We start from the raw sequence: 72,089 nt of genomic DNA, 5'->3' as shown, positions 1-72,089 counted from the left end.
AATCTGGAATGTTGGCTAACGCAATTACAGTCCCACATTTTGGCTGGCATGTCTAGGCAACAGCTTTTAAAATTGTTTCTGTTATTATTTAAGGCAGCTGGCTTTCTGGCAGATGCCCCTGCGGAATCAGTAAAGTTGGCGGCTAGGTCAGCCGCACTAGTGAATGCAGCTAGAAAGGCTGTGTGGCTAAAAACCTGGACGGGCGATGCCGCCTCAAAGCTTAAGCTTTGTGGGTTACCCTTTTCAGGTGACCACCTGTTTGGGCCTGGCCTCCAGGAGGTGCTGGAATGTACTCAGGATAGGAAAAAAGCATTTCCTGAAAAGAAGAAGAAAATCGAGGGCAAACGCTTTTTTTCGAGGCCCCAGGCAGCAGGCCCAACAAACATTGGAAGGGCCACAAGGGGCGTGGTAGAGGAGGAATCCTATTTAATCCTCCTTAAGCCACCGCAAAACCCCGGTGACTCCTGCGTCCCAGTGGGAGGGAGACTGGGAGAGTTCGTCTCACAATGGACCACTTCAACGTCAAGTCTGTTCATACTAGATATCATAAAGAACGGTTACAAATTGGAGTTCGATTCGGTTCCCCCCTCAAACTTTTAGGTTACCCAGAGACCGAGCAAAAGCGAAAGCTCTGGGACTATTGTTGGGGGATTTAGTGGATCAGAAGGTCCTCATTCGGGCACCCCAGAAGGAGCCTGGCCAGGGAGTATATTCCCATGTCTTTGTTGTAAAGAAACCATCAGGAAAGTTCAGATTAATTCTGAATCTCCACCCCCTGAACAAATTTGTGAGATACAAACGATTCAGGATGGAGTCGATCTTTACAATAACCAATCTCCTCTTTCCAGGTTGCCACATGACCACAATAGATCTCAGGGATGCTTACTTGCACATCCCAATACATCAGGACTTTCAAAAATTCCTCAGGTTGGCAGCCAGAGTAAATTCAGAGGTTCTGCACTTCCAGTTCCAGGCACTACCTGTTGGACTGTCTTCTTCGCCGAGAATCTTCACGAAGGTTCTGGCAGACGCTCTAGCCCCGTTGAGGGTCAGGGCTATTACGGCAATCCCCTACCTGGACGATCTCCTGTTTGTTGCCCACTCTTCCCAACAACTAGAGAGGGACTTGCAGGAAGCACAGAGTTTCCTTCTATCTCTCGGGTGGTTAATCAACCAGGACAAGTCCCAGCTGACCCCGGCACAGGAGGTCCTGTATTTGGGGTACAAAATCTCTTCAGTGAAGATGAAGGTATTTCTCTCCAGGGAGAAGATCCAGAAAGTGGATCAGGCAGTAGCCCAGCTTCAAACCAATCAGGTAGCCCTTAACAGAGAGAGTCATGAGGGTGCTGGGTGCTGGGTCTTATGACGTCCTGTTTCCCAGTGGTACCTTGAGCAAGACTTCATCAGCGCCCTCTGCAGAGTCTCATGCTGCGTTACTGGGATGGCAAGAAGCAGAGCCTAGATCAAGCTATGCCCCTATCATCCAAAGTCAAGAGGTCGTTGTGATGGCTCATCACAATCTGGACAAGGGTTTGTCCTGGACCCGACCTACAACAAACCATAGTGGTAACAACCGACACCAGTGCGTTGGGCTAGGGTGCTCACCTGAAAGGAGGGCCTGGTCACCAGTAGAGGCCTGTCGATCTTCAAATCAGAGGGAGCTTCTTCTGAGGACTATACTTTTTCAGTCCCGGATAGAGGGACAGCACCTACAGGTAAGGACAGACAATGCGCCAGCTGTCGCATATGTGAACAAGCAGGGGGGGGACCAGGAGCCCCGCTCTGCAGCCTATAGCAAACAGGATTCTGTGTTGGGCCGAGGTAAACCTGTCCTCATTGTCAGCCATTCATCTACAAGGTGCTCAAAATTCGCTGGCGGATTTTCTCAGCCATCAGCGTATAAGTCAGGACGAATGGTCACTCAACATGGATGTGTTCGGGGAGATTGTGTGATTTTGGGGACAGCCGGAGGTGGACCTCTTTGCCTCAGAGTGAGGCTGATAGCCGCTGTTCTCCAAAAGTTTTTGGCAGAATCGACGGACCTAATCCTAGTAGCACCTTTGTGGCCAAGGAGACCTTGATTTACCAATCTGAAGAGACTGGCCATTCATCCTCCCTTAACCCTTCCGGTCAGGGAGGACTTGATTTCTCAGGGTCCTATTCTACACCTGCAAATAGAGAACCTCAGACTAACAGCCTGGTATCTGAGGAACAGGTGTTGAGGTCTCAGTGAGGGTGAGGGCCTGCCCCACCTGGGATCTATCCTTGGTCCTCAGGACTCGTACCAGTAGTCCCTTCGAACGCCTGGAGAAATCAATGCTGAAATGGATGGTACATAAAACCTTTTTTTTTATAGCTATCACATCAGCCAGAAGGATGAGTAATTTGCAGGCTCTCTCTTTTCGGGAGCCATTTTTGTTGATTTTGGAGGATAGGATCGTACTCAAGACAGACCCTAGTTTCTCCCTAAGGTAGTATCTGCGTTTCATAGAACACAGGACATTGTCTTACCAACATTTTTTTCCACCTCAGAGGCTGATGAGGAAGAATCTTTGCGTTTATTAAAATAAAAGGCTTCATTTAACATCTATCTGGAAGCCATTAGAAGCTTTAGGAAGTCAGATTCTCTTTTTGTTAATTTTGCGGGGGCTCACAAAGGTTATAAGGCGTCTAAGTCCTCCATTGCTAGATGGATAAGATTGGTGATTATAAAGGCTTATGAGTTAGAAGGGATGCAAGCACCATTAGTTAAGGCACATTCTACCAGGGCAGTCTCAGTTTCTTGGGCAGAGAGGGCCGGTGCCTCTTCGGAGGACATCTGCAAGACAGCAACATGGTCCAGCTACTCTACATTTGCTAGACATTACCGTCTGGATTTATTGTCTGATAAAGAGCAGACATTTGGACGAAAGGTCCTCCAGACAGTGGTCCCGCCCTGAAAAGGAAGTTTCTTGCTTATCATCTCAGAGGCTGTCCTGGAAGACGAGAAGAGAAAACTGGAGTTAGACTTACCGGTAACTCTTTATCTTCCAGGACAGCTTGGTTTCCCACCCGGTGTTTTCTTTTAACTGGTGTTGGAAGTATGTACTGACGTTGTGTTAGTGTGTTATATCTTTCAGAGCCTTCCAGTACTTCATGGTTAAACTGAGGAGGGAGGCCTGGAGGACCACCTTTTAAAATAATTGGGTATACGTGTTTCCTGTCCCAGAGGGAGGAGCCCTATATCTCAGGGGCTGTCCTTGAAGACTCCTAGAAAAAGAGTTACCGGTAAGCCTAATGCCCTGTACACATGATCGGACATTGATCGGACATTTCGACAACAAAATCCATGGATTTTTTCCGACGGATGTTGGCTCAAACTTGTCTTGCATACACACGGTCGCACAAAGTTGTCGGAATTTCCGATCGGCAAGAACGCGGTGACATACACCACGTATGACGAGACTAGAAAAGGGCAGTCCTGAACCAAGCGCGGCACCCTTTGGGCTCCTTTTGCTAATCTCGTTTTAGTAAAAGTTTGGTGAGAGACAATTCGCGCTTTTTCAGACTCGTGGTTTTCAGATCGTTTTCTGCTGTTCAGTTTGTGCTTGTGGGTTTGTATATGCTCTTCAGTGCGTGCAGTCAGTTTGTATTGGATTATTCTGTGGGATCTTGTCCGCTCGTTGCTGTTTTTCAGGTCGCTCTTCACAGGCCTTGCTGTTCTTCAGTGCGTTCTGTTACTTTGTTCTGAGCAGCCGACCATTTTCTAGCCATGTTGCGTATACGTACTCCTCGTAGAGTTCGTGCTGTGCGGGAGCTTGGTGTTGGGGTCCTTACCTTGACACAAGTCCAGTCCATGAACAGGGTGGGGAGGAGTTCATGGACCAAGAATTGGTTGCTCCAGCGTGACCAATTCTGTCACATGCCTTTGCTCCCTGAGATCTGTGAGAATAATCCTGATGATTTCAGGAACTTTCTCAGGATGACGGACCCCGTATTTCACCGTTTATTGGCTTTGCTGACCCCCTATATCAGCAGGCAGGATACCTGCATGAGGCAAGCCATCACTCCGGAGCAGAGGCTAGTCACCACCCTGCGGTACTTGGCGACGGGGAGAAGCCTGCAGGAACTTGAAGTTCTCGACAGGCATCTCCACCCAGGCTCTGGGGATCATTATCCCAGAGGCCTGTTCTGCCATCATCCAGGTCCAGCAGAAGGAGTATATTAAGGTAAGATTTTTATCCCTTAACATCACATTTTATTGTATATAATGTTTGTTAATATATTGTATTTCTTTCCTCATTCCCTAATGACCATGATTGCAATATGCTGTGAATGTCCCCTTTGTCCTCATGCATGCTGGATTTTTATGTAATTTTTTTTTTTGTCCTTCATACATATTTGCCTTCACTTACCTCCCCAGCATGGTCTCCTGGCCCTATATTCACCTCATGTAGTCACTTAACAATGTATTTTATCAGATCCATAGTAGTGCTTTACCCTAAATACCCCCTAAAATGTGTCAAAATGTGATTTGTGCTTTAAATTCAGGACGAGTTCCATAGGCTTTTTTTTTGGGTCCCCAAATCATTTGGAACCCTCCCTCCCCCCAACTGCTAAGTCAGCTGATACCAATTCTTTATCTATCCTCAATCATCTATCATCTAATCATATCTATCATCTGCTGACTTTGCCAAACCCATACACACTATAGCCATCTCTTTTGTGGTCAGATTTATGGATGAATTCCCCAAAGCATGTAGTGCAAGGGCCTGCCTGTATACTTTCAAATGGCACTGTTTAAATTTTTGGTATACTATTATTATCTTGATAGGTAATAGCAGAATGTCCAAATGTGCTAAAATGTGTACAGTGTGTATTTTTATCTTTGTTTTATGACACTTCTTACCTGTCCAGTGGGCTGTCAATAGTGTAAGTAAGGAGGGGCTGGCCAAAGTAATCCACATTATTTAGGCATTCATCTCTCAATGAAGTGGAGAGGGTTACCTGTCCAAAAGATCTCCCCCCCCCCAAAATGTTCGAAATGGCCCATAAGAAGGGGGAGGGGGAATCTGATAGGTGGACCTTATACCTTGGTCTTTCAAAACTCCCTAAAATAAATGTTATACTGATGTTGGCCAAGAATGTTTGTGTCTAATCTGTTTTCCCTGTTTAGGTGCAAAATGATTAATTTTTTTTTCTTGTTTGACTCCACAGTTTCCTTCCACGCCACAGGAATGGCAGACTGTGGCCTCCCACTTTGCCCAGCGGTGGGACTTTCCTAACTGCGGAGGAGTAATTGATAGGAAACACGTCCACGTCTTCCCACCACCCAACTCGGGGTCATACTATTACAACTACAAGGGGTTCAATAGTATTGTGATGTTGGCGGTGGTGTCGGCTACTTATGAGTTCCTGTATGTGGACGTGGGGAAGAATGACCGGATGTCCGATGGTGGAGTCATCGCCCAGACAGAGTTCTACAGGTGTCTCCAGAATGCCAGCTTGGACTTGCCACCTCAAGAAGACAATGTGGAAGGACTCCCATTCATCTTCGTTGCGGATGAAGCGTTTGCGCTGGGGGACCATCTTATGCGGCCATTCCCTATGAGGACCCTCACCCCGGACCAGAGGGTTTTTAATTACCGGCTGGCCAGAGCCAGAAGAGTGGTGAAGAACACATTTGGAATCATGGCCAGCCATTTCCGCCTATTTCTTACACCCATACACATGGCGGAGTACAAACTGAATCATATCATCCTGGCGTGCTGTGTTCTACACAACTTTTTAAGGCAAAATTCTCCCAGCTATGCTGCTTCAGTTGGGCCTGAGGCCGGAATTCATAATGAACCAACCCTGACGGCGCTTGAAAGTGGTCGTCCTGGCTTGCCCCCCCTGAGTGTCCCTGAGGTCCATCTTAGATACCTTGATTACTTTGCGGGTAGGGGGGCCATCAATATGCCAGACAATGCCTGAAACATTTTTAAAATAAAAAAATCATTTTATCTACTAAAATCTTTGTTGACATTTACTGCTTGTGTTTCTTTTAACTGACCCTGACAGAAATGTGGTGAGTCCTGAAAATGGCGTGATTGTGTAACATTACAAAAGACTGTTGGGTGTTATTTACTAAAGGCAAAGACACTTTGCACTACAAGTGCACTTGAAACTGCACTGAAACTGCACTTGTAGTGCAAAGTGGATTTTCCCTTAGGAAATAGCCCCCATTGTCACAGAAAACACCAATTTGAGCACAACAAAAGTTTAGGAGCGTTGAAACAATAATCCACACATTCTTGATTGCCAATCTTTTTAATACCAGCACAATCACATGTGCATTTAGAAAAAGTTTTTAAAACAAACCAACATGTTTGTTGTATAACAATTTTTTGGGTCACATTACTAAAAGTAGAAATGTCCATTTAAGGTAAAACAGGCATGTTTAAAACCAACAAGAAAGACACAAATCTGGAACTTACAAAGTTCAACTTTTAAATAAATTGAAGGCAATATCAGACATGAGTATTTGTAAACTGTGTTTGATATTTCGTTCAGATGGGGTGAAGTCACCCCTGGAAAAGCCAAATTTTGAAGATGCACACAAATTTCTTTATGTCAACATGTGCTAGCTGCCATCATGGGGGATCAAGGGACGTGTTTTGGGGGTGCAACCCCTTCCTCCCAGCTACTTTATTATTGAGGAAGGGGTTGCACCCCCAAAACGCATACATTGATCTCCCGTGATGGCAGATAGCACATGTTGACACACTGTGTGCATCTTCAAAATTTGGCTTTTCTCGAATATGTTAAAAAATGTTAGTCATTTTTCGATACCAAAAAACACAAAAAAGGGAAGGGATTTGGAGGGGTTTTAAACTCTCCCTAAAACAACAATGATGTTCTTCATTTTTTGTTGAACATCATTGATGTTTTTCTGGATGTTTTTACACCCTATTACACCCCATAATCTCCCCGATCATGATCTGTGCACTTTCAGAGGTGAAATGACCTGGATCCACAACATCACGATCACCTAAAAACATAAAAACAAAATTACACCATGTATTATAAATATGCCGGCATCCATCTCTTACCTGAGCCTGTGGTCGCAGACACTCACCTGTTGTGGTGACAATTTCCACCACATTGCCTTCCTCCTCCTCCTCCTGTTGTCTTCGGTGGGTCTCCACTTCTTCCTGAGGTGGGGGGTCTGTGGTCTCCTCGGATGAGGGGTGTCCTCCGAGTCTTTTCTCCCCTATGTAAAAAAAAAATCGGTATACTTAGCACACAGATATTTGATGGCATAAATAGGAATATGAAACATTGCTTGGAAGTGGGGTACAATTGTCTGTTTGGTCAGAGCTCCAAGATGAAGAAATATTTTTGTCCTTTGTCAAGCTTGAATACTTACCTGTTTTGTACAAGCTTCACAGATGGAGTCACCCCTATAGTATACACTGGAGTACCTGTGTGGGGCCCCCTAATAAAAAGGGTGCTCTTGTGTCCCACCCAATGCTCCAGCGTCCACATGTGTAAACAGCTGCTGAGTGTCCTCTCCTTACACAGAATCTTGTTTGCATTACATTCTAGTTACAAACCCATCTACACAACAAAATTATTTTAAGAGAAGTAGGCCCTAAAAAATGTATTCAAATGCATATGGCCAAAACAATGGTGTTTTCTAGCCCGAACAAACAATGTTTCATATGAACGAATAATGTGCCCATGAACATGAAAGTTGCCATTTTAAACTGTACAACAGTTAAGAAAAGCACATGGAACAGCACGAACGTAATTAAAATAAAGAATAGGAACACAGGACAACTACTTACTTTTTTGCAGCACTCTCCTGATTCTTCTGTACTGCTCCTGCTCCCTGATTTTGAGGTCAGACCACCGTTTCCAGAGCTGATCCTTGGATCGTTGTACCCCGAAATTCCGGTGCAAACTCTTGACCACTTTCGCCATGATCTTGGCCTTTCTGACACTGGGGTTGGGGTAAGGTCCATATTTCCCGTCATAGTTGGCCTTCTTCAGTATGTCGACCATCTCCACCATGGACATATTTGATGCCTTAAATCGTCTCCTTCTGGATCGGGACATTTCAGGCTCCGGGCTTTCCTCCTCTTCCTCCTCGTTGGTGTAATTATCAGACACCTGCTCTGTCTCCGCCATGTGCTCTTCCCCACTGCGACGAACGAGAAGGGGCAGGGAATAGACTAGAAAGAATGTCAGGGGCGGGCAGAGTTTCACGCATGCGCAGTGTCTATAAAGCATAACACGCGTGCGTAGTACGTACGATCTGTGAGCGGAGGAAGGAGTAACGGAGGCGCCGATCGTGATAACGAAGGTAAGATTTACAATTGGGCCTATACTGCTTCTAGATTGAGGACTGTATTTGGACAAGTTTAGAGGACTTTAGGCTGACATTAGCGTTTGTCTTGTTTTGTGTCTTGCAGTTAAAATGGATATCTTGAAGGATCATGACTTTATGCCAATCTTCATAGATATGTTCAGGGAGCTGCCCTGTCTGTGGCAGATAAACCACCCTGAATATAAGAGCCAAACAAAAGGCAGCGCTGGATAATTTGCTGCAATTTGTGAAGTCGGTGATCCCCACGGCAGACATCACCTATTTGAAGATCCTAATTGGTGGCCTGAGGAGCACTTATCTAAGGGAACACAAGAAGGTCCAGGATTCCCAGAGATCAGGAGCAACAGATGACATTTATGTCCCCACGCTGTGGTACTATGACAGGCTGCATTTTCTGGCAGGTCAGACTGAAACCAAGCCAGCATTCTCCATGCTTCCTTCCCCCCCAGCTGAGGCTTCTGATGTCCAACCTGGGCCTTCCAGGCAGCAACATGTGGAGGAGCCCAGCTGGAGCCAGGTATAGCATTCTTCTAAATATTTCTGGTTGTCCAATCAATGATGTTAAATAGATGTTAGTTTGGAGTACTAATTTCTGATTGTGATTGATGAAGCAAAAACTAAAACGATGTCCCTTTTTCATACACAGGGAAGTCTCAGCCAGGAGGTGGCCGGGCCAAGCAGGCTGCCTGATACCCAGGTCCCTACCCTCCGCCTTCAAAGACAAAGTGGCAGGAAGAGGAGTAACCTGGAGGAGGCTGCCATAGGCCTCTTTTGGAAGGCTACTGAGGCCCTCAGAACACCCCACAGTGTGGAGGAGAACTTTGCTGCTATAACTGCATGCAAAATGATGCAGATGGAGGAGGGCCAACGACTCCTATGTGAGTTTTTAATTTTGGAAGCTCTAAATAAGGGGTTGAGGGGCCAACTCACATGTGCAACCCACATTTGTCACCTCACCCATAGTCCTCCTCCTCCTCCTGCCACCCCTCCAACACCAGAGCCACAGCCAGGAAGGAAGCGTGGAAGGAAGACCAGAGAGTGATGACGTGATGACCTGGGTTTAGTCTGGTCTGGCAAAAGATGCAGCCTCTTGTAGTACCACAGCCTGGGGGCATACATGTCATCTGCTGCTTTCATGATCTCTGGGACTTCTGGACCAGACTGCACTCCCTTACATATGGACTCCTCAGGCCACCAATTTTGATGTAAAATAATTGATGTGTGCCCTGGGGGTCAAAGGCTTCGCCAATTTATGATGTTTATCCAGCGTTGCCTCCCTCTTTGTTTGGTTATGGGCCCTTAATTTTTGTTTCAATTATACTCACCTATGTGTGTTTTCCCTCAAAAAGGACAGTTTGTTTGTGAGGATTCAGGTACATTTCAAAAATACAATGTGAAATTAACAAGGGACACCAACACCAAGCAATCTCCTTGAGATTAAATAATAAGATAATAATGGTGTAGGGGTAACTTGACACACAAAACACACACCAAAATATTCTGGAGTAAAAAAAAAACAACAACAAAAAAAAAAAAAAATCAGCCTTGAAAAAAAGACAAAATATATTGAGGGAATCACGATAAATAATAAAGAAAGAAGTTTGTGAGAAGTCTGTGTGAATATAAGCACCAAAACTACTTCATTCTTCTAGCATTATAAAGAAGAAGAGAGTGCGCTGCATTAAACGATTTTAAACATTGCAGCCTGACGAAAGTGCTATATCCATTCCGAATGCTAATTTTACCAGACAGAGCTGTTCCGTCTCGGAATTTCTTCTGAGCATGCGTGGCACTTTGTGCGTCGGAATTGTCCACACACGGTCGGAATTGACACGATCGGATTTTGTTGTCGGAAAATTTTATAGCCTGCTCTCAAACTTTGTGTGTCGGAAAATCCGATGGAAAATGTCCGATGGAGCCAACACATGGTCTGAATTTCCGATAACAAGCTCCGATCGCACATTTTCCGTCGGAAAGTCCGACCGTGTGTACAGGGCATAACTCAGTTTTTTCCTGATTAATACTTACCTAGGTGGATGCAGCACCGGTCCCCCAGTCGCATCTACGCTGAGAACCAAGCGATCGAACACCATGGATAGCTCAATTCTCACAGTTCCCTGAGCAGAGAGCTGTAGACTGTAAGTCACAGGTCTCTGCTGTTCTCCCTCCATGCTCATTGGAGCGCTGAGCTGTGGAGGTGCTGGGAACGGCCATCTCAGCCTCTCAGCAGCTCGCTGAGAGGCTGAGACGTGTGTAAGTCCAGGCACCTGGCGGATCCAGACTCCCATTGTTCGGGATGACGCAGTACCTGGACTGACATTGGTGACGTCAGCAGAGAGTAGACTTCAGCCCACTCTCTGCTGAAAACGGGTCACAGGAGTGCAAAACGATCTCCACTCCTGTGATCCATAGGAAAAGTACAGCCAAACGAGCTTTGGCTGGACTTCTCCTTTAAGTGACTCTGAACGCGGGGCATGGTTGTTGGTGCCAGGCGGGTTGGTCTGAGTATTTCATAAACTGCTGATCTACTGGGATTTTCACACACAACCATCTCCTAGGGTTTACAGAGAATGGTCCGAAAAAGAGAAAATATCCAGCGAGCGCCAGTTGTGTTTACGAAAATGGCATGTTGATGTCAGAGGAGAATGGGCAGACTGATTTGAGATGATAGAAAGGCAACAGTAACTCAAATACCACTGGTTACAACCAAGAAATGCAGTGTCCTATCTCAGCATGCACACCACAACAAACCCTGAAGCAGATGGGCTACAGCAGCAGAAGACCACACCAGTTGCCACTCATGTCAGCTAAGAAGAGGAAACTGAGGCTACAATTCACACAGGCTCACTAAAATTTGACATCAGAAGATTGGAAAAACATTGCCTGGTCTGATGAGTCTCGATTTCAGGGTCAGTATTTGGCATAAACAGCATGAAAGCATAGATCCATCCTGCCTTGTATTAACAAATCAGGCTGGTGGTGGTGGTGTAATGGTGTGGGGGATATTTTCTTGGTATATTTTGGGCCCCTTAGTATCAATTGACCATCGTTTAAACGCCACGGCCTACCTGAGTATTGTTGCTGACCATGTCTATTTCTTTATATCTACAGTGCACCCATTTTCTGATGGCTACTTCCAGCAGGATAATGCACCATGTCACAAAGCTCAAATCCTCTCACCACTGGTTTCTTGAACATGACAATGAGGTCACTGTACTCCAATGGCCTCCACAGTCACCAGATTCAATCCAATAGAGCACCTTTGGAATGTGGTCAGTGGCGGTTGGTGGCAAACAATCCCCCCCAGGCCACCAGTGGAGCGTCACTAACACCCTCAGCAACCCCCCCCTCCGACGCGGCACTAACAGCCTCAGCAAACCCCCCCCCGTGTGAAGCACGGCACTAGCACCCCCAGCAAACCCCCCCCCACCTACTGTCTGGTAAGTCCTTACCTTGGATGCGGCCATCTTGCTGTCCCTGTCCTTAAGTGTGGCAGGCTCGGGGAAAGCTGCTCCGATGCCTTCTCCTTGAGCAGCTTCTGCGGTGCGTCTCCTCTCTGCTCCTCCCGGTGCTAGGCATCCAATAGGATCACCTGCCGTTTTGGCCAATCGGGAAACAGGTTTCATACCTGCTTCCTGATTGGCCAGGAGGAGGATCAGTGTTGCAACAGCGAATATTCATTCACTGTTGCAACACACCTGGATGGGATCAGAGCGCATCCTCTGCGACCCGAGCCTACCCTATTTTGAAGTCTATTAGAGCCTCTCCCTCTAATCGGGTGCTTCAAAAAAAAAAAAACCCGCTGCTGTAATTCATATGTCCGGTGACCTGAAAGGGGCCAGCGCATGAATAGGGGGTGGCCGTGGATAGATTCATGCTTTGCATATAGGGGGGTGGAGCGGAGAGAGGGGGCGCGCCCAGGCGCCCCTAATGGACAGTCCGCCACTGGATGTGGTGGAACAGGAGATTGGCATCATAGTTGTGCAGCCCACAAATCTGCAGCAACAGCATCATGCTATCGTGTCAATATGGACCAAAATCTCTGAGGAATGTTTCCAACACCTTGTTGAATCTATGCTACGAAGAATTAAGGCAGTTCTGAAGGGAAAAGGGGGTCCAACCCAGTACTAGCAGGGTGTACCTAATAAAGTGGCCTGTGTGTGTGTGTGTGTGTATGTATGTATGTATATATGTGTGTGTGTATATGTGTGTGTGTATGTATGTATGTACGTATATATATATATATACACACACACACACATACCTCAAAAAAATTAAAGGAACCCTTTTTAATCAGAGTATAGCATCAAGTCAATTAAACTCCTGGGATATTGATCTGGTCAGTTAAGTGGCAACCTTTAATAAGTTTCAGCTGCTTTGGTGTTAATGTAAGTAACAGCAGGTACACTAGATGGGCAACAACGAGACGACCTCCAAAACAGGAATGGTTTTACAGGTGGAGGTCACTATTTTTTTCCCCCTACTCATCTTTTCTGACTGTTTTTCACTAGTTTTGCACTTAGCTAGGGTCAGGGTCACTACTGTTAGCATGAGGCGATACCTGCACCCTATAGAGGTTGCACAGGCAGTCCAACTCTTCCAGGATGGCACATCCATATGTGCCATTGCCAGAAGGTTTGCTGTGTCTCCCAGCACAGTCTCAAGAGCATGGAGGAGATTCCAGGAGACAGGCAGGTACTCTAGGAGAACTGGACAGGGCTGTAGAAGGTCCTTAACCCATCAGCAGGACTGGCATCTGCTTCTTTGTGCAAGAAGGGACAGGATGAGCACTGCCAGAGCCCTGTAAAATGACCTCCAGCAGGCCACTAATGTGAATGTCTATGACCAAACAATCAGAAACAGACTTCATGAGGGTGGCCTGAAGGCCCGACGTCCTCTAGTGGGCCCTGTGCTCACTGCCCGGCACCTCGGAGCCTGATCATTGCCCCCCTGAACACCAGAATTTGCAGGTCCGCCACTGGCGCCCTGTGCTTTTCACAGATGAGAGCAAGTTCACCCTAAGCAGATGTGACAGAAGTGAAAGGGTCTGGAGAAGCCAGAAGCCAAACGTTAATCTGCCTGTAACATCATTCAGCATGACTGGTTTGGTGGTCGGTCAGTGATGGTCTGGGGAGGCATATCCATGGAGGGACGCACAGACCTCTACAGGCTAGACAATGACACTTTGGCTGCCTTTGGATAACGGGCTCAAATCCTTGGACCCATTGTCGGATCCTACGCTGGTGCAGTGGGTCCTGGGTTATTCCTGGTGCATGACAATGTCTGGCCTTATGTGACAAGAGTATGCAGCCAGTTCCTGGAGGATGAAGGAATTGATACCATTGAATGGCCCCCCACACTCACCTGACCTAAATCCAATAGAACACCTCTGTTTCGGTCCATCTGACGCTGCCAGGTTGCACCTCAGTCTTCTCAGGAGCCCAGTGATGCCCTGGTCCAGATCTAGGAGGTATTACCCCAGGACACCATCCATTGTCTCATTAGGAGCATGCCCTGGTGTTGTCGGGCATGCAGACAAGCACGTGGGGGGGCCATACAAACTACTGATTACTGATGTGGCATCCTTTCATTCCTAACACATTAACCAGTCTATATCAGTATGGATATGCACAGGGCCAGCACCACTGTAATGCCCTGTACACACGGTTGGACATTATCGGAAAATCTGATCGTTCTAAACGCGGTGACGTAAAACACATACGTCGGGACTATAAACGGGGCAGTAGCCAATAGCTTTCGTCTCTTAATTTATTCTGAGCATGCGTGGCACTTTGTGCGTCGGATTTGTGTACACATGATCGGAATTTCCGACAACGGATTTTTTTGTTGGAAAATTTTATAGCAAGTTCTCAAACTTTGTGTGTCGGAAATTCTGATGGAAAATGCGTGATGGAGCCCACACACGGTCGGAATTTCCGACAACAAGGTCCTATCACACATTTTCCGGTGGAAAATCCAACCGTGTGTACAGGGCATTAGGCAGCTGCCTGAGGGTGCCAGAGTGGAAGGGGGCGGTAAATTCCCATACCGCCTGGTGGATATGTCCTGGAATCCTGGCGAATCCTGGAGCAGAGCCAAGTGTCAGAACAAGAGCCAGCACTTGGCTTCAATCCTTTGCCTGCCAGGAGCTTGCTAGTGTCACCTGCCACACAGCTTGTGCAGGATGTTTGGTGTCCCACACGCTGCCTGCGATCTCTGCTCTGCACGACACCCGACATCTCTCCCCGCCCACAGGCCACCTTTCACAGAGCGGACTGAAGCCGCAGTCTCCTCCTCCTCGGCTGTGATGTAGGAGGAGCCGGGAAGCAGGAGAGACATCGCCAAGCATGCTCTGTGCTAGATCTGCATGATTGATCGTTAAGAATTATTATTGCAATTTTTTCCTCCTTGCGATCTTGACAAAGTATTTCCCGATTCTTTCTATGCAGAGAATTCTCTCTGCTCTGCTGAAGCTGACAGCCATCAAAAGAAAGGAAAAAAAAACGGGCAGTCTGCCAAGAATCACAACATTCTTTAGCAGTGGAACTTAAGTATAAACATTGTAACGATTTGTCCTTTAGATCAAAGGAATACATTTTGGTGTATAAATGAGAGAAGTTTAACCACTTAAACGCTAAACCTTTTTCTGACATTTGTTGGTTTCAAGTTAAAATCATTTTGTTTTGAAAATTACTTAGAACCCCCAAACATTTTATATATATATATATATATATATATATTTTTTTTTTTTTAGTAGAGATCCTAGGGAATAAAATGGTGGTTCTTGCAATATTTTATGTCACACTGTATTTGCAAAAAAAAAAATGTGATTCCCATTTTGGCCACAATCGTGCAGCTCTACTCCTCTGTGCTGATCTGAGGTCTGTGAGTACACACAATATAGATGTCACTTGTGGGGGGGAGGGAGAGGAAACACAGCAGGAGGATGAGGGAGAAAAGCTGGAAGTAAATACTTGCAGTGATTGGGGGGGCTAAGAGGATACTGTTATGTCCTAGGGGGCATCTTGAGAGAAGAGAGGACTTGCTAGAAGGGGGCATACAATATCCTCTTAGCCCCTTCCCCCCCAACCAGAGATGCTGGCTTCTGCTAAGGTGACAAACAAGAGATGCAGGGCTATCGCCCCAGGTGCCCACATTAGTGCCCCCCTGCCAGGCAATTTAGTGGAGGCAGGTGGTGGAAGTTTTTTCGGCATTGGGCTCCAGAACTCAGGGCCAGTTTACACCATGAATCACACAGGAACACACTGTGCGTTCCTGTGTGATTCACATGTGTTCCAGGTGCAGTGCAATTTCAGCATGCCAGACCGCACATAGTTATAAGACACACAGAAACCAGATCACATGGTACTACTGTACCATACAATCCAGCACATGCAAACACATTACATTTGCGACCTGCGTTTGGGGTGTCTTTATGTTAACATTGACACCTACAGCAGATCGCAACTGCAGTGCGTTTTGAATGCGGTGCAGGAAACGCACACAGAACACGGGTTTCCTGCACTGCGTTCTGGTGTGCACTGGCCCTTAGTCTGGATTTGTGGGCTTTTCTTCTTATCTCAGGAATGTCCCGCAAAAAGCAGGACAGTTGGGAAGTATTTTTAATTGATTTGTATTAGAAGGGGGGAGGATTTGTTTTGGGAAGGGGGATTTGAGTGGAAGGATTTATGACAGAAATGGGCATCGGAGTGGCGCTGGTGTGGGGGATTGGGGGGGGGGGGTGAAAGGATTTGTGCTGGGAGGGGATTTGGGGGTGGTGTATTTGTGCTGGGACGAGGATTTGTGTTGGGAAGGGGTATTTAGGGGGTGATAGAAGATTGGTGCTGGGAAGGGGTTTTAGGGAAAAGAATTTGTGCTATAAATGGGGAAAAGATTTACACTGGGAGGAAGATCTGTGCTAGCAGAGGGATTGGGTTTGGGGGGGGGGATTTTTGCTGGGAGAAAAAAAATTTAGGGTTATTTGTTGTGCTGGGAAGGAGGATTGGGGGGAAGAGGATTTGTGCTGGGGGGGATTTGAAGAGAGGGAATTGGGGTGAGAGCTAAGGTCACTTCCTCCTGCGAGTGTCCCTTATTCTGAAGTTCAAAAGTTGGAAGGAATGCAGGTGCGGGGCTGGTGCAAGGTTTTTTGACACCCTAGGTGAAACCTAATTTTGCTGCCCCCCTCCCTTGGCTCCATCCCTGACTCCACCCCCTTTCTCCTGCCATGTATACCCCACCTTTTTAATGAAGCACCCATCAAATGCAGCCTCACAAGCACCCTTCAATGCAGCCTACCAGTGCCCATCAATGAATGTTTGCCTGCTTCTATTCATTTGTGAGTCGGGACACAGTCCTCCGCTGCCGCTGCACCTCTGACACTATGTGCTAACGGAGCTGCCTGCTGATGCTGAGACTTAGTTGCTTGCTGCAGAGAGAAGCGAGTTGGAAAAACCAGTGGCTAGGCGCCCTAGGCGGCTGCCTACTTTGCCTAATGGTAGCACCGACCCTGGGCCAATGGGGGGGGGGGGGGCACCAAAATTCACCTTCGCCTGTGTAGATGAAAATCCTTGCCTCGGCCCTAGATATCCAGCAGATTTTTCCCCATTGAGATCCGATGTGTTTTCAAAGTGTTCCTTTCACTTTCATTTTTTTTGCACTATATATATATATATAAAAAATGTTCAAAACCTAGCCAAATTATATGTAGCTAGGCTCTGACTGGTAAAACCGTGTATATACATAAATAACAATAAATAACCAGCCAATGGCTTATAAAATAATCTATATGACAACCTCGTATACATGAGAGCAGCCAGCCCCTCCAGTGACATGTCGGTGGACTCAGCGCTCACTTATCTCCCTCAGCCTCGCCCTACAACCAATCCTCTCTGTCTATAGGGCTCTGATTACGGGGGGCGGTGATAAAAGTTACAGTGGGAGGAGTCAATGGCCTCGTCACTAATAGGCGGGGCTGATGGGCGGTATCACGTGCTGTGCACTCTTGGTCAGGGTGAAGATCGCGGAGAAAGATGGACGGGGCTCGCTGTGTTTGTGTCTTGCTGTGTCTGCTGACTGCGGCCGCCGCCGCGGATGATACCGGTGAGTGTAACGGAGAATGAGGATCGCTGTGTACAAGGAGGGGGAAGGACTGTGCCACTTTGGTGCCCCAAAGGGGGGCACAAAACAAGTTCTGAGCTTCTTCTGTTTACTTCGTGATCGCTCCCCCGCCCCATTGCTCCGGTCACCCCTACACTGTGCACTTCCGTTACTTAGTCCCCTCTGATTACACTCCATGTTCCTGATCTATGTCCCCCCCCCCCCCTTATATCTGGTGGTCATACACTAGCAATTCAATTTGTGATTGATCTCCCTAATGATCACAAACAAGCGATGTGTTATTAATGGAAATACTGAACGATGAAATAGTACAATAGTGGGTCAAACAGATTTGTTAATCAATTCCAGCCCGAGATTGGTTTTTATTTATTTTTTTTTTTTTTCTTCACATTTTCCAGAAAATTTTTTTTTTGCTAGAAAATTATATAAAATCCCCCAACCAATATACTTTTACAGAAAGCAAAGTCCGTGGAGAATAAAATGTGTGTCACTTTAATTTTATTTATGGTGCACAATATTTGCACAGCGGCTCATGAAATGCTAATCTTCTGTGGAAAAAAATATACACCATTCATGAATGGATAGATGTACATCCACTGTGATAGCTCAGACAGTCCTTTTTTATGGCAGTTTATTTGGCCCCTAATCTCTCGCCTGTCCTCCAAAGTAACCGATCTCAGTAATGGCTTGTAAACCAAGATTGGAAGTGACAAAATCCTCATTGCTTTTGGTTTCCTACACCATGGGGATGATCGGGGAACAGACGTTCATCCTTCTCTATGATCAGCTGGTTCTAGCCACCCAAGTGGAATGGAAGAACCGTGACACGGTGGAGTGGGGCGTCCCCTTTGGTTCCTTGTAAAAGTGATCAGACCGCCGCTGTATACTCTTTCAAAAAAGAGCATCGCTGGCCAAAAAAGACCCCAGGATCATGTCTGCAGCTGCACCCATGATCCTGGTATAACCACTTCAACCTAAGGCCCTACAGGTACGTTCGAAGTGTGTGACGTGGTTAAAGTGGTAGTAAACAGCACTTTTTGATTTGTACCTACATTTAGAGTGCTGTGACCGTGACTGTGCGCATAAATGGGAGTGAGGTTATCACGGCCGGCCATTGAAAAGTCCAGAGAGTGGAAGACTGGGTGAAGGTGGAAGTACCAACAGTGGCTAGAGAGCGCTTCTGGGGGGCTTCATTTAAGCCAGGGGTCTCCAGACTTTCTAAACAAAGGGCCAGTTTACTGTCCTTCAGACTCTCCGGGGGCCAGAATGTGGCTAGTGTGAGTAGGAAATGCATTGGCGTCAATGGGAGTTTACAATGCTTTATCATTGATATTAGTTGGAGGAATATTGCCAATTGTTGGTATCAGGGGAAGGATTAGTGCCCTTTCATTGGTGTTGGTGGGAGGAATAGTGCTTCATTGTTGTCAGTCTGTGGAATAGTTCCTTGTATTAGGAGGAACAGTGCAAATCGTTTATCAGGGGAGGGCATAGTGTCCCATCATTGGTGTTGAAAGAATGGTGCCCAAGGGTCGGATAAAGGCATGGAAAGGGCCGCATCTGCCACCTGGACCACAGTTTGGAGATCACTGATTTAGGTCCTTCACATTGGGGTGACTTGCCATGCAATTTGACAGGTCAAATCGCATGACAAGTCGCACCCTATTGTCAGCAATGGTACTGTTTAAATCATTGCGACGCTGACTTTGCGGTGCCGCATCGTGTTTAAAAAGTAGTTCCTGCACTACTTTTTTGCTGCTTTCGGGTACGACTTGCATGGACCTCTGTGCATGACGTTGCACAGATATGTTCAAAGTCGCAACTGTAGTCACACTGACATGCGGCTTTGAAATCGTGCAATTTCAAAGTCACATTCTATGTGAATGAGAGCTTAAGGTTAGTCTGTCATAATGTGCTAGTATGTGCAGCGTATTAGGGCTTAAACTTCCCAGGCTCCCCCTTCTTCCTGAGCAGAGCAGGACAGCTTGCAGTTCTGTGACCAACTCTTGATGGATGGACTTGGGTAAGCAAAAGTATAGGGACACAAGTGTGTTTACATTAACTTGCTGATTGACTTGCATGGGGCTTCCATTCAGGTCCACTTGAAATGCTGACCAGGAAATCACAAAAGACCTCTGAGGACAGCAACACGTTTTGGTGGTCTCCACAGTGAAGCATAGGAGACACAATAGGTACAATGAGAAGTATTTAGAGTTGAGGTGGGTGTAAAGCTGTGTACAGGGTTTCCTTTTTTTTTTTTTTCCTTTTTAGCGGGTTAATTGAAGAGAACCGGAGATCTCTGCATGTATGCAAGGGATGTGGATGCCGGGATCTCTCCTCCTGAGACTTTGTATTCTGGTAGGTGCACACTACCCCAGCCAGAATGCACTGAATAGCTCTTGCAGCCTGTCATTAGACCAGTTTATGTTAGCTGTACATGCTGACCAAAACTTGGCCGTTTCCTGCTGAACCAGCTATTTGGCCCGTGTGTACTGGGGATTGATGCAGATTGTTTCTTGCTGTGCCTTGACTGAGGTATGTGGCCTTCCTGACTTTCTTTTTTCTTGTGGTAAATTAAGGAAGTAAAGCATTGTTCCTCAGTATGCAAAATAATTCTGTATAGGTTTGAATAGATTGGACTTGGTTGCATTGTTTTGAAGCACCATAGCTGAAGGGCCGAGTTTTCCTACCCCTGCATTGAATGGTAAAACGTTACCTGCTAAGTTATTGAAAATTTAATTTTTAATAGGTTCACCTTTTAAAAAAACTTGTACGAGAATACCCTAATTTCCTTCACGCTCCGGTCAATTCACTGATTTTGTCCCGGAAGCCCTACAGAAAGAAGGGGAAGAGCTGAGATATCAAATCCCCCAGACCAGCACACCACCTGTGTGGGCACTACTCATCACCCACAGATAGAAGTACAGTGGAGATGGGGAGTGTGTAGGGGTATAAACCCCCAGCTCACATGTGAACAAGCACTTGTTTTACATCTGTGTGACTGCGGGTAGGGCTGCCCATTCATTAAAATTTGGCTGCCCTTCCTGCAGAAACATGGGGGGGGACCCCATTCCAACTTTTCACCCCCCCCCTTTTTTTTTTATTTTTTTAATCGCAACACACCAAAAATGCCCAGTGTTTGTCATTGTATGGGGAATCATTTAAGACCCTTTTCACTCTGAGGTGGTTTTCAGGTGTTTTAGCGCTAGAAATGGTGCCTAAACACCGCCTCCTATTCATTTCAGTGTGACTTTTCACACTGGGGCGGTGCGCTTGCAGGATGTTGGAAAATGTCCTGTAAGCAGCATCTTGGGGGCGGTTTGGGAGCGCTGTATACAGCGCCCCCAAAAAGTCCTGACCTTGAAATGACTGGGCAGCTATTCGAAAGCGGCGCAACACGGGTGCTTTTAACACCTTCGGCCGCTAGTCGGGGGTTAAAAGCGCCCCGCTAGCGGGCAAAAGGCGCTGCTAAAACACGGTGTTCTAAGAATTAATGGCACCCCTGTGCATCTGCTAAAAAGCTGCACATTTGTCTGCATGTCAGAAACGCAGGCAATTTTATGCGCTTTCCGAGACACACATGCACCAATACTTAGAGTGGGGTGCCTCAAGACCGGGAATACTTTTGAAGGGCGCCTTGAATCCCCAGCCCCCTCAATACACACAGCTGCCCCCACAGGTTTTTTTTTACCTCCTTCAGCTGTGGCCTTCTGCTTTGTCTGTAGCCCGGCTGGTAAAAATCAATGCTCTGCTGCTCATGTCTGCACATTTAACATCCTGCAGGACACGACAGTCGTACGACACTGGATCCGACTTTGCCCGACAATACCAGGCACTTTGTGGGGTTCCCTCTCCAGGAGCATACCAGGCCCTTTGGTTTGGTAGGGATTTTAAGGGCAATCCATACCAGACCATTATCCGAGCACGAGCCCGGCAGGTCAGGAAAGGGGACGAGTGAGCAGCCCCCCTCCTGAACCATACCAGGCCACATGCCCTTATGTTGATGAAGACTGCATCTTCCTGACAACCCTGGCCGGTGGTTGTTGGGGGTCTGCTGGTGGGGGGCTTATCGCAACCTGGAAGCCCCTTTTAAAAAGCGGGGGCCAGATCCGTCCCCCCCCCCCCCCCCACCCTATGTGAATGAGTATGGGGTTTTTTTGTTTTTTGCGTTTTTTATTAAAGCAGCTCCGGCATCTCTTCTGATTTCTGCTCTTCTCCCTCTTCTGGCGATGTCTTCTCCCTCTGCCAGTTCTTCTCCGCTGATGTCTTCTATCCCTCTCCGATTCTTCTCCTCTGTCCGCTATCTTCTGCCGGGCCTCCTCTGTCCGCTATCTTCTCCCTCTGTTTTTCCTCCAATGTTGACTCGATGCGTTCTCCTGCTCCAATGCTGGGGCTGGGGGGGGGTGGTGGTGAGGCGCGCTTGCTTGTCCCCTCCCCCTTTCCTTACCTGTTAGACTGCGTGCTCGGATAAGGGTATGGGTTTTGGGGGGGCATGCTGTCCTTTTTATGGTGTGGGGGGTTCCCCTTAAAATCCATACCAGACCAAAGGGCATGGTATGCTCTTGGAGGATGGACCCCATGCCATGTGGTGTGTGTGTGTGTGTGTGTGTGTGTGTGTGTGTGTGTGTTTTTTTTGTTTTTTTTTCTCTAAATTGGCGTAGTTATTCCCTTCAAGATCCTCAGAGCACAAGTCACATGCCAAAGTTGGATCAGTTAAGATGATGATCCAGGCTGAAAAGTCAGACCAAAGTAGTGCAGGAACTTTTTTCAAATTCGGACCGACTTGTATCAGACCAGTTAAGACGGCTCGCATAGGAAAACATTGAGCTTCTAATGTCGGAGCGTTTGTTGTACAAGTGTGAATTGGGTGTACTCGCTGTATTTGCAGAATCCACATCCCATTCCAATTCTTTGGGGTGTTATTGGGCTAAACCTTTTTCTGACACTTGTTGCTTACAAGTTAAAATCAGTATTTTGTTTTTGCTATAAAATTACTATATCTATATGTACCTAAATTTTTTTTTTTTTTTTTTTTTTTTTTTCCCTTGAGACCCTAGAGAATAAAATGGCGGTTGTTGCAATATTTTGTCACTGTATTTGTGCAGAGGTCTTTCAAACGCAATTTTTTATTTTTTTGTTTTTTGGAAAAAATACTTTTAATGAATTAAAAAATAAACAGTAAAGTTAGCCCAATTTTTAAAAATTTTTTTGTATAATGTAAAAGATGTTACGCCATGGGAATCGTGATTCTCATTTAATACAGAATCGTGCAGCTCTACTATCAATATATGTGGCTCTCATAAATGTATATGCCCCAGGAAGTCTGTGTGCTGCATATGAAGTTGAATTGCTCTCCTTTAAAAGCTACATACAGGAAAGAAGTGTGAATTACTAAACAGGTTAATCTCTCTGGGAAGTTGGTATAACTCTTACCATGTGATTCTGAATTGCTTGTTTGCTGCTTTGTCTCTGGAGTCATTTATTATTCCCAGACAGAGTAGTTATGTTGGAAATACTTGGTGCCTGAGCAAAACAAACAAAGGATTGTTATTCTGTGCTCTGATTTACAAGCTGTTTAAATTTCTGACCTTAACCTGTTTGTTTGAGATAGATGGCTCAGGAGCAAAGTGTGCCACTTGTAGTCCCTCCCATACAAATGCTTCAGTCTCATGTCATTCTTACATAATAAATCCTCACACTGAGCGTGTCATCGGTCAGATATGAGCAATTAGTGTTGTCAGAAGTATGTTTATTACCACTTGTATGTAACTCTTACATGCTATGCTGCACTAGTAATTATACTGTATATTCTGTAATAAAAGGCACCTGGAGAACTTGTCGGCTCACAAAACGGTGACACAATAGTTATCTAATATCAAAGGTTCAGCCTTTTAGTTAAATGAGCTTTGTTTTATGTAAAAGCTTCTGCTTCATGCATATCAATAGGATTAGAGAATGCACTGGCATCACAGTAATCGGAGAACCTGTCAGGCTGCAATTATGCAAGTCATATTCGATCACCTGTTTTAAAGGTGTAAGCCCTGAGGCATTCATCCTCAGCAGGGCCAGCCCAGGACATTGTGCTGCCTTGGCCCAAGAATGAAATGCTTCTTGGGCCAAAAAAAAAAATCATGCCCACCAAAAGGCCCCCACATTCTTTTCAATCTTAGTTTATTTCAATATAAGGGTAGAACAGAGAGTACTTTACAGTATAATATTGTATAAATTATCTACAAAACAATAAGGGAACCCTTCACTATATACGCACATAAAAATATAAGCTTTAGTATACAGCTTCTAAAGAAATGCTATATTATCATATTGTATGTAGAGGATTTTAATGTAAAAATAGAATAACGTGTGGGTGAACCATCCTATATCTCCCTTTGTGATTTTGCGTGTTTGTGTTATCTGGAGGTTCCTCCTAATCAGGCTGGAATGCCGTAGGGATCATTCAATCACTTATTATAAATATTCATGTTATTGAGCAATTCTGGGTATATGATCTATGTTTATATATTTGAGTGACTGGTTCAGTACATAAAGAAAAGGAAACAGAGAGAGAGAGAGAGAGAGAGAGAGAGGGGTAAGAATGATAGCATGTAGATAAGGGGTGACAACAGAAGTGGGAAGCACCCCAGCATGGCTAATCGGTGGGTAGAGATGGGGCATCCCTGACCCATATGGGGAAGTCATCGGAATAACGAAACATTGACCATGAGGTCCAGGTGATGGAGAACTGTTCCTCCCTTCCTGCACCAGCAGGCGCTCCAGATCTCTTATCCGATCCACTTCAACAGCCCAATCACCCAAGGAAGGCACATCCATTGTTCTCCAATGTCTGGGGATTACTGTCCTGACTGCGGCCAAGAAGTGGCGCAGTATGTCTTTTTTAATCAGCTTGAGTGGGCCCGGAAGCATAGATAGTAGGGCTATCTCTTGTGGGCTTAATTGAGGTCGCCATCAGCCTGCTGTATAGATCAAAGACCTTTTGCCAAAGTTTCCGAATTGGAGGGCATGTCCACCAGATGTGGAGCATTGTCCCACTAGAGGACAGGCATCTCCAACAAGTACCTGATAGAGAAGGGTTAAACCGTTGAATAGTCACCGGGCATCTGTACCACCTTGTCAATAGCTTAAACCCTTTTTCTTGGGTCTTAGTTGCCAAAGAGATCCTATGCGTTAAGATAAAGCTTTTTTGCCAATCAGTAGGGGAGATGGAATGCTGTAGATCTGTTTCCCATTTTGGCGTGTACGTTGGATAGTCAGGGTTAGATATGTTCAATAGAAGGGAATATAACAGTGATACTACATGTGTTGGCGGGTCTGGTTGTAAGAGCAGCTCGTCAAAGTCTGTCGGGTCATCCAGGATTTCTGAAATGGGGGAGAAAGTACGTATATATGACATTAATTGACTCCTTTATAGCCACATGGTTAGGGGCCCCGGACCCTTCTGGGGGGGTATGTCTGGTCTCAGAGATAGGTCAGCGTGTAATACCTGTGCTAAACGTCGATGACTATCCCTATTCCAGGGTCCAAATTTCTCCTTATCCTGCGCCGGAGGGAAAGCTGGAGTCCCAAAGAGAGGAGTCATTGGACCTCGAGGTTTAGATAATTTACTCGTTAATAGCAGTCGGTCCCATATCTGAAGAGTCTGACGAGTAAGGGCAATAGAGAGGGTACTATCCTTCCGCCGAGCCGTAGGTATCCACGGCAGGGCGCAAAGATCAGCCCCATTGAGATGTTTCTCCAATTGAACCCAGAGCTTGGAGGAAGTGTGGTGAAACCAATCCACAATACGTGTGAGTTCCGCTGCCTTATGGTAGAAAGAGGCATCCGGGACCCCCGCTCCCCCCCCCCCCCCCCCAGGCCTTCGGAAGAATCATTGTGTCATACTTTATCCTGGGGCGGTTTCCTTGCCATATGAATTTAGAAAAAATCTGACGAAGCCTTTTGAAAAACGGGGTGGAGATGTGGATAGGAATGGTTTGGAAAAGATAAAGGAATCGAGGGAGGACATCCATCTTTAAAACATTCACCCTTCCCAACCAAGAGAGCTGTTTAGATGCGTATGTGGTCAGATCCGCTTGTGTTCTAAGAAGTAGAGGGGTAAAGTTGCTGGTGAATAGTTGGGATATGAATTCCTAAATAACGAATAGATGTGGAGTTTGTCTTAAAAGGGAAGGTAGACGCGAGCTGTTGGAGAGCTGCTTCTGGGAGTGAAATATTGAGTATTTCTGACTTACTATGATTAACTTTAAAATTACTAACATCTCCATATCTCTGAAACTCCTGCATAATGGAGGGTAAGGAGACTTGCGGTTGGGTCACAAATATGAGCAGGTCATCTGCAAATAAGGCAAGCTTAGTATGTATGGGGCCTATACTAACACCGTGGACAGCCGGGTTGTTTCTAAGGGCAATGGCTAGGTGTTCCATAACAAGAACATAGCGAATGGGAGACAAGGGGCACCCCTGTCGCGTTCCATTGCGAATAGTGAATTTTGGCGCTAGAGATCCGTTTAGTCTAATCCTAGCGGAGGGAGAGGTATAGAGGGACATTATTCTGGAGAGCATGTTTTGGCCTAGACCCAGTTGTTGCAGTGATAGGCGAAGAAATTGCCAGTCGACGCGGTCGAAGGCCTTTTCCGCGTCTACCGTGAGAAAACCTAATGGGACATTGTGGGGTCGAGCATAGTCCGCAATGAGAAGAGTTTTCAGGGTGTTATCGCGTGCCTCTCGTCCACTCAAAAAGCCCACTTGATCTAAGTGTATTAATCGGGGTAACAACGGTTGTAGTCTATTTGCTAGCACCTTCGCATACACTTTCAAATCTACCCCTATCAGCGAAATGGGTCGGTAATTAAATAAATAAAGTCAGGTCTTTGTTGGGTTTTGGGATGAGGGTGATATGTGCCTCTAGAGTTTGCGGCGGAAATACTGATCGCTCAGAGATTGAGTTAAACACTTTTGTTAAAAAGGGAGTGAGAAGGGGAGCAAATTGTTTATAAAATTTCGGGGTGAAGCCATCAGGGCCCGGACTTTTGCCAGATGGGGTAGTTGCAATGGGGCGGGCTACCTCGTCTTCCGATATCGGAGCTTCAAGGTCCTCTATTGTTTCGTCGTCTAGAGTAGGCAATGCATTTTGTGCGATATAGGAGGCTTGTGCGTCCGCTCTAGTGTAGGGGGGCTCAGTGGGGCTTGTTGAAGGTATGTTATAGAGGGATTGATAGAAGTCCCGGAAAACTTGTCCCATCTCAGAAGGTGACGAGACAGTTTTCCCAGAATTGTCCTTTATGTGGGGTATAAAGGTGTTAGGTTGTTTGGTATGTAGGGTGCGAGCTAATGATCTACCACATTTATCCCGGAATTTGTATTGGTGAAAAGCTAGTTTGTTTGCAAAGGTACGGGCAGAAGCCTCATATAATTCCCTAAGCTGAGAGCGAGCGGAAGAAACCTCCGCAAGCACCTCCACAGTCGGGGAGCGTTTATGGGTAGTCTCTAGTGTCCTGAGTTTGTGTACCGCCGTGGCTATCGCAGCCGAGCGGTCTTTTTTCATGCGGGCACCCATTTGGATAAAACTACCCCGTAAAACCGCTTTTTAATGCCTCCCATTGAATGGGTGGTAAGGTGTCATCAGAGGCGTGGTCTGTAAAAAAAAGTTTGAAATAGTCTCCGCTATCCGAGTATCGAACCCTGGGTCAGTCAGAAGCGAGTCATTTAACCACCATGTCCATTCTTTTATTGGGGTAGAGGGGACTGTAAGTGTCAGAAATACAGGGGAGTGGTCAGACCATACCATAGGGTCTATTTCACAATTTGGGGACCAGTCTAGGCAGCCGTGGTCGACTAAGAAATAATCTAAACGACTGTATGATCGGTGAACATTAGAAAAGTGTGTGTAGTTTCGTGATTCTGGGTACAGTATCCGCCATATGTCTACAAGATGCATATTGTAGATGGCACGTTTTTTAGGGCCCGTATTCTAGGAAAGGATATGGAGGAACGGGATGTCGATGAATCCAGAAGTGGATCCAGGGGAATATTGAAGTCGTCCCCCCCCCCCCTAGTATGAGCTTACCCTCTGCAAAACCCGCCAAGATCTTTAAATACTGCAAGGCCGATGGGACCTGGTGTGTGTTCGGTAAGTATAGATTAGCTATTGTAAATTTAGTCCTCCACAGAGAGATTTTCACAAAAACGTATCTGACCTGTGGGTCTGCCATATGATCGAGCAATTCAATAGGGAGTGTTTTATGAAACGCAATGGATACTCCCTTAGATTTTTGTGCTGGATTGGTACTGTGGATCCATCTATTAAAGTATCTACTGGAGCAGGAAGGGGTGGATTCAGAATGGAAGTGGGTCTCCTGCAACAAAAGCACGTTGACTCGTCTTTTGTGCATCTGATATAGTATTTGCCCACGTTTCGAGGCGATGTTTAGCCCGTTTACATTGTATGAGCAAAGTTTCAGTTGGGGGCATATGGTCACCGTGTGAGCCATGTTGGAGTGCTAGAAGTCGTGTAGGAGAGAAGGATATAAAAGGAAAGTACGTAGAGCAGTTCGGGGTAGGGTGGGGAGAAGGGGTGGAATACGGTATTGGGAGAAAAAGAAGAGAAAAGGAAAAGAAAGGGAAGTGAGGAAAGAGAAGGTTATGAGGATAATGGAAGAAGTAAGGTGTAAATGAAAGGACACCTAAAGTGTCCAGTAAACTAATGTGTTTGCTAACGCAAAACACTGCGTGAGATATCGCGCTTTAGGCACAAACCGTGCCTGTCCTACTGTGGGGGGAAGGTCGAAATGGGTGAACCTGAGCCGTGATCCCGACAGCGGATCAGGCATGTAAATAGTGTATGTGGCACACGAAATATGGAAAACGTATGTGAAGCATAAGGCAGCTTAACGAGAACAGATGAGAACAATCAACTAAATAGTAGTTAACCTGGGGTTATATAGAAAATAAATTGCAATTACATTGGCTCCCACTTGTAGAGAAATCATTTAGTCAAAATTATAGTATGCGCATAAGGGGAGCGGAGGATCCACCCGAGGAGGCACCCTGCGTGGCGCCTTTTAAACTTACATTCTCCTAAGGTGGAGATTAAGACCGGAGGCCGAACCCCCACTCCTGCCACACACCCCCACCGCACCCCACAGAGGAAGGGGGTGAGAGGGAACAATCTGACACAAAGCAGAACTTTTTATAAAAAAACGTTGGTGTATTGTAGCAGTACCTGACACCCTTCATAGTGAGAGTCCCAAGGTGACCATAGGCTATGTTCTCTCCCGAGCCCCAGCCATATAATAAATTGGCAAAGAGCAGGAAAAGAGCCAACAGGTCCGACCCCTGTTTTCACTACGTCTTTTACCAAGTTTTCCGGGAGTCTTGGGCTTTAGGGTAGAAAAGTATAGCTCAAAAATGGGGGTAACTTTTCAAAACAACCCCAGCTGTCCGTCTCCTACCAACCTCTGGTTTAATCTTCTAAAGAGGTAGGTAGAGGTCGACCGATATGGGTTTTTCTCTGGCCAATGCCAAAGCCGATATTTAGAAATCGCGGTGGCCGATGGCCGATATATGATGCCGATATATTAGGCCGATTTTTTTTATTTTTTTTTTTTTTTTTTTCCCCTTCATCTCATAAAATCTAACAGTTAGACCCCTTTCACACTGGGGTGTTTTTCAGGCGCTTTTGGGCTAAAAATAGCGCCTGTAAAACAGCTTCCCTGCAGTCTGTGTGAAAGCTCGAGTGCTTTCACACTGAGGCGATGCGCTGGCAGGATGTTAAAAAAAGTCCTGCAAGCAGCATCTTTGGAGCGGTGTATACCGCTGCTCCACCACTCCTGCCCATTGAAATGAATGCGCACCGATGCCGAAGCGCCTGCAAAGCGTTTCGGCAGCAGCGCTTCAGGGGCGCATTTAACCCCTTCTTCGGCCGCTAGCTGGGTTGTAAGCGCCCCGCTAGCAGCTGAATAGCGCCGCTAAAATGACGGTAAAGCGCCGCTAAAATTAACAGCGTTTTACCGTCAACGCATGCCCGCTCCAGTGTGAAAGCAGCCTTAAGTGATACAGAAAATTTTTTATATTTAAACATTTATTGAACAAAACAAACCTCCAATCAGTTCACTTGTATGTAGAATTTAGATTAAAAAAAACAACTATATCTTAAATATTAAATACACAAAAACAGGTAATCAAAACTTTTGGACGAAAAAAATGGGCTAACTTTACTGCTTTTTTTTTTTTTTTTTTTTTTTTTTTTTTTTTTTTTTTATTTCATTAGTGTATTTTTAAAAAAAAAAAATTGCGTTTGAAAGACCGCTGAGCAAATACCGTGTGACATAAAATATTGCAACAACCGCTATTTTATTCCCTAGGGTCTCTGCTAAAAAAATATATATAATGTTTGGGGGTTTCAAGTGATTTTCTAGCAGAAAATGCAGGATTTTTACTTGTAAGCAACAAGTGTCAGAAAAGATTTAGTCTTTAAATGGTTAAACTGAAAACTTCTCCACGGAGTTCAGTCTATTGATAAAAGAACCTGAAAGAGATACAATGTATCTTCTTATCAGACTTGGCAGGCTGCCCAGGGGGGGAGAGAAGAAAACTTCAGACAACTTGCAATTGACTTCTATTACAGAAGTCATTTGCAAGTCCCACTGAATCGGCACAATCGGCTGATGCCGATTAAGTAAAAAAAGCCAAATATCGGTCGACCTCTAGAGGTAGGTCGTCTCATCCCTGGGTCAGAAGAGATTGACCTAGACCTAGGTCGTCTGCGGCGCTGTGGGAGTGGACTAAGTCCCAACTGTAGATGGCCCCCATTGACGCCTGTCACAAAGATTGTCACAGAGAGATCATGTTCTATGGTCTCTCCCAAACCCCAGCCAAGTAGCAAAGAGATGGGAGAGAGCCAGTAGTTCCGAGTCCTGTTCTTGCATAAACTCTTACCATACCCACCGGAATTTAGAGGGGAAAGTCAGTCAAAATATCAAAGAACATATCATGCCGCTCAGAGTGCAGCAAGACTACCGGGATCTCTCGGTTAGGCCAGATGCAAAGTAAGACGGATCAAGACAGCATTTTCCATTGAGTTTCCATATCAAACTTCTGGAGAGGTAGGTCTTATCTCGGGACCAGAAGAGATTGATCTAGACCTAGGACATCTACGGCGTTGCGGGAGTGGGCCAAGTCCCATCTGTCGTGATCGATCTTCAGGAGGATCTAACCAATTCAAAATATCTACCGGTTCCTGCTCAATAAAAAGGAAAAAGTCAGGTAGTTGATCTGGATCCGAGAGCGTGAACCTGCTGTCTCCTCTGGTCACCTTGATGCTGAAGGGGTGTCCCCATGTGTAGGAAGCCCCCGCTTGTCGTATAAGGTCAAGCAAAGGGCGCACCACTCGTCGCATATACAGCGTATTGCGGGATAAGTCAGGGTACAGGTGAATAGAGGCTCCAAAGAAAGCCACAGAACCCATGTTCCATGCCTTTCGCATGATCTCCTCCTTTAAGGTGTAGTAGTGGACCCAACAAAGAATATCTCGGGGGCGACCATCTCGTGCCCCCCCCCGGCCCTCCCACCCTGTGAACACGGTCCAGTTCAATTGGTGATGCTGCCTCTCTTCCCAACACTTTATTGAGGATGGTTATGACAGTGGGTTTCAGCTCTGTTCCAGATTTTGCCTCAGGTATGCCTTGCAGTCTGTTATTTCTGCGACTGCGATTTTCGCAGTCTTCTATGCGGAGTTGCTGCTGGCGTAGGCGACGGAGGTGCGTCGCGGATGAGGATTCTAGTGCTGTTATACGTGCCTCATGGTCATCCTGAGCAGTGGTTAACACTGACACCGCTTCCTCATTAGCTGTGACTTTTTGTCACAGAGCATTTAGCTCCGCATGTAAGGAATCTTCCATTTTGCTAGCCCATGATTCGAAATCCATTCTGAAGGCAGAGAGGAGGGCTGTAACTTCTGTTCTGGTGGGCTCTCCTTGCAAGGGAAGTGTGCCTGTCTGAGATGCCCCAGTGTGCGTGTCAGGTGTTGTGACTGATCTCACAGAGGAGGCTGACGGCTCTCCCCTGGGATCCTGGAATCTCTCATTGTTGTGTTCTACCGTGCAGATTGCTGCAGAAGCGGTAGGGGGAGGCTTGGTCTTCCCTGCAGTACGGCCAGGCGCCATCTTGTCTTTAGGGGTCCGAGGATCAGTCGGTGCCGTTCTAAGCAGATATCTCTGTATGGTGCCTTGTTGCGGGTCAGTGAACTCTGTGGAGTGTGAGCTGCCGCCATGTAAGTCTCGGGTGTGCTGCGCTACGAAAATAGCCTGTTGCTGTCGGGATGGCACGGGGCTCAGGGATGTGTGTTCTTAGCCATCCATGTTCTGTCACCCTCTATCAGTACCCAGCTTCCATGAGGGTAGTAAGGGGGGGACTGGTGGGGCAAGTCAGGAGCCCAGATGCCCCGATAGTGGTAGAAGAGGGGTAGCAAGAGGACCCAATTATGGCGCTGGGAGAGCGGTGCCGCTACAATAAAATAAAGTACCTGGTCCTGGAGGCTCCATCTGGATTGGTAGGCCGCAAGATGGCGGCAGCCGCAGGCCTCCCGGATCGGCCTCTGTGGTGCCTCCCACGTCTGCCCCCTCACTATGCAGCACCCTCCCAGGGATTTCTGGTGTCTGTGTGGCAATTCACTGTCTCTCCGCCCAGGGATCGTGGTACCTTTTCCTGGAGGCTCCGTTCAGACTTGTAGGCCGCAAGATGGCGGCGGCCGCGGGCCTCCCGGAGCGGCCCCCGTGGCTCCTCCGACGTCCGCGGCCTACAAGTCTGAACGGAGCCTCCAGGACCAGGTACCCCTCACACTGCTGCACCCTCCCTGGGATGTCCGGTTTCCTGGTATGGCGATTTGCTGCCCCTCCGCCCGGGAGTTGCGGAACCGGGGATGTAGGAGGCACAGTAGGCCTCAAGATGGCGACGGGCTCCTGAGCAGTGGTAGGCCCATTTCCGGGCCTGAAAACCCCCAATCGTCCTGCTGCTTTCTGCTATTCCTGCTGGGAACAATGCCAGTGATGTCTGGGGATGACTAGGGGAGATTTAGAGATTTCCCTGCCGCTGAATTCCACTGGATGGCTGTGGATAGAGTCGGTCTTTGTGGAGCTCCCCTGGAGCACGTCTTTCTCCAACAGTCGGCCACGCCCCCCCGCCCCCACATTCATTATTTTCTATCATGACTAAAATTAAATTTAGCAGAAAATCATATTAAAAATGCCATAAAGCTATTCCCTATTTTGTAGACGCTATAACTTTTTGCGCAAACCAATCAATATACGCTTTTTTATTTTATTTTATTTTTTTTAACCAAAAATATGTAGCAGAATACATATTGGCCTAAATTGATGACTTTTTTTTTTTTGGGGCTATTTATTATAGCAAAAAGTAAAAAATATATTTTTTTTTCTTTAAATTGTCTTTGTTTATAGCGCAAAAAATAAAAACCGCAGAGGTGATCAAATACCACCAAAAGAAAGCTCTATTTGTGGGGGGAAAAAAGACATCAATTTGTGTTTGGGTACAGTGTCGTATGACTGCACAGTTATCAGTTAAATTAGCAGTGCCTTATCACAAAAATGGCCTGGTCATTAAGGGGGCAAATCTTCCAGGGCTGAAGTGGTTAATCAGGGCTGGGCAAGGCAAGTGCCCCTCAAGCTCTCATGTTAATACAACTTGTGATGTGTGACAGTGTACTTGCAGTATTCGGACTCCTACAGACAATGCTGCTATGGGGAACTCACTGGTGGCAGAATGGACAGGATGAGGGTCAATGCCGAGCCTCCAGAACAAGGACAGAGCGACAGGCAGGCTGCAACACCTCAAGCAGCGGCAGATGGACTGTGGACAGCTCCTCAGCTCACTCGGGCACAGGCAGCTCTCCACAGATGTGCTCCCTTCCCTCAGGCTCTTCCACTCTGAAGAAGGTGGAAGAGGTGGGTGGAGGCGGAGCTAATTAACTAGGCATGGAGGCTGAGCACTCTGAATGCTAGGGCGGCCACGATTTCTGTCATCACTGGTTGCTAGACGCTGGGCGGCAGGCAATTGTAGCAACCAGTGCAGCGCACAACCGACCAGGATAGGTCCTGCTGATTGATCCAACCTTCTGACAGGTAGGGTATGGCTGGGCGGCTACTAAGGTACGGGCAGAGGCATAGCTTGAAGCTTGTGAGCCCTGGTGCAAGCATTGACCTGGGCCCTCCCAACCGCCGCTTCCACTGCGCACCAAGTAACTCCCAACTCTTGCCAAGATATTCCAGGTAGCTAAATAGTTATTTCAGATCTTTATTTACATGGTGAGAAAGTAATTCAAATGATTTTGGAGAAATTGTCCACATTTTATCATACCTCTCCAATTCTTTTGAATACCCTGAAACAGGTGTAGGCACCCTTTTGAAAGGTGGTAAAACTACCTGAACAATATGAAAGATCAAAGAACACCGAGGTTCAAATGTCACTGCAAAAATGTAAACTTGGCCTATCTGAACAGAGGATGGTGCTGGTCAGGGCAAAGGACGATGTCGGTCGTTTTTAATTTATTTATTAGCTTGGTTTTGGTTTGAGGTCTAAACAGACCCCCAATGTCTCACTTATGAGACAGAAGATTGATGCCTGTCATCAACTTCCTTCTCTAAGTGAACACAGGGGTCCCTCTACTACCTATAAAAGATCCAGCATGTCCAGGACTCACCCCTCCCCTATGCTAGCTCCTGTCACTCCCCCACATAGGATGTTCCCAGTACAGAGGGATTCAGGAGAAGTCTCAGTCTCCCTCCCTGTGTACAAGACCAACCAGCCCTGTGTCCCGCACTGCAGAATATTCTAAAATTCCTGCTTCCGCTCCCCCCTGCTCCACTCTTACAAGTCCCACTTCTTCGGCTCCAGCTAGAGAGCGTGTTTATCCCCCAGCGGGCCCTGCCATGACTGAGGACATGTGGTGGGAGGGGTGCTTGTAAGCAAAGAGGGAGTTGAAGATACACCGGCGGCTGCTGACTTAGATGGAGAGATGAGGGGGTGGGACCAACTCAGGCGCACAAACACAGACGCATTGACATCGGATCTAATGTGAGAGCCGCAGGGGCCTGGTTGCTATGGCGACCCCACGGCTGCACCCATTCACGCTACACATATGGGCATGGATACAACTTGTCACTGCCGGCTGCTGCCCCTCTTAAAATGTAATGCAATTAATCGATTATGAAAATGGTAATCGATTAATTACATAATTGATTAGTTGTTTCAGCGCTAATGTGCACAATGTATTTCCAGCTTTATTCCAGGTAACAATTAGTAAAACCAGGCTCAGGATTACCACTACACAGGCTACACCTTTTTGAAGCTAAACTTGGGGCACCTTCCCCCTAATGATCTTTTAGGGACAGGGCTAGGTTTATTCCAATTAATCCAGACACCGTTGATCTTTTTCTGCCTACTCCAGTTGTGATGGTTGGTCCACTGAAGTGTTGTGGTTTTTTTTTTTTTTTTTTTTTTTTTTTTTTTTTCCTGTCCTCTCCCTGTGAGTGACTTTATTACTCCTGCACTGTAATCCATGCAGGGTTGGTGACCGTGCTTGGATCTGATATGTAGGCCAGAAACTGAAACGCTTCTGGTGGCACCCCTGATCTTTTCTGAGGTGTCTGCTTCACTCCTGTTTTTCACTTTTTTTTTTTTTTTTTCTTTTACAGTTTTGCCTTTTAAGATGTAATTCCCTTTTTGTAAGATTTTTCTGTGCCCATTTCTTGAGATCAACCTTGTCTGTTTAGGTGCATATTGTAGCTATTGTATAATAAGCTTTTCTTGTTGTCCTAACTTGATTATATTTCTTTTTTCAGCATGCTCCCTGATGTCCAACACAACTTGTGAAACTTGTTTGAAGAATGTTAAGGTAAGGGCAATGCAGTGCCATCTGGCTGGAACAGCATATGGATAGTTACTTAGAGTTGTCAGCTCTTTAGTCAACTATTTTATAAAACCTGCGTCTCCCTACTGCAGTCAGTAGAGCATACTACAGTGTTGTGTGTTTTTTTTTTTTTTTTTTTTTTTTTTTTTTTTCCTTGCACCCCCTGTAGGTTTATCTTCTCCTGGCAGGTAGGTCTGTTATGTTTACACTTGTGATTGACCGCTGTCCAGGAAAAAAGTGGCAGTTTGGGAAACCATATTACACTGGTTAGGTGCTTGCTTTATTTATTTAGTAAGGATTAAAGCAGAGTTCCACCGAAAAATCTAACTTCCGCTTTTTGGATCCCCCCCGTCACATTTGGCACCTTTCAGGGGGGAGCAGATACCTGTTTAATTCAGGTATTCGCTCCCACTTCCAAGCATAGATCACCACAGGCTCCACGGTGATCTACGTCGTGTCTGGCCCCTCCTCCGCCCCCTTACCGAAGATGGCGGCGCCTCCACTCAAGAGCCGAGGGACAGATCAGCTTCGCGGCCGCCCGGAACAGGTAAAGTCAGCTGTAGTGTATCTATATCTGTAGCTGCTGACTTAAAAAAAAAAAAAAAAAAAAAATTGGCAGAACTCCACTTAAAGTAGATTTAAAGTCTCCAGCAATACACTCCTATATTCCAGTAATGTGACTGTTGTATCCCTAGGTGGTCACTTGGCATCTTCTCCCCAGTCTTTTTCCAGGTGATGGGTCTTAGGCCCTTTATTTAGCTAGTGGCATGTATGCAAGGCAGTCATTCATCCCGGCACAATGGTACCTTGCCAGGAATCTATGTTGAACTATAGATATGGTAGATATGTCTCTATTTGTTATGCTTTAAGGCTGGGTTCACACTGCTGTATGGAGCTGCACACAGCAGGGGTCCAGTGAGTCCCTGTTCACCGTTTCCGGTCCAATTTTTGGCTGAATTTGACCTGAAACGGGCCAGGAGACGCACAGGACTCCTGTGCAATCTGCGCCGCAGCAGTTCCAGAGCTGTGTGAACCGGCTTAATTGAGAGTCGGTGACCTGACATGCCAATTGAATACAGGGACACCCACATCCAATTCACAATAGTGTGAACCCAACCTGAGCTCCAGCTTTACTTGCACTTTAGCTAGTTTGCCTGAGCCAGGTGTGCTGGGAGATGTGTATAAACAAAAAAAAAATAAAATGGCCTCAGCTACATACGGTATACGGCATTTGGTCTAGCTGTGGGGCACAAACATCCCATTCCACACCTGAAACCAAACATTTGGGCCAAGCGGTGCTCATCCACTTAAAGGAAGCTTTTGTACTTTCTGAATGAATACAAGGCTTTCTTCTGACAGGCAGAGGGATGGGCGGATGACATCATGACCTCTGGCTCAGCCAATCAGAGGAAGCTTGTATTCATTCTGAGAATACAAAGCTGCCTATGAATGGCTGAGCACCACTTGGCTTGACTGTTTTTGTTTCGGGTGTGTTTGCACCCTACAGCTAGGACCAGCTCTGTATACCGTGTGGGGCTGAGGCTACATACAGTTTATACAGCTCTCCCAGCGGGTGGCGCACCTGTTAGTGACGAAAGTAATTTGTTTGGGGTGTGGAGTGGAATGTTTATGCCCCACAGCTCTAATACAGCACTTTATACTGTATGTAGCAGATTATATGCTCTGGGCAGGTATACCTGTTCGTCTAGGAAATGGCTCATTTGGGCCATCTTGGCCCAAACACTCTAGTCCAAGTCCTTCTGCCTTCCCCACAGAATAGCAACTCCGCCGTGCTAGTTCACATCAGAATGAACAGTGTTGTTGCCCTATTACCAAAGATGGAAAAATAATGGGGGTTTTTTGGCAGGATCAACGGTTTTTTTTTTGACAAATTCAAGTAGTTCCTCTCTAACTATTGTGACATTCGTGAGGAAAGTGGAGGTAAAAAAAGTGCTGGATTAAATTGTGTTGGATATGTAGTATTGTTAGAGAAGATCCTTAAACCTTGTACACGCGATCAGAAAATCATATGAAAATTACAGATTTCGGCTCGATTGTATGATAATCTGATCGTTGGTACAGAGCTTTCGAGAGCTGATCAGGACAGTTCATCTGAAATTATTTGATTTCCGTGCAATTTTTGTTTAATCAGTACAGTTGTCGTTTTGAAAATGCAATACAAATACATTACAACACATAGAGATAGAGAAGAAAAGCAGGACTTTGCGTGAGGCAAGTTGGTGGAAGTGTCAACTGGATAGTATATGCTGAAGTGAGGTATCTGGGGTAGGTCCTATACATAGTTATGTCCACAAAAAGTAAACAGGTAGTAATAGTATAAAGGTTTAATTACATAGGTTCTGGCACCAAATACAGTCATTAATAAAAACATCCTAAGCAACATTTCGGCATATTATAGACAATATATTGAAAGGCATAACACAGACACTGGTTGTATAGTTACAGGAAAAAATACATTGTATACTAAATGGGTATGTGCATCAATGGTTATTAACTCAACGCGTTTCTTGGCTTATAACCAATCATCAGGAGTCCGATGCAATGTCAGCTGCATTAAAACAATGGAACATGTATTAATATATGAACAGATATATAGGAGAAAGATGCAAAAGAATTCAAATTTGCATTCCTACTCACGAACAGTGTCTTGATCTGTGATAACCTGAATCCTATAGCGCAGCATTGGTCTGGGTCTCCAAAGTCTCCCCCGGGGTTGAGTCAGAAAAATACTGATTTAATTCAGGGCTAAAGTTTATGTTTTTGTTCCCTTTAGTCAGGTAAATACTGATTCAATTCAGGGCTAAAGTTTTTTGTTTTTGGTTCTGTTTCTCTTTAGTCATACTTACACTGATTCAATTCAGGGCTAAAGTTTTTACATTTCACACTCTTTTGCATAGTGATTAATTCAGTGCAAAAGTTAGTGTGTATTCTGTTACTGTCCTTGCTGAATATTGATCCTATTTATAGTAACTTATGTTTTCCCCTGCTCTCCCTTCTCTACTTCTTTGGTTTTCTTTTCCTTTCTCTTCCTTCGTTTTGCCTCCTTTATTCTTTTACCGATATTCTCTCATACAAGTGGCTCATACACCCTTATTCCACTACTTCCTAAGCACAGTTGGTACTGGGGTCGATCAGGTCCATTTCCCGGGGTTGCGATGCGCCCAGTTCTCGACCTGTCACTCGTCTCGTCACGTGACGAGGGCGGGCCTTGGCGCATCGGCGTCATGTTTCCACGCCCCGCATGCGGCCCCGTGCGCCGCCGCTTTGCGGGAGTCTAATGGTACACCACCCCTGGGCCTTTGCGCTGCGGGGATGGGAGGCGGCCGCAATTGTGTTTAGGCTGTCTGTCCCTCCCCGTTGCGTAATCACGCCCGCACATGACGTTGGCGGGTGCACGCCCTCGGCCCCCGGCATATAACGGTGACCTCGGCCGGGTGCATGTAGGTCTCGCTACGGATGTGGGGCAATTGGCCTGGCCCGGCTCTTTCACCACACAGGTAACTTGTTGTACACTTTTACTATGGTCTACTGGCCTCCTAGCTGCACACACTCTCTCTCTCTCTCCTTCACTCTTACTACATACTTCAATTTCTCTTTCTTGTCCTTTCTGGCTCCGGTCACACGTATATCCATTCACTTTTTGGTTTCCCACTATGGTGTCACCCATTATATTTCACGTTTGGTCCCATGTTCACACACCCATTCTATTTTCTTCACAGCCATCTCAGGGCATGTTGGCCTGGTTGTTTGTCCCTGCCTGGCAGCCCCTATGGCTACCTTGGTCACTTTGGTGGCTGTTGCCGATGGTTTCCTGGGGCGAGCTTTCTGCCTCAACCCCGGGGGAGACTTTGGAGACCCAGACCAATGCTGCGCTATAGGATTCAGGTTATCACAGATCAAGACACTGTTCGTGAGTAGGAATGCAAATTTGAATTCTTTTGCATCTTTCTCCTATATATCTGTTCATATATTAATACATGTTCCATTGTTTTAATGCAGCTGACATTGCATCGGACTCCTGATGATTGGTTATAAGCCAAGAAACGCGTTGAGTTAACTATTGATGCACATACCCATTTAGTATACAATGTATTTTTTCCTGTAACTATACAACCAGTGTCTGTGTTATGCCTTTCAATATATTGTCTATAATATGCCGAAATGTTGCTTAGGATGTTTTTATTAATGACTGTATTTGGTGCCAGAACCTATGTAATTAAACCTTTATACTATTACTACCTGTTTACTTTTTGTGGACATAACTATGTATAGGACCTACCCCAGATACCTCACTTCAGCATATACTATCCAGTTGACACTTCCACCAACTTGCCTCACGCAAAGTCCTGCTTTTCTTCTCTATCTCAATTTGCTACCTAATTGGGATGGAGGCATGTTGGTGCATTTCTTTACAATTCTGTGGACAGGTCACACCCCCATTTTTTGACACATTACAACACATGACATCACTTCTGAGAGAGAGAACATCTATATCTCTCTCAGAAGTGATGTCATGTGTTGTAATGTATTTGTATTGCATTTTCGAAACGACAACTGATAATAAATAAAAATATATATATATATATATATATAACGACCATTCGTCCGATGTTCTCATCGTGTGTACCAGGCATTAAACCCTCTGCAACACAATCATGTGAATATTACTGACACGTACATGTGTGAATGTGTCACAAGTTGCACTACAGCAAGACCTTTTTCTGATGAGTATCTAATGCATTTTATAAGCAGCCTAGTGTGACAACCATGGCTCCTTCCATAGATAGTGGAGTGAGCATAAGAAGGAAGTGTTAGTCACAAAATAACTAAGGTGGAGAATCTGAAAAAGAGAGCCAACACAGCCACCATGTGAGAACTGGTAAGCTGTAATGTATTTTCAGGTTTAGATATGCTTTAACATACAGGTGCATCTCAAAAAATTTGAATATTCTCAAAAGTTTATTTCCCAAGGCGTCTTTCAGGACAGCACCTGAGAGATAGCGACTCCACCCACCGGAAACAGGAAACACCTTCTTCCTCCAAACTTTAAAGGGAGGCGCCTCCCTACCATAGTTTTTGTGTTTCCTCCGGCCCGGAGGGAACATCTTTTTGAAGGGGAGTCAAGGTCTCTCAGATGCTCCTGGGAGACAGGGCTTCCTTTTCTTTTTTTCCTCCTTTAGGAGACCCGCTGTCCTCCCGGCCTACCCAAGCCTTTGCAGCGGTAGCAATCGGGCTCCTCTTCCCCTCCTGGTGCTCGGTGAGAGCCGTAGACCCGGTGATCCGCGCGGTCGTAGGAGCGGCGGTGCGCGTGCGCCGCCGCCATGTTTTTTGGCCGGCAGGCGCGGCGGAAGTGACAAGGCGGGTCACTGGGTCAGCAGAAGCGTCATTTCCGGCGTGGATGCAAGGGGGGAGGAGGGAGGACAGGAACTGGCGCCTACTTCCGCTTCCGGTCCGGTGCAGATGCACTATGGGAGTCCGGAAGCGGCATATGAAGCCACAAGTGAGGAGCTGCATACCAGAGATGGAGGACTCAGCGTCTGCAGCGGTGGGGACAGGCACAGGCGCCAGTAAAGCTCAGGTAGGAGCAGCAGTTTAAGTCTGCCTTTCTTCCTTTTCCTGGGTTTGGTCTATTTTCTTTTTTCTTACCCCCTAGTGGCAAGGGGCCTGTCTGGGCACTAGAGGCTGACTGGTTTCTTCTTAGTGCACCTGTGGGTGATTCTTGTGTAGCTGAGACCGGGTCTCACTAAAAGGTCCCCTGGTTTTTTTCCCTTTTTTGTTTTTTCTCTCACAGGCTAAAAGCTCTGACCCAAAAAAGAGATGTCCTTCTTGCAGGGCCAAAATGGGAGAAAATTGGAAAAAAGTCTTATGCAGTACATGCATCACTTCTTTAGTTAAGGAGGAATCAGCTTCGGTTTGTGATGATCTGGTTGCCTCTGTAAAGAAGGAACTATACGCCACGATTCAGACTTTTCGTGACTCTTTAGTTAATCCAGCTGCTAGTCAGCCATCCACTTCTGAGGCTTCCCAGGGTTCTAGTTCTTTCCCCATGGTAGAAGCTTTACCTGAAGGCCCCTCTATCAGGGAAGAGCAGTCCCCTACTCCTTCCATTAAAGATTCGGAGGAGGAGGGTGAGGAAGCGGAGGTGGCTCCTTCCAAATTTAAGCTTTCCCTAGAGGAGGTAGACGGACTCCTTAAGGCTGTCCATGTTACACTTGGCTTAAGTGAGGAAAAGGAGTTATCTCTTCATGACCGCATGTATGCAGGGTTAAATGAGCCTAAGGGGCGAACATTTCCGGTTCATTCGGTCATTTCTGACGCCATTACTAAAGAATGGCAAGATCCAGAGAAAAAGCCCTTTTTTTCCAGAGCCCACAAAAGGCGCTTCCCTTTTGAGGAGGACCCTTCTGCGGTGTGGAATAAGGTGCCCAGGTTGGATGCGGCCTTTTCACAGGTCTCAAGATCCACAGACCTGTCTTTTGAAGACATGGGTGTTCTAAGGGATCCAATGGACAAACCCATGGATCTTTTGCTCAAGAGATCATGGCAATCAATCATGAGCAATTTAAAACCAGCAATGGCCACAACCTGTGTAGCCAGGAATCTGGAATACTGGGTGAACCAACTTAGATCTCATATAGTGGCAGATTCCCCCAAGCAGGAGATCTTAGATTCCTTTCCTACCCTGATTTCTGCGGTTGCTTATATTGCTGATGCTTCGGCTGACGCTATCAAAATGTCAGCTAGGTCTGCAGCTTTAGCAAATGCTGCGAGAATAGCTTTATGGCTAAAAACCTGGCCAGGTGATATAGCTTCAAAGAGTAAACTTTGTGGTATTCCCTTTTCAGGTGACCTTCTTCTTTTTTGGCCCTGATCTAGATAATAACCTAGACAGAACTGCCGATAAGAAGAAGTCCTTTCCGGTCAAAAAGAAAAAGCAGACCCCAAAACGTCTTTTTCGAAAAAAAACTCAACAGCAACAGCAGGAAAATAAGTTTCAGGGCAGGAGAAAAAATTGGTCCGCGCAAAAGGCGAAGGGCAAAGGCGGAATTCTCTTCCGTCCTCCTTCACAGGCCGAAAACTCACAATGACTCATCTCTGCGGGTCGGCGGAAGATTACGAGAGTTTCTTCCGCAGTGGTCAGTGATAACTACAAATCAGTTTATTCTGACCACTCTCTCGCAGGGTTATACTCTCGAGTTTTCCAGAAGCCCCCCAAGAAGGTTTCTGGTAACAGAGGAACTGATGCAACAGGGTGTAGTAATCCCAGTGCCACCAGAGGAATGGCACGAGGGCTTCTATTCACATGTCTTCCTGGTAAAAAGACCAACCGGAAGATTTCGTTTAATTCTAAATTTAAAGCCACTAAACAGAGCCATCAAATACAGAAGTTTCAAGATGGACTCAATTTTCACCGCCAGAAATCTTCTGACTCCAGGTTGTTTCATGGCGTCAGTGGATCTAAAGGATGCATACCTGCATATTCCAATCTCGTCCCAGAGGTTTCTCAGGTTGGCGGTAAGGTTGGAAGGCAGAATTCAGCATCTGCAATTCAGAGCCCTACCCTTCGGGCCATCATCCGCACCCCGAATTTTTACCAAAGTAATGGCAGAGGCCCTAGCTCCGCTGCGTCTTCAGGGAATCGCAGTAATTCCTTACTTAGACGATCTGCTATTTTTCGCCCCCTCAAGAGAGGAATTGAGGAGCAATTTAAGCAGAGCATGCAGCCATCTGGAGTCTCTCTAGGTTGGATCCTAAATCTCCAAAAATCTTCCCTGGAACCATCTCAGGAGATTCGGTTTCTAGGGTATATAATAAATTCGGTAAGCCAAAAAATGTTTCTTCCTTCAGAGAAAAAAGGAAAAATCCAGGATACAGTGTCTTTTTTTGCAGACCAACCAGCAGCTGACGGTAAGATTGGTCATGTCAGCCCTGGGTGTTCTGACTTCGTCAATGCCAGCTGTTCAGTGGGCAAGACTACACTTCAGACATCTGCAGGCTTTTCTTCTGAGATCTTGGGATCACAATTTGGAATCCCTAGACTCAGAGGTAAGAGTTCCAACCCAAGTGAAGAGGTCACTATGGTGGTGGAAAAGGCAGGATATCCTATCGGAGGGGTTAGTCTGGGCCTTTCCAATCGAAAAAAGGCTGACAACCGATGCCAGTTCCTGGGGTTGGGGAGCCCACCTAGAAAAGGGTTTCACTCAGGGAAACTGGTCCAGGAAAGAGGCGACCAAGTCCTCAAACTGGAGAGAGCTCAAGGCGATCGACTTGGCTCTGAAGTCATTTGCTCAGGGGCTTCGGGCCCAGCATGTTCAAATACTAACAGACAATGCCACGGCCGTGGCTTACATAAACAGGCAGGGAGGTACAAGGAGCAAATCGCTGCAAGTACTAGCCATGAGCATTCTCCGTTGGGCAGAAGGACACTTGCTGTCTTTATCAGCAGTCCATCTAAAGGGATCCCTGAACGGGGTAGCGGATTTCCTGAGCAGAAACCCCATTCGGGAAGCAGAATGGTCGCTGAACCCAGAGGTTTTCGCCATGATTGTCGAGAAGTGGGGGCTGCCAGAGGTGGACCTGTTCGCCTCAAAGGAGAATGCCTTGGTTCCGCAATTTTTTTTCCCTAAGCAATCACGACGGGTCACTAGGAACAGATGCCTTGGCGTATCCATGGAGATTCCATCTCTGCTACGCTTTCCCCCCATTCCAGTTAATTCCCTTAGTATTAAGAAAAATTCAAAGGGAAACGGTACCGGTTGTCCTTATCACGCCTTTTTGGCCAAAAAGGGCTTGGTTTTCAACCGTTCTGAAAATGGCGGTCAGGCCTTATTGGCATCTGCCCCTCAGGCACGATTTACTATTTCAGGGACCAGTAAATCACCCAGAGGTAGCCACTTTGGCGCTCACAGCCTGGTATCTGAAGAGCAGCTCTTAAGGAGCAAAGGTTTTTCCAACCGGTTAATCTCAACGCTATTATCCAGTAGGAAAAGGGTGACTAGAAATATCTATTCCAAGGTCTGGAAGGTTTACAATACATGGTGTAATTCATCTGACCAGGACCCAGGGAGTCTTGTTACCATTCTGGAATTTTTACAGGTTGGTGCTGACAAGGGACTAGCAGTTAGTACCCTGAAGGTACAGGTGGCTGCGCTAGCAGTGTTCCTAGAAAGATCTGTGGCCTCAGATCTGTTGGTAACCAGATTTTTCAGATCCCTTACGAGATCCAGACCAGCACCACTTAAGAAGTTTCCCAAATGGGATCTGTCGCTAGTCCTCCAGGCTCTAACAAGGAGTCCCTTTGAACCTTTGGAAGAAGCGCCACTCAGATATCTCACTTTTAAGTCTGTGTTTCTGATTGCCATGGTCTCTGCACGCAGGATCAGTGAGCTTAATGCTTTATCAGTTAAGGAACCCTATTTATCTATCTTCCCAGATAGGGTTATACTTAGAACAGATCAGAAATTCTTACCAAAGGTAGCTTCAGTACAAAATCGTGTTCAGGACATTGTACTTCCGACCTTCTGCCCCAACCCAGTAGGGGAGAAGGAGACTTGTTTTCACATGTTGGATGTTAGAAGAGTCTTGTTATGTTACTTGGAAAGGACAAAGCTCTTTAGACGTTCAGATTCTGTTTGTGCTATTTTCAGGCAACAGGAAAGGTTGCCAGGCTTCTAAAATCTCTTTAGCAAGGTGGCTGAAGCTAGCCATTTCAGAGGCTTATTCGCATGCAGGTGTGTCTCCTCCAGCAGGAATTTCTGCACACTCAACAAGAGCATTAGCGGCCACTTGGGCAGAGAGCTGGTGCCACCCCTGAACAAATCTGCAAGGCGGCAACTTGGTCGAGTTTTCACACATTCGTGAAACATTACAGGCTGGACCTCACATCTGCTAATGATCAGGCGTTTGGCAGAAAGGTCCTGCAAGCTGTTGTCCCGCCCTAAGGGGGTAAGTCTCTGTTATCCTCTCAGGTGCTGTCCTGAAAGACGCCTTGGAAAAAACCAAGTTAGACTTACCGGTAACTTGTTTTCCAGAAGTCTTTCAGGACAGCAACATCCCGCCCTATTGTATTGTATATACTATGCTGTGACTAACGTATGTGTTTATGTGTTCCAGCCGGGGCCGGAGGTCTTCTCTACTACAACTGAGGTATGGTAGGGAGGCGCCTCCCTTTAAAGTTTGGAGGAAGAAGGTGTTTCCTGTTTCCGGTGGGTGGAGTCGCTATCTCTCAGGTGCTGTCCTGAAAGACTTCTGGAAAACAAGTTACCGGTAAGTCTAACTTGGTTTTTTAGTAATTCAATTCAAAAAGTGAAACTCATATATTTTTATATAGATGCAATACAAGCATAATATGCATTAATTCATGCACAAGCAACCCTGACCAAGTATTGAGTGCATACTATACTGTACATACCGATACTCCTTGTTTAACGACCACTCGGACTTACGACCTGCTCTCCCCACCCAAACGATGCGCTGTACTGTACATCATTGTATTGTAACGAGTTTTCGTTTGTTTTAATTTGCATAAGTACAGAATGTTATTGAGCTGGAGTTGTGTGTATTTTCAAAGTACAGTAGTTAAGAATGCTTAAAATATTGATTACTTTGTGACTCCTCATTTATTCACCAATTAGTTTAACGACCTGGATGTTGGAACAGAACCTGGTCGTTAAGTGAATAGTACCTGTACTTTTCAGTAAGCCAATGTGTCTGTATTAACTTTACATTTAATTAAAAAAAAAAAAAATCAATTTATGAGATACAGAATTTTGGGTTTTCACTAGCTGTAAGCCATAATTGCCAAGATAAAAAAAAATGTTTGCAATATATCAATGTGTAATGCAGCTATATAAAATAAATTTTACTTTTTGAATTGAATTACTGAAATTAGCTTTTTGATACTCTAACTTTTTGAGATGCACCTGTAAGTGCCACTGTAAACTTCATTATTTAGAACTTCTGGATGTATTGGATGTCTTTCTGCTGAGCTCCGTCAATGGCCAGGCAATGTTCCTGGGACCTGTCACCTGTCCCAGAACATGGGAGGGAGGGGCCGCCTAGGCAGTCAGAAGGTGGGACAGGTAAGATACCGACGCCTCGTTCTAAGGTAAGTATTTCATAATGAGCTAGTCTGCAGTGCAGACTAGCTCATTATGTCTTTTTCCTTACAGGCGTATATAAAAAAAAAAAAAAATTCAGCAGGTATACAACCGCTTTAAGCTTGCTTAGGTTTTGACTTTCCTTCCACTTTAATATTGATTTTGTTTACTGAAACTACACCTGAGGGATTGCACTTGTTCCACCTCTTACCTTTTGAGATATTTATCTGTAACCTTGTGACAATACTAGTTTGGCATTCTGAGTGTAATTTCTGTAACTGGAAAATCCAGTAATTGTCTTGCGCCCATGAACTGAAACAAATGGGTTTGCAAGTTTGAAGTCTGTCCCATAGTGTCGGTTCACACTGAGGCAGCACGACTTGCAGCGCAACTGCCTCAGGCAACCTGGACATGACAGGAGCGGCGACATGCAAAACGACTTCTGTATAGAAGTCAATGCAAGTATCCCCCTAAGTCGTACAGTAGCCTTTTTCTAAGTCGGAGCGACTTGCGTCGCTCCGATTAGAACAGCTCCATTGTACAGAATGGGACGCTACTTGTCAGGCGGCTAAGTCGCCTGACAAGCCGTCCCGGTGTGACCTGTATTAAGCCAATAATCAAAAATGTATTGCAGCTTACCAATCTTTGGATGTGGTGGCTGTAAATTTTTTTTCCTTTTTTGTAGGCTTTTTTTCCTCCGTTTTCACCTGATGCTTTGGCCAGTAACACTCCCCAGCCAAACTCCAGCTAACACTATTTATTTACGGTAAATATTTATTTTTTTTTAGTTCATTTTCTTTTGGGGGTAAAAGGTTTTACATGAACCATTTAACACTGACCTATGTGCTTACAGTGAACCAGCTGTCCTACATCTGTAGGACAGCTGGTTCTTTTGAAAAACAGACTGGTAGAATCTCATGATTAAAGATGTAAATAAAGCACAGTAAAAAGAATGAATTCAGTCACCACATCTAAAATTGGTAAGCTGCAACATAATGTTTGCGTTTTTTAAAGGCTGGTTCACACTGGAATGCATGCATTCCATTTTGTCAGTCAAATTTCAGTGAGCTGCCAAATGCATGGAAATACGCCAAGTAGGGCAGGTGCAACTTCGTGCCACACCAAACACTGTTGGTACTGCGATGTGTTTTGGGGGCTGCAGACACCACACTATCTAAATGCGTTTGGAGTGCCTGTAGCAAGGACAATGCATTCCCACGTGGTGCAGGAACGTGCTTTTTTTGCACCGTGTGCTGGTGTGAACGGGCCCTAAAACCACGTTAAATACTGCAGACAGTATAGTATAGTGATGTTTCTATAATAAATTCACATGATGGGTGCTCTTGCTGTATGTAGCAATTGTATTTTTTTTTTTTTTTTATTCCCCAGCAATATATTCTCTAAATGTCTTCCCCAGCAGTCACATGGTTTTCTCAGGTCTTACTCCCAAGCAGAGAGACTCCAGTGTGAGGGGCTCACACTGCTGTGTTTAGATTTGGTAGAGGCTTTACACAGACCATGAAAATGAGAGGGAGATCTGGTGCTGCAGAGAGCAGGCTGATTGAAAATCAATACTAAAAACAGGATCAACTGGGTATTCTACTATATCGAAAAGGATAACATTGCAAAAATCTAGCACAGAAATAACATAGGATCAGTTGGTAGAAGGAAACAAAAATGGTTTAAACTCTTCTGCACTCCACTATAGAGTTGCTTTCAGCAGAGGGATTCTATTAGTATTGCTTCCTCACCCATGACATGGCTGGAAGTGGAGAGAACAGCCAAAATCGCACACTAATAGCAGGTGAGTCAGCGCTCCACTGACGGTCATATAGAGTCTATAGGAAACAAATTCAGGGGGTGGTTGTGGCCTGCCCTCCTTCTCATTCTACCTGTCTGCAGACTCTCCTCCAGTGATAATGTGCGAGAGCCCTGGACGCAGTCCATTGAGACCACTGCTTTCCAGCCGAGCACACCATACAGGTCCTGTATGTAGCCTGCAGCATTTTTACATGTGAGTGATACTGAATAAATTGTTGTTCTTAATTTGCTTATGCTGATCTGGTGCTTTTTTTTTTTTTTTTTTTTTTTTTTTTTTTTTTGTATTGTTTGAAAGTGGAGAGAAACCTTATCAGTGGGAGCACAGACTAGTATAAACGTGACTGCTTTTAACTGTTCTTTTAGAAAAAAACTTGAGCTGGCAATTCAGCAGGACCCAGTCAAGATTTGAGTAATGTATGGGCAGGCTAAATGTACACAAGTTGACTGATCATCTTGGGTGCAACCAGCCTGCTGGATTTTACATGTGACTTATGATAGCCCATAGCAATAATCGCTGTGTTCAAAACCCCCCCCCCCCCCCCCCTCTCTCTCTAAGTAAATGTGTAATGATCTGCACTGTGACAGATGCCCTTGAAGGAGTGGGAAATGTTCTCTTCTGTGTTTTATGTAGAAATGCTAAGAGCTGTTTAACCACTTCAATACCAGGCACTTAGACACCTTCCCGCCAAGGCCAATTTTTAGCTTTCAGCGCTGTCGCACTTTGAATGACAATTGTGCGGTCATGCTACACTGTACTCAAACAATTTTTTTTTTTTTTTATCATTTTGTTCCCACAAATAGAGCTTTCTTTTGGTGGTATTTGATCACCTCTGCGGTTTTTATTTTTTGCGCAACAAATAAAAAGACCGAAAATCAAAGTTTGTTTTTTTTTTTTTTTTTTTTGTTAAAAATTTTTGTAAATAAGTACGTTTTCTTCTTCAATGACGGGCACTGATATGGCTGCACCGATGGGCACTCGTAGGTGGCACCGATGCTCCTAAGGGTGGCATTGCTGGGCATCACTGTTATAAAATGGTGCCCATTTTTGGGCAATGATTGGCACTGACTGGGCACATGTGGATGGCCATGGGCTACATACCTGGCGATCCACGTGTGGTCCTAGTGGCGATCCCTGGTGGTCCAGTGTGGTGATCTGAGGGGGGGCTGCGCTGAAAAGTGGGCGGGAAGTGGTTAATAAGTTTAGAAGGGAAGTAAAATTTTCACTAGGGCTCCATATTGGATTTTAAATATTCACTGTGTGTATAGTTGTATCTATATGTATATTCTTCTCTGCACAGATCCATGTACACAAGAACTATAGAAGGAAATGGTTGCAAAGCCTGTACATATTGCATTGTTGACATTTTTTATCATACTGCTATACTGAACACTTGGACAGATTAGAGATAATCAGTTTCCCTAGGAAACCAAGGCACGCAGAGGTAGAAGTTTAAATACAAGCTATTTTGTCATGTTCTTACTGTGTATGAGGCAGCAAGTGAGGCCTTATCCTTTAGGCCAGGTTTACACTGGTGCGACAAACGCTCCGACATTGGGAGCTCATGTCGCATGACGTGTGAAAATCAATGTTTCCCTATGGGAGCCGTTTTAACTGGCCCGATACAAGTTGGTCCGACTTTGAAAATACTCCCTGCACTATTTTGGTCCGACTTTGATTCTACTTCAGCCCATTGAATATCATTGAAGTCGGATCGTCGTCTTGCCTGATCCGACTTTGGCATGCGACTTGTGCTCTGATCTTGAGGGGGAACTCCATGCCAAATTTTAAATAAAAAAACGGCATGGAATCCCCCTCCAAGAGCATACCAGGCCCTTCGGTCTGATATAGATTTTAAGGGGAACCCCCTACGCCGATAAACTGGTGTGGGGGTCCCCCCAAAATCCATAGCAGACCCTTATCCGAGCACGCAGCCCAGGCCGGTCAGGAAGGGGGGGTGGGAGCGAGCGCCCCCCTCCTGAACCGTACCAGGCCGCTTGCCCTCCACATACCCCCCACCCCAAAGCACCTTGTCCCCATGTTGATGAGGACAAGGGCCTCTTCCCAACAACCCTGGCCGTTGGTTGTTGGGGGTCTGCGGGCGGGGGGCTTATCGGAATCCGGAACCCCCTTTAAGGGGGGCTCCCAGATCCCGGCCCCCCGCCCTATGTGAATGAGTATGGGGTACATCGTACCCCTACCCATTCACCTGGGGGGAAAAAAGTGTCAATAAAAAAAACACACTAGACCAGTTTTTAAAATTTTATTAGGCAGCCCCGGGGGTCTCTTTCGACTTGGGGGTCTCTTCCGACTTCTCCGGCCTCTTCTCCCGCTCTCCGGTGTCTTCTGCTGGGCTCCTCCGCTATCTTCTGCTCTTTTACTAGCGCTGGCCCGGTCTTCTCCGTCCTCGTCTTCCGATGTTGACACGCTGATCTCTCCTGCTGTAATACCGTGTGCGCAACGACTTATATAGGCATGGGGCGTGGTCACCGGGTGATCACCCCGGATTGTTAACCTATACAGGTGACTTTTGACTTCTATTTGTATTAATGTTGGTGATGCTCTGGTAATCCACAATCCCAGAGCCTTTTATTTTAACTCCTTGTATAATTTTTAATACTCCTCATATTATTACTTGGTTCTTTATGTATTGTGTTGATGTACAGGAGACTTGCTCCCCCTGGTGGCCGATCCTGCAGTGTGACGTTCCTTCTTTCTCTGCCCATCGGCGGACATGTGCTTTTTCCCTGGCAGGATTGTGCCTCCAGCCATACCAGCTTGCCCTGAACGAGCCCGGGCCTTCTGGCCTATGGGTTCTGCCAGGGCGCACTTGCACAGGAGCATGGAATCGTGCACCTGCGCAGTACGGGTAAACTAACCCTGTGATGTCAGACGCTGCCCTCCAGCAGCGTGCAGTGACGCCTGGAGGGTTGGGGAGCTCTTATAGCGGTTCCCTCAGGACCATTATACGAGCAGCAGTGACTCTCCATGCTGGGCTGATGTGACAGGCGATGGTATGTTCAGGTGAGTGATGTTTATTGTGTGGGGGACATTTTTTCCCTCAGTGTCCTCCCGCTTCCCTTACATCCTTTTCCCCCCTTGTGTCTGTCTTGCAGACCTGCTTTGCCGCTAGCCGGTTATTTTGCTTTGTAAATATTGTTTCTTAATGTACTATTTCCTAGACTACTACTTTCCTGAAGAAGCGGTTCATAGAGGAAACAACCTATACTCCACTCCAATAGAAACTATACGGGTGAACCCGTTAGTGGTTAGTTGTGTGGTGTATACTTTTTTAAATATTTTTGTATGGTTTTTCTATGTAATAATAAAATTTTGAATTTTGTCACTGTATCAGTACCGAGATAGTCCATTCAATCTTTTTAGGTGGTTAAATGCGTTGGTCAGCTTCAGCAACTGCCCCCATATTTCCACCTCCCCAATCTTCATGTCAATTTGGATGATGGTATTATGGAAAAAAATCCTGCGAGCCACAATTATCCAGTGCCTTAATGGAAATTCAACCAAACAGCTACCCGGCTGCAGGCGCAGATCACGTATTCATGACCGTGCGATAAATGATATATGAAAAAAATGCGCCGCGCCTAGGGGTATAACTGTAAATCTAAGTACAAATCATAGATAATAAAGAGTGCAAATCAAATAGAGCCTAAAGCTCTGATCACTTACTAAGATCACCTGCTGTGTGAATCCTAAAGCTCTGATCACTTACTAAGATCACCTGCTGTGTGAATCCTATGAACAAACACACTAACAAATAACTAGTGCAATAAAACACAAAGTGCAATGTGCATAGAAAAACGTAATAAGATACAATCCACAGTGATTAAAATATAATCATTCCTAATAAGGTGTATATGCTAAAAAATGTTACACATATGTAGATCCACTGTGATTAAAATGAAAAAGAAAAAAAAAAAAAAAAAAAAAAAATTAAATAAAACAATATATATATTCGTAAAGCACAAACAGAGTAAATCAATCACATGCATGGGCGAATTGAAACTATAATCGCCCTAATAAAGGTGTTCAAATCACATCCGTGAAAGAATCTTCCAATCCAGTAACATAAAGTGACCAAGTTCAAATAAAAGTCAGTGTAATGGTGATGGTTCAAAGAAAAAGTTCCGGTTTTGAATCAAACGTGCCCAAAGAAAAACATGCTGTGAAGTGCCTTGGTGACCCCCAATGTGATTGCGCTCACCTTGGAGCGTGTGACACAGGTTTTAATTGTGTCAATACATGCTTTTGGAGCCACCCCTGGGCTCAGTATTAGGTACAGCTGATTCCCACACTAGATTCTTTATGGCTCCACTCACATCAGACCATATAAAAGAAAAAGGCTAATATAGTATAATACCGTAGGATACTTTTATTAAAATCACATCCAATCCCCACATGGGGTACTCACACTTAGTAAGTGATCAGAGCTTTAGGCTCTATTTGATTTGCACTCTTTATTATCTATGATTTGTACTTAGATTTACAGTTATTCAGTTACACCCCTAGGCGCGGCGCATTTTTTTCATATATAATTTGGATGATGGTACTTCTATATTGTATATTCTCTATCAACATGTGAGGCTATACTCTAATCTTGGTCACTTTATATCTAAAGCCATACTCTATCTTCCTTTGTGTGAATGGAGACATTTGTTTTTTCCTGGCTGGGGGAAAAAAACCTGTATGGCCAGCTTTACGCCTTTTTACAGTAACATTGAAACTGATAATGTGAAGTAAAGAGGAACTGCAGTCTGCTCACATAATACATAACTTGTAATAAAAACATCTTTGCCATTCTGAAGCTTCCCTCCAACCTCTTTGCATACTTTTATATATACTATGATTCTGTACTTGCCAAATAAGCTGCAGAGGTCTCCCTCCACGGAGTCTGGCCACAGCCATTTTAACTGTGGGCAGCTGTAGCCCCCCCCATCAAACTCTCACGAGAGTGAGAGCTTTGCATAATGTCATAAGCCTAGGCTTTTCACCATACAGGAAGTGGGCTATATAAGGTATTTACTGGCAGATATTTACTATCCAAAGGTAAAGGGTGTTGTAAAGGCTCATGTTTTTTTTCACCTCAACGCATCCTATGCATTAAGGTGAAAAACCATCTTGCGGTCACTGGAGTCCTGCATTCGGCCTCTAGTGACACCGAATGCTGGACTCGGGAGAGCACCTCTCCAAGGGGGTTATCTAATGCGGGGAGGAGCCGCCGAGGGGCCCCAGAAATAGATGTTCAGGGCCATTGTGCAAAACGTGCTGCACAGTGGAGGTAAGTATGAAAGTATGACATGAATGTTATTTTTTAAAAAAATAAAAACCGATCCTTTTAGTATCACTTTAAAGCAAGGGCAGATGATTTTATAGAAAGGTTAAAAAAAAATAAATAAATAAAAAAAAAATTACTGAAGGTCTGCTTTAATATAATGGAATCCTGTTGGTTGTATATGTTTAGAACTCCCTTTTGTAACCAGTTCTTCTGTTTGCAATTGGTGATTGATTGTAAAGCTTTGTTCGTGCAAAAACGAGTTGCAGTGGAGACAGGTATGACATGTTTTGTTATGTATTTTTTTTTTTTTTTCAGAGTGGCCCCGGACACCATCTTCTGGGGGCCCTCGGTGGCTCTTGTGGCTCCTCCCAACATCAGATAACCCCCTAGGAGAATCGCTCTCCCGGGGGGGGGGTTACCTTGTGGGTGCGCTCCCAAGTCCATCATTCGGTGTCCATAGCTGCCGAATGTATGACTCGGCATCATTGGATTTGATTGACAGCAGTGGGAGCCAATGGCTCCGCTGCTATCGCTCTATCCAGTCAAGAGCCAAGAAACCCGGGCAGAGGAAGAGCGTGTCCCCGCTGGATGAAGTTCCAGGGCTCAGGTAAGTAAAACGGGGGGGAGAGAAAAGGGGTGCTGGGGGGGGGCAGTCACTGCCTGATTCCTTTAGTGAAAGTAGGTTATATGGTTTCCATTGGTATAGTTCACACCAGCTTGCAGGTCTGGTGCATTACAGTTCCAGAAAGAAAGTAAAACATGCTACATTTCTTCCAGCACCGGACTGTACTGGAAAGCTGTAAAACACATCAAAATCACACTGGAACATGTCCTTAAGGTTAAGGGGGGGGTGCACTGGAACGCATCAAAAACATGCATGCAGAACAGCACCTGGAACGCATCCTGACTGTGTTTCCATGGTGTGAACTGGCCCTAAACCATTCCGTTACTAGTCTGGAGAATTTACAGATTTAACGCTGAGCTCCACCTAAAATGGGGGAAGCTCTGCCTATGTCTCAGATTGCACCCCCACCCCACACCCCGCCACACTTGGCAACTTTTGGGGGGGGGGGGGGGGGGGGGGAGTGGGTACCTGATTTTGACAGGTACCCGCTCCCACTTCCGGCTGATCTCACCATGGTGAAGTCGGCAACAAGTTCGGCCTCCCTCCTTTACCTTCACCCCCCCCCCCCCCACCACCACCACCACTGGGCCATTCACAAAGCGCACCGTGCGTCACCCAGGCGCAGTAGGGAACTGGTTGTGAAGCTGCAAGGTGCTCCCTTAGTGGAGATGGCGGCAGCAGCACCCAACAGCCGTTTGACAAATTGGCTGGGGTGAAGATTCCCCTGGATTCATGGACAAGTGTCCTAATATGAGTCAGCAGCAACAGTATTTGTAGCTGCTGACCGTTTTAAATTACACCTCCCCCCCCCCCCCCCCCCCCCTTTTTTTTTTTTTTTTTTTTTTTCTCAAGGCGCCTGGAGCTCTGCTTTAAGCAGGCAACACCCATGCATAAATTGGGCAGATGAAAAGCACATATTGCTAGGAATAAAAAAAAAAAAAAAATCCCAAGTGTACATGACCAGTACACAAACTAGAACTTTAGGCAAAACTTCTTTTTTTTTTTTTTTTTTTTTTTTTCTAGCATCTGTGTCCCATTTGCAGAAATTTCCCTTCTTCCTATGCTATAGTCAAACAGGAAGTGAGATGAAATCCCTACAAATTAAAGGACATTTCTTGGGTACCCCCAGGACCCAGACTACTGTCCTAATTGAAAGTTTTCCTCTATGGTATTTTTCTGGGGACAACCCCAAAAAAATTTTTTATTTTTTCAATGAATATGGCAAAAAAAGACACATGGGGTGAATCTCCTAACTGTAGCACAGACAACAATAAAAACTGACAGGTGTTCTAATCCCTCTCCACTCTATCCAAAACTAAGAAAACGTGTTTAGCCTTTAGTTATACTTTAAAATGTTAAACCCTCAACAGTAAAATCAGTCTATATGCAGTAAGGCATGCTTGTTATACTCACTGTGAAACTGAAGGGGTTAATCCTGCACGTTGTGTCAAAAGGCTGCTTTTATCTGATCCTCCCCTTTTACTGTCCCCAATTCATCTTTGAAAGGGTGCATGTGATTAGCACAGGGCCAGGCGCACTGTCCAGACAGTCAGGTGACGTGCAGCCTCATAGGACTGTTGGGGGAGAATGAACTACTTTTTTAGTATTTAAAAAAAAAAAAATTGCATTTCCCTGTTCTGTGTACTGTGGGAGATCAGATATAGTGAATGCAAGGTCCTGGGTTTAGTAACACTTTAAGCCCCATCTACCCCGCAGCACAACAGTTTACTTGCTCCCATGTCCTCAGCTGGCTTCATCCTAGCTTTACCCACTTTTTGTTTGCTCTGCAGATCAATATTAATTTACAATTGACTATAGATCAGATAGTATTGTGCAAGTTTATTTGGTATTCTGGTTTCACAGATCTTTAGTGAGTAATCTTTCTGGATGGTCAGTTCAACCCCACCCTGTATTGTCATTTGTACATCTAGTTCCCCCTTATGAGTAGTCCTTTCCATGACGTAGCTAGGTCATGCTGTGATTGTGATAATGGAACCTGTACACAGTGATTGCTGGAGCAATGTTGGCAGGTTATCTGCGTAGTGAATATTTTTCCTAAAGTGTTTTTGTTTTTTTTTTCCTGTAGTGACATGCCGTTACCTTTTTTTTTTTTTTTTTTATTGTATGGATATATCTGTTCTTCATAGACAGTAGTTACCGATATCTGTTCATTAATGTCCAAGTCTGTTTAGAGCTGTACATTAAACCAGATGGAAGGAGTCCCATAATGCCAACGTAGATCTAGTCAGTGGAGATATTATGCCAGCTCGTTCGTTAATTGAGGTATCCAAGATACAACTGCCAGATCGGTATCCACCAGCGCCATTTCTAATTCAACTCAATTTGTCTTTATGGCAAACTTCCAATCTGTCATGCGTGTCATAATTGCTTGATAGTATAGTTTAAAGTTTGATAATGCCCAGCCCCCCTTCTTTTTGGGAGGATGTAAAATATTATGTGATGATCTAGTGCAATGTGCCTGCCAGATAAAATGTGCAAAAATAGACTAAAGCGTTGAGAAAAATCCTCGGGACTCCTAGAGGTAACATTTGGAAGGTATTTAAAACTCAGAGTCATCTTTATAACATTGATCTTCCCTAACCACAAATGGCAAAGGAAAGACCATTTGACGTAGATCTGATTTTAATATGATTAAGCAAGGTGAGATTATATCAAAGTTGGTAAGAATAGATGTAAGATAAATACCTAAATATTTTAGCGTGGATGGTTGCCAAGTAAAGGGAAATTGTGGTTTCAAGATTTCTGCCTCACATATAGGTAGCAAAATATTCAGTTTTTCAGATTTAATCCTATTAACTTTTTAAAATTTGAGTAATTCTTGGTTGTTGAACATAAAAGAACACCTCGTCGGCTTATGCAGATAATTTATGTTCCTTTTCCTTTTACACCATTTATTCATTATTTTTTTTTTTTTTTTTTTTTTTTTTTTTTTTTTTTTCAGATTGAGGCTGCATTTGCACCTGAGTTTTACAAACTGAAAATGCTTATCTCAAAAGTTCCAGAACTCCCAACAAGCAAAATCCCTTTAATTTAAATGGCCTCTGTTCACATCTGAGCGTTCGGTCACCTGAAGCTAGAAAAAAGTACACAAGCTTCTTTTTAAGGCAGATTACAGGCGTTTTACTGCCCTTTACAGTGGTGACCCTTGGACCTCAAAACGCCTGTACAGAAACTCAGCAAAAATGCCCTAAATGCCTGAAAACGATGCGCTCAGGTGTGAATGCAGCCTCAAGAATGCCGGGAGGGTGTGGACAGCCACAGCTTGGGTTACATTCAGTTTATCAAGAATTGACCGAAATTCCCGCAGAGTATCTTTAGTCTCTTGTGACCTGAGAGCTTTAAAAGTAATTGGGAGTCTGCAAACGTATTGTTCATTCGACTTTTATTTTTGGATAGGCATCTAATTTATGTAAATCAAATTTATTTTATTTCTGCCCTCCCTTTCAGTGTCTGTGGTGTAACACGAATAGCAAATGTCTAGATTATCCTGTAAGAAACATCCTGCCTCCCTCATCGCTGTGTAAACTGAGTGACGCCCGCTGGGGAATATGCTGGGGTGAGTAAACATTTATTTTCAGTCAGTTTGTATACATGTGTACATTTTGTAGGTTTAAAGCAAGTTTTATGCCACTGCTTTTAATATTTTTAATTATTCCAATGTGTCCATAAGTACTTAGCAGGGAGAGTGTTTGGTAAAGATTTTGGTGTCCTTTTTGAAAGTCCTGACGTGTGAAAGTCGCCTTCATTGTGGGGCAGGAGGTGGTAGAACAAGATGCTGTACATTTTCTAGTGTTAAGGACTGGAACCTGGTCGGATCACAGTAGGAGTCTGGTGTGTCTTCAGTGTTGGGTCCGATTTCAGTCCGAATTTTGGGCTGAATACGGACCAAAAGTTGCACAGGACTCCTTTGCAATTCACACTGCAGCTGCTGCGGAGCTGAGAACCGGATCCATAGAGAGCTGGTCATAGTCTCCTACTATAGGAATTGGATGCGGAGAAAACTTGCATCCAATTCGCAATAGTGTAAACCCAGCCTTTGGGTTGGTACAAGAATTATAGTAGCCACATGTATCACTTTGTACAGGATATATAGAGAGAGAGAGAGAGTCTTTCTTATTGTAAAGTGATACCAAAGCTTCGGTTTTTTTTGCTTGTTTTTGTTTTTTTTTTCCCTTTTTGTTTAAAAAAAAAAAAAAAGTCATACTTGCCTCCACTGTGCATCTCGTTTTTGCAGTGTGGCCCCGAACATCCTCTTCTGAGGTCCCTCGGCAGCTCTCGAGGTACCTCCCCGTATTAGATGACCCCCTAGGAGAAGCGCTCTCCCGAGGAGTTACCTTGCAGGCGCACTTCCGATTCATTTCATTCGGCATCCATAGAAGCCGAATGTATGACTCGGCCTGGGTCATTGGATTTGATTGACAGCAGCGGGAGCCAATGGCTGCGCTGCCATCAGTCTAGCCAGTCAAAGCCCGGACTCCGTGGAGAGAAGGACTGCGCATCCCCACCAAAGAAGCTGAAGGGGTTCAGGTAAGTAAAACGGGGCTAGGAGGCCGGTGACTTTACAACCCCTTTAATGCATTAAGATAAAAACACCTGTGCGTGCCTGCTCCCTCATACTTAGCTGAGCCCCATCTTGATCCAGCGATTTGTTGCATGAGACACGGCTGTCCAGAACTCTCCCTCCTGATTGGCTGAGGCAAACAGCGAGCACCATTGGCTCGGCTGCTGTCAGTCAGTGAGCCAATGAGGTGAGAGGGGACAGGGCCAAGCCACAGCTCCCTGTCTGGACACAGAGCAGCAGCTTGTCTCTCCCTCATTTGGCTGACAAAGGCACAGGCAAAAAAGGATGTCCTCAGGTGCCCACTATCCTCCTTATTCTTTTGTCATCTGTTGTTGAAGCCAGCAGCTAGGCCACACTATGCCTAAAGTTGTATTGGTGCACAATAATAACCTGTGGCATTGTGTAACAAAAAGCAGGCTTGATCCACCTCCTGGATTAACAATTTTTGGGCAATTTGGGGCAATTTTTAGGCATTGGTTTAGAAAAGCAAGATCACTGACCTTGCTGTGCTGTCAGGTAGTTTTCTGACTGAATGCTGATCTTTTGGTAGGTTTAAATGGTACATTTTTATTTATCTGTTTGCCTGGAGTTTAGCTTTTAAATTGTCATAACATGTCTTGCGCACTTTTTCTCCTTTTTTAGATTAGTTGTTTTGGCTTTGGCTTTGGATGTTAACAATTTTTAATCATTCCTTTTTTAGTTTGGATCTGGTTTTTGTAGCTTTGGGTTGCATAAAATGTATCTTTCTTAGAAAAGTTAGTTGAGCCCTTTGGCTAATGTCATGTGCTCCCATATGACTTGGTTTAAGCATTGTGAGGCCCAGCTTTCCTGCCGCATTCTGTGGAATTAAAGATGTATATTGCTGTACTTAGAACAGAATCACAATCTTCATTTTAATGAACTTTGTAGCATTATGTATTGTGGTGGAAATGTGACGCTGGAATTAAATCCAGCCTTTCTTTTTTTAAAAGGGGTTAATTTTATTTCTTGAAGGCATGAAAAGGGGGGGGGGGAGGTAGTAGTCTACAGAGCCACATTGTCATTGGCACAATGATCTTGCAATAGGCAACTGGCTACGTAGAGGTATAGAAAAAAGCTCATGCCTACAGAATAATAGACGTAGCTAACAGGACTTGCTGGTTTACATAACCTAGGTAGCAATTATATGAACAGAAGTAAAAAAAAAAAAAAACTCGTACACAGTACTCGAACTAGCTATATCTAGTCATACAGTGCATCCGGAAAGTATTCACAACCCTTCATTTTTTTCCCAACATTTTATGTTACAACCTTATTCTAAAATGGATTGAATTCATTATTTCCCTCTAAATTCTACAAACAATACCCCATAAGGCCCAGTTCACACTAGATGCAGTTCCGTGCGCTTTTTTACTACACTAAAAATGCATGCACAGTGTTTTCCATGTATTCCAATGGTTCTAGTTCACACCATGCAGTCAGTTTAGTGTGCAGAAACTGACTGCATGGTGTGAACTAGAGCCATTGGAATACATGGAAAACACTGCATGCATTTTGTGCAGAAAAAAATTCACGGAACTGCGTCTGGTGTGAACTAGCACTGATGACAATGTGAAAGATGTTTGTTCGAAATCTTTGCAAATTTAATAAACAAATCGGATGTACAAAAGTATTCAGTCTTTGCCATGACGCTCAAAATTGATCTCAGGTGCATCCTGTTTCCACCGATCATCTTTGAGATGTTTCTACAACTTGGAGTCCACCTGTGGTAAATTCAGTTATATGGACATGATTTGGAAAGGAACACCTGTCTATAAGGTTCCACACTTAACTGTGCATGTCAGAGCACAAACTAAGCTACGAAGTGGTGGGAGGGGGGGCACAATAGTGAAAGTTATAGACTTGTCTCATCCTAACTTTTTCTTTTTTTTTTTTTTTTTTTTTTTTTTTTTTTAAATCGATGCTAAACACTGTTTAATTTTACATTGCTCCTATTTCTGCATATCCTCCTTAGTGGGGATACATAGGGGGCTCAACATCCAAATCGAATGTTTTTGCCCCGTAGATAAGGTTAATTATAAAGGAGAATGAGCAGAGCGTTTGAGTCGGGTAAGATGTTGCACGTAGGGGAGCAAATCCATAGTGGCCAGGGCATAGTGGATTCCTGATGAGGCTTTGTACGTCTTTGATTGGCATGCGTACTCTGAGTACATTTCCATCACCATAAATCCACATAGTCAGTCATAGGCTCCACACCTATTAGTAAAAAGACTCTCTTGGCCGTAGTCTCCCCAGGGCAGGGTGAGTTAAAATCGCCCAGGAAAATGGTCTGAAAATTGTGGCCTCTGCTACAACTTTTTTTTTTTTTTCTTGCTTTTTGGGAGCGATTTGCCGAGAGGGAAGAAAAAAAACCTTAACTCCTAACTGCTGCTAAATGCTGGCACAAACGCTATGAGCGTTTCCCCTTTTTTTTTTTTTTTTTTTTTTTTTTTTTTTGTGTGCATCGAGCCTTAGGGCCACTGTAGCAAGTGTTAAAATACCCAGTGTCTGCGCACATTTGAACCACAGCTCTTGTAGCATTGGTCAAACTTTCCTACATGCTGACTGTACTGGATATTTTACCTGTATCTATAGAGGCTCCAGTTTTTATCTGATCTTGATGAATGCTCTGTTACAGTGAAAATTTTAAATGGATGATCAGGGCATGGCCGTGTCATTTTGGAAAATGTATGGGCCCTTTGCTTTAGAACAACTGTAAAGTTGTGTGCTTTGTTTTTTTTGTTTTCCAGTGAATTTTGAAGCTCTAATCATCGCTATGTCTGTGGTTGGAGGCGTTATTATTCTGTCTCTGGTTGTCTGCTGTTGCTGCTGTTGTAGGAAAAAGAAGAACCGAAAGTAAGTATAGTCAGATCACTGTGCTTCAGCAAACATTCACGCAAAGTCACTTTGTTTGCAGAAATGACTGCTGTGCAGAATGTTTATGGTTCCAATGAGACCCTGTGTTGTTCAGCCGTCTTCACCCACCCCCCCTCCCCCCAGCTGGCGTCTGACATCGCCAGATGAGAAACCTCACCGCATGCGCCGAGCCTGGGCATCGCTTGCCCTACTACATGACCCAGAAGACAGCCTGGAGGGAGGGTGAGTGGGGAGGTGCTGAGATGGAGAAAAGCATGTCTGGGCTGGCTAACCCCAGCACCAGGTGGAAACGGAACCCCCCGTCCCCAGGTAAGCAGAAAGTGCCGCCTTCTCCAAATTGACTGGTGAACCTCCAGTCTGTGCAGCATCTGGACCGTGAATACAAAGCTAAGACACAATGCAAAATCCACTGCTACATTATCAAATTCAATATATACATTATTTGCTAAAGCAATATTTAAGAAATAAACGTATTCATTTTCAAATATCTGTATTGCTATTCATCAACCACCTGTGTGCAGCAGCTCCCCAGCCCCCCAATACTTGAGCCCCATCTCGGTCCAGCAATGTGCATGATTAGCGGCTCTCCCAGGTCTTTTCCTCATTGGCTGAGACAGCAGTGGAAGTCATTAGCCCCTATTGTCCAGTCACAGCCAGTGAGGAGAGGGTGGGGCCACGCCATTTCCATTGTGTGAATGGACACTGTGCAGCGGCCCGGGAGCCCCCAAAGCAAACTGCTTGCTATGGCAGCACTTGGCAGGAGCACCAGGGTGGGACCCAAGAAGTGGATATAGGTGCTGCTATGTACAAAACCACTGCACAATGCAGGTAAGTATAACGTGTTTTAATTTTATCTGCTTTTTAATATCACTTCAAATATTCTACGTGCATGCAGATCTGTGATAGGTTGAATCCCTTGTTTACGGGCACATGCAGTTAAAATGTGAGTAAACCACAATTGATTATTCTTCTGTTCTTTGAACAGTACCAGCTTGGACACCGAGAGATCAATGAGAGAAAATGAAGAGCGAAAAGTTCGCCAGGAAGAACGGTAAATTAAAAAAAAAAAAAAAAAAAAAGTTGTTTGTGCAGTTGGCTGCCCGTAGGTAACTATAAAGACTAAGTGCAGAATCTAACATACACACAAAGTTAACTATGCCTAAACTCTTTTCTTCAAAGAAGGACTAAACTCTGCAAACTGTGCTTGGAAAAAGACAGCTAACTAGTCACCAGTGTTTGCTTCTAGTGTTCCTGAAGCTGAGCTGTCCCTAATTTTGACTCGCCATGTTTTTTTCTGCACGGTCTGTGTGGACACGGCCATCTTTGTAGAGGCAGGACATCCTCATGTCAGAGCCTCAAGTGAGTACCACAGTAGTTTCATGACCAAATCCCATATTAAATCGTGTGAGACAAGCAGTGCTTTGGATGATCTCAAACTGCTAATAAAAAGCTATACAGAACAGGAGTGCCCTATTTTTAATTCGGGTCCACGTAAATGCGTAAACCTTTTTGAATAATTATGACACTTATAAATTTTCTGTAGTAGTTTGTAGTATATCGAAGTGTATCTAAATTTTTTTTTTTTTTTTTTTTTTTTTTTCTCTAGGAGGACTCAAATGAAGAGCAGGCATGATGAAATAAGGAAGAAATATGGTAAATGTTTAATTTGCATGGCTCAGCGGTTTATTGGGATTTGATTTTCCATGCACCACACTATGGGGAAAATAGTCCATTTACTTTGTTTTTGCTACTGGAAGTATATTTGTTTTTATTTGTTGTCGCTGTTCACTTTGCATGTGCCTTTTTAAAGAGTCCCTGTTTATTTACTGTTGCTCCAACAGCTGTTTTTTTTTCCAAAGTGATTGCTTTGAAAGGGGCTCAATCCCATTGCTCCTTGTGCATTTGACACCTTCAAATGAGGATTTGTTTCCATGTAAGTGCAGGCCTAGCCTGAGCCTGGTGCTGCCAAATTATTTATCTTCCACAAATGCTGAGACTTCACATACTGCATTTAGACACTTGTATTCCCAATGTCTTCATTTCTGTTATAAAATTTTGCAAATAATATGGCTTCTTGTACACTGCTGCTGGTAAACGGAAGTTTCGGAGCAGTTGGGCATTTTTTTTCAGCTGCCCTTGAACTCTCTTAAATGTTATCTTATCAGTAGTTTCTAGGCAGTGAAGTTTAGAAGCATTTTTTGGAAAGCAAAAAATGCATTCTGGATATTCAAAGACATTTGAAACGCCAAATGCCTGTAACTAGGGGTGCACCGCATGGGTTTTTTGGTGCCGATACCGAAAATGAAAAATACACTAAGCCGAAAACCAATACCAAAAATGACTGATACCGAAAATGACTGTTTTTAAAAAATATTTTTATACAGGAGATGGTCAGAGACTGGGGATGTGGTACAGGAGTTGGTCAGACTGGGGACGTGGTACAGGAGATCAGTGCAGCCTCACCAGGTTCCTTTAAATGCAGCCTGCCAGTGCCCATCATGCAGCCTACCTTAGTATGTCAGACAGGATCAGAACAGGGCAGTGTTAGCAAGGTAAAGCCAAGAACAGTGCTACATTTAGCAGCGCTGTTTGGGAGCTTTTAACCCTCGCTAGCGGCCGAGGAAAGGGTTGAATGCGCCCTAAAAGCGCCGCTGCCAAAGCGCTTTGCAGGTGTTTAGACAGCGGTGCCCATTCATTTTAATGGGCAGGGGTGGTGTATACACCACTCCAAAAATGCTGCTTGCAGGACTTTTTTTTTTTTTTTTTTTTTTTTTTTACATCCTGCCAGCGCAGCGCCCCAGTGTGAAAGCACTCAGGCTTTCACACTGGGGTGCAGGGGAGGCATTTTACAGGTGCTATTTTTAGCGCTGGAAAAAAAGGCCTCCCAGTGTGAAAGGGGTCTAAAATATTTTTTTTATAATGAGTTTGTTGCAGTTTTTTCCAAGGGGTGTGTTTGGGGGAAAAAAAATAATTTCTACACAATTGCTAACCCAGTATAAAGATGGGTATAGAGCTGGGAAGGCCTGTTTCCTCTTCATTGGCAACAACTCCCCCCTCCCAGACAGATCCTGTTTTGTCTCGTTCTGTATGTCATGAATTACATTGCTAATCTGTTTAGTTGCTGCTTTTATGGCTTGTATATGGAGGGATGACTGAGGGGTCAGTTTGCTACAATGCTGCTTGTGTTAACTCCAGGGGAGAAGTGGTCATTCTTCAGCTCCCTTTGGATGCCAGAACCTTCTACAGTTAGGTGATGGTTTGTAGTGGGGTGTTTTTTTTTTTTTTTTTTTTTTTTTTTTTTTTTTTTTTTTTGCAGTTTATAAACCTGGCTTACAATATATACAATAATGTGGTGGGAATCCAAGGTTTTTTTTTTTTTTTTTAACCCAAGGAACCCCTAAAATGTTCTGTTCTCTGTGGACCTTTTTCTAAAACCAATTAATTGGGGGTGAGTTGGAAAAATGTCCCTTCCATTGATCTTCAGTAGAAAGAATGCAATCCTCACTTTGGTGGTCAGAATGCCACAGGTAAAGCAAGCTAAAAATATTGGCATCATGCTGCTGACTTTGCCAACTGGTATCGGTACCGGGAACTACGCAGGCACCATCAAATGGGAGGTCCATAAGTTACAGTTCAAAGAACAACTAACAAATGAACCCTGTTTAAAAACGACCAATCTTCTCATTACAGATTTGCTCAAAAGGTGTGGGGGTTTTATTTTTATTTTTTTCCATCAACCAACTTCCTTACATTCTCCATTCCGGGGTCATATTTATAATGCTAGCTTTTTCTGTCTTAGAAGGGTAAGCAAGGTAAAGGCCATTGCCACTGTCCGGAAATCTGTAAAAATAAGAACACCAGCTATACATGTTCAGGCATTTTCTCTAGATCTGTAGGAGTATTTGGCTGGTATATCCAATGAGTTATGCATTTACAGTTTGAGAATGTTGGCATGGTGAGCCCGATCTGCCACCTAGTGGTTAAGCCAGACCTTTACACAAGCCATCATTCAATTGTAGGTTGCTGGTCATGGCAACCAGACTGCTTGTTTCAGCTTTAGTAGACTGTAGAAATGACACTTAGAAGCCAAGTGGTTTCAACAAGCAACAAAAGTTTTCTTGTTGGTACTTTTTTTTCATACAGAAGTTCTGATGTAGTTTGGGTCATTTCTGTTTTACGAAACAAATGTTGAGATGTCCATTATCTTTTCACTTGCTATCCCCATTTCCTGCGAGTGTAGTTTGTGTTTAATTTTTTTACTTGGATAATTCATAAATTCTTATTTTTTGTTTCTCTTCTAGGCTTGTTTAAAGAAGATAATCCTTATACGAAGTTTGATAATTAAGTTTTGGAAGCCTATGTTGCCAACTTCTGTGGACTGTCAGTGATTCTCATACGTACCAATTCTTATTTAATCATTGTCTTGGTGGCCGATTGAGCCAGTGCTTGTATAAATATATAAAGTGCCTGAGATTTTCCATCTTTTTACGCTTGGGTGTTTTTAATACCAAAGCAGAAGGTAGCGATATGTGGAAACCCATTTCAAGCGGACACTATTGGACTGCTGAAAAGTGATCTGTGATTGGTTACTGTGGGTGCCTGCATATTGGTAATATGTATAGCTGTACAGTACACAAATCTTGTTCAGTAAGTGTTCTAGATCAAACCTGCTAATACGTCCTTGGCAGCCTTCATTAATTTAAAGTGGTTGTTAACCTCTGACATTAAAAATGAACAAAGCACATCCCACTGTAGGTTGTACTAACTTGAATCCACAGCTGGAGGCTGGTTCTACTCTGATCTCTCCATCTGTATGACTACTCCTAGTAGATTAAGCCAACATCAGCCTCCCAAAGACAGCCCCCCCAGTGTCCTCTAACACTGCAGTGTGACACAGATCCATGCTCTCTGACTTCCAGAGCTTGGAGATGCTTTGTGAAATCTGAGCATTAGGAGGCTGTAGAGAGTTACAGATAAACAGATACAGCTTATGTATCAGCTGAGGGTAAATGTGGGGGTTTACAACCACTTTAAAAGAATATTGCAAACTTAAATGGTTGCTCATGTTCAAAAGTTCAAGCAACTATGTACTTATCTGTCACTTGTTCAGTTTGTTAGTAGTTTGCCGGAGGCTACACACTTGCATTAATAATTTGGGCTCGGTTCACGCTGCCGTGACTTGGGATCCGACTTGTGAGACCCCAAGTCGTGTGAAATCCCATTTTAGTCAATGAGAGCTGTCTTGGCACTACTGAAGTCACTCCAACTTTAGAAAAGCTTCCTGTATTTAAAGACTTCTATCTGACTTGTGCCCATAGACTTTAATGGAATTTGCCTCCAAGTCAGATCCTCAGCTTAATTGATGTGATTTGTATCCTACTGGAAGATTACACAGGCATTCCCTGAAGTTGCTTCAAAGTCACGCTAAGTTGAGACTTTCAGGTCGCAGCAGTGTGAACCGACCATTCGGCTTAATATTATTTATAGATGTGTTTTTTTGACATTTTTCTTATTCAAAGATCTGATTGCTAGGGTACAGTATTTCTTTTGCCAATATTATAGCTACTGGAAGAAAATATGAGAAATGTATGTGAAGGCTCTTGCCTCCCACGTTAGTAACAGTTCATTTTATCAGAGCTAAGATTAATAGACATGTATATAGGTATGAATTGTTTATTTTGTGTTTGTTTTTTTTTCTCCTATTTTAACACTCCGGTCACATAGAATAGTTTTACTTGTCACATTTGCTTACGGCTGGCTATAATTAATGCAATGTAAAATGACTTCAGTGCAAAATGTCTGAGCATAGACAAACAAACAAAGCAACCAAATCAATTTCTCACTTTTCTGCTCTGGTTAGAATATATGGTGAATACCGATTTTTGATGTTAGAAACTGTCCCTCAACACACTTCATACATGAGGCCTAATATCAATTAACGTGTTTTGAAAAGAAGGCTTCTGTGTATAATAAAAGATTCCCCAGAATGGTAAGGTCTTCTGCTAACATTTTCTTGACAGACCAAGTGCCTCATGAGATTCCTTTTTATCTCTCTATAGTGGAGTTGCCCAATCCTTTTCACATGCTGAGGGTACAAACCAAGATCACTGGAATTAAGGAGTATAGGAAAAGGGGGTTTCCTTCTGCATGGTTTCTTAAAACTCAACTCCAGAGAAACCTGTAGAATATACATTTGAAATACAGACGTGTTTGTAGAATTCACATTTATGTAATTGGTTAGTTATTGGCTGCTTTTGTGATTTCTTGCATTCACCTGTCAGGCTGCAACACTACATAATGAGGAAAATGATTACTGTTTTTCTTGTTCAGTTTTGCAGTTTTCCAAGTCCTCTGTCTTCTCACTAGACATCCAGTCGGCAGTATGCTTGTTGCCACCTCTATACCCTCAACACTGTTCACTGGGCAATTAGTCAGTATTCATGCACTGCTGAATTATTGTCCAGACTGCTGGTTTATTTTTACAGCTTTGCTGCCTTAAGAGTTTTTTGATTCTCACTTTATGCATGGTCTGTACAGATGTGACTCAAACACTTTCCTTTGCACTTTTAGATATTTGTGAATCTTGTGCAGCGCTACACTTATTTGAGCAATCGCATTATGACCACCCACCATAACCTGGTGAGGAAAGGATTCCAGTAGGTGTCTAAATGAGATGCTGTAGCATCTGGCACCAAGCTGTTGATGGCAGATCCTTTTAAGTCCTGTGAGTTGCAATGTGGGGCCTCCATAATTGGACTTATTTTCCCAGCACATCCCACTGAAGCTTGGGATTGAGATTGGATTGGAGTGAGATCTGGGGAGTGTGTATGTATTTACAATTTTAAATTGAAATTATTTTCCTGGAGTTTTGCTTAAGCAGAAATGCTATTATAAATGTTTTTGTTTGTTACACTTGCTGTAGCACAGATACCACCTGATAGTGTGCACAGTTCTGACATTCCAGTGCCTTATTAAAACTTTTCAAACATTTTTACTAAAGGCTAATAGGTTTTATAAATGTATCCATATATTTTGACTTTTATATACTGTATTCCTGGTGCCTTTTCTCTTACCAAATAACTATGCCATTAAATAAGCTTGATCAAATAAGAGGGCTGTTTCTTTGTACACACAAATACTAGAGTTTAGTAGTAATAGCATCTATGCTAGGTTGTGTGTGTGTGTGTGTGTGTGTGTGTGTGTGTGTGTGTGTGTGTTTGTTTTTTTTTTTGTTTTTTTTGACTACCCTTCCTGACATGTTACCCCCACTGCCCATTTCAATAAAAACAAGGAAAATTGTGTGGGGATTTTTTTTTTCCTCAAACTGTATGGTTCCTGCAGCAGTCCAGAATTCTAGAAAGGTGTGTAACCTGCACTGGATCAGGAAAGGCCACACCTCCCGTACCTGGGTATTGTGATACAATAGTTTGGGACCAATATGACTTGTAAGATGTCTGTGTAGAATTTATAGGAATGACATTTGTATCATAATTGGAAAGGTATGTAGTAAACATGGAATACGCTTGCAATATGCATGTGGGAAGGAAGATCTAATGCGTAGGCATTAGTTAAGCACTGGGTTAACCTTAGGCGTATGCGGAAAGGCCCAATATACAGAGGCGCCCGTTTTAGTGAGGGGAAAGTGATCGGAGCTTACGGGATGGTAGCCAGACCCTCTCCCCCACTTGGTAGGAGGGTGCAGGTGAAAGTTAGCATGGAGGTTGTAAATCTCCCTGGTGGGTTGTAGGGATTCTTGGACCTGCACCTAAGTGGAACTGAATTCCCAAAGATGTTCCTCTACTGCAGGAATGTCTTGTGGAGCGAATGTAGCAGGCAGCGTGGATGGAATCCATGGTTTGCCATAAAATGAGATAATCGGGAGGTGGCATTGATGGTGCTATTGTGAGCAAACTCCACCCAAGGTAACAGGTCCGACCAGTTGTTATGGTGATCTGAAATATAGCAATGTAGGAACTGCTCCAAGGCTTGGTTAGCATGTTCTGCAGCCCCATTGGACTGTGGGTGATATGCAGAGGAGAAGGGAAGATGGAATCCCCAACTCTGCACAAAAGGCTCACGCTGTCCGCAGAGAGAACCCATATAACTTAAAGACCGAAAATTGATGGCAGGTCTTTGGACGTAGGCATCTTTAATGGAATACAATACTTTTGAAAAGTGGTCAACCACCTTGAGAATAACGGTGAGGCTGACTGGAAGATGTCAAGGTGTTTTATTATGGGGATAAGTGGCTACAAAGGCAGTTACAGCAGAGCAGAGACTAGGCCACCAGAAATGTTGAGACATAGCCCGTATGCCCCCCCCCCGGGTGCCCAGCTGCTTTAAGAGAATGGTAGGTCTGGAGAAAAGCTGTGTGGAGATTCTCAGTCACAAAGCAGTGGTCATGAGGTTATTCCGGAGAATAGATCTGAGAGGCAGGAATTCTTGCAAAGATGAAGTGAGACTAGTGCAAATGGTGGCCAATATGCAGTCTGGAGGTAACTCAGGTGTAGGAACAGAGCATACACTTTGGACGAGGAGGAAAACTGCTGCAAAAGTGCATTTGCCCTCATATTCTTCGTACTAGGTAAGCATAAGATTATGTAACTGAAGCTTGACAGAAAAAGGGCCCACTGAGCCCTTCTAGGAGATAAGTGTTTAGCCTCAGACAAAAATGTGAGATTCTTATGATCAGTCAAAATGAGGCCTGGCACAGAAGTGCCCTAGAGGCGATGCCTCCATTCCTTAGGCTGCATTCACACCCGAGTGGTTTCAGCTCGTAAAATGCCCAACAAGCAACATCCTATTCATTTTTAATGGCCCCTGTTCACATCTGAGTGTCACCTGAAGCTCAAAGTACACAAGCTTCTTTTCAGGCAGATTATAGGTGTTTTTTTTTTCTGCTTTTTCCATTGGTGACCTTTTACAAATAAAATGTAGTAAAAAAAGCGCAACTTTCTGCCTAAGAATGAAACGCTCAGGTGTGAATGCAGCCTGAAGAGCTAAAGTTATGGCTAATAATTCTGTTCCCAATTTTGTAATTGCATTCTGTTGGAGACTTTTTTTTAAATTTAAGAAAAGTAGCCACAAGGATGTATAGAGCTCTCAGGGATAGGACGGTAAGACAGGAGAGCATCTACTCCAGTCTTTGAAGCATCAAATTCAGGAATGAAGGGTAATGTAGCATCAGGATGTGCTAGCATTGGAGCTGCAGCAAAAGTGGCATTGAGGGAGTTGAAGGCTTTTAGGCTGGGTTCACACATGTGCAGTGTGAATCGAAGCTCCGTTTTCACAGCTAATTGACAAAGTAGCAGTTTAGCGTTTCACGTCAGTTTTTCATCAGGATTGCATCAGTATCAGGTCAGGTTTACATCAGGATTTTATCCTCTTCACAACGCACTGTATCTGCGAAGAAGTAATGTGCTTGCGATTTGCACCACAATGCCCAGAAAATGCACACTTTTTTTTTGGGCAATGTGGAGTGCGAATGCAACTCACATATGTGAACCAGCTTCATTCAAATAAACGTATTTTAAAATGTCATACAAATTGAATGTGCTAAAAGCCGCATCCAATTCGCATAGGTGTGAACCCAGCCTTAATGGAATCTGGGGGTCAATTTTGTGGGTTGCCGTTGTTACATCTGATAGGGGTTTGACCAGAGAAGGAGACATTTACAAATACATTTCTGATAATTGGCAAAGCCAAGAAAACGTAGAGGACGTAGACCTGCAGATAGTTTCTCTGGGTCCATCGAAAACTCAGTAACCGATATGATATATCCCAGAAATGTAACCTGTTCACGATAAAACTTGCACTTCTCCAACTTGCAATATAGGTTGTTCTCTCTCAACCTCTGTAGCACACAGGCACTGTCTGTGGTGGTTCTCTAGTGCTTTAAAATGTATGAGAATATCATTGAGGTAAACCACTACCCATTGCTGCTACATATCTCCAAGGACATGTAAATTCCTGGAAAACTGCAGGAGCATTGCAGAGGCCAAAGGGTATTACGAGGTATTCGTAGTGTCTGCTCCTAGTATTAAATGCAGTTTTCCATTCGTGGCCCTCTTTAATCCTCTAGTACTTCCGGTAAGAAAGCAAATAAGTGCCAAATCAGCAATTATATATTTTAGAAATTGAACCCTGGATGATATCCATATATCATGGTAATAATACAAGGGCCCAAAATGTATCCCTGGGAATTACAGACCAGTTAGCCTAACATCAATAGTATGTAAAAATCTTAGAAGGGATAATAAGGTACTATATACAAGATTTTAGTAATGAGAACTGTATCATTAGCAGTCTTCAGCATGGATTCATGAAGAATCGTTCTTGCCAAACCAATCT

The 72,089-nt window shown here is 44.6% G+C and overlaps 1 protein-coding gene across 1 annotated transcript; it reads left to right on the top strand.

Annotated features, from left to right (window-relative positions):
• The first annotated feature begins 17,294 nt into the window (after positions 1–17,294).
• PTTG1IP (PTTG1 interacting protein) lies at positions 17,295–68,849 on the top strand. The gene is made up of 7 exons (XM_073633473.1): positions 17,295–17,452; positions 35,338–35,390; positions 57,731–57,839; positions 61,613–61,718; positions 62,725–62,790; positions 63,346–63,392; positions 66,041–68,849. The coding sequence occupies exons 1-7, from the start codon at positions 17,383–17,385 to the stop codon at positions 66,082–66,084; spliced, it is 495 nt and encodes a 164-aa protein (XP_073489574.1). The 5' UTR covers positions 17,295–17,382; the 3' UTR covers positions 66,085–68,849.
• Positions 68,850–72,089: the final 3,240 nt, after the last annotated feature.

Source organism: Aquarana catesbeiana, linkage group LG06, assembly GCF_042186555.1.
Source record: "Aquarana catesbeiana isolate 2022-GZ linkage group LG06, ASM4218655v1, whole genome shotgun sequence".
NCBI lineage: Eukaryota > Metazoa > Chordata > Amphibia > Anura > Ranidae > Aquarana > Aquarana catesbeiana.
The sequence above is the reverse complement of the archived record's forward strand: the minus strand, read 5'-3'. Positions and strand labels throughout refer to the sequence as shown.

What these genes read in the sequence shown, in the direction of transcription:
- PTTG1IP (XM_073633473.1), top strand. Translation starts at nt 17,383, where the DNA reads ATGGACGGGGCTCGCTGTGTTTGTGTCTTGCTGTGTCTGCTGACTGCG. An exon ending in CTTGTTTGAAGAATGTTAAG is followed by an intron (nt 35,391 to 57,730) that starts GTAAGGGCAATG and finishes CCTCCCTTTCAG; the next exon opens with TGTCTGTGGTGTAACACGAA. An exon ending in AGGAAAAAGAAGAACCGAAA is followed by an intron (nt 61,719 to 62,724) that starts GTAAGTATAGTC and finishes TTCTTTGAACAG; the next exon opens with TACCAGCTTGGACACCGAGA.